Source organism: Rutidosis leptorrhynchoides, chromosome 1 (genome assembly GCF_046630445.1).
Source record: "Rutidosis leptorrhynchoides isolate AG116_Rl617_1_P2 chromosome 1, CSIRO_AGI_Rlap_v1, whole genome shotgun sequence".
Lineage (NCBI taxonomy): Eukaryota > Viridiplantae > Streptophyta > Magnoliopsida > Asterales > Asteraceae > Rutidosis > Rutidosis leptorrhynchoides.
In genome coordinates this window covers 404329440-404401528 of record NC_092333.1, presented here as the reverse complement: position 1 = coordinate 404401528, position 72089 = coordinate 404329440, and the positions used below count along the sequence as shown (strand labels likewise).

Below are 72089 nucleotides of genomic sequence, written 5' to 3'. Positions count from 1 at the left end.
AATTTCTACACTATGCATGGTAAAAGAGTCAACCACACTAGTATGATATGCTACTTAAACTCTATCAGGAGATAGACCCACTCACCAATTACCAGCAACTGCTCAGTTATTATTTCTGAGCTTCCTCCTTGTCCTTATAACCTGAGAACAACACAAACAAAGTTAATATACATATCCAATAAATAATATAATCATTTCATACAATTAACTAGGTCATAACACCATATATTCATAATTTTATGAATCTACATCATGACTCCATTCAATAATGGCATACAGATGCGTGCAAAACACGGCATACACACTAAAACTCCTTTTTCGGTCCAAAAACAGTTTGATCTTGTTTCCTAAAAGTTCACCATTGAAAAGTATTCTTTATTACGATTCTAACGATAGTTTATTCATCAAAAACGGAGTTACGTTTTGAAAGTTACGTCCGTTTCAATTTCATAAAAGGTACTGTAGCAAATAGTGGCACTGTAGCAACTCGGCACTGTAGCAAATAGTGACACTGTAGCAACTCGGCACTGTAGTAAACATTGACACTGTAGCAACTCGGTACTGTAGCAAATACTGTAGCAACTAGTGACGTTGTAGCAACTCGGTACTGTAGCAAATAGTGACACTGTAACAACTCGGTACTGTAGCAAATACTGTAGCAAAATACTGTAGCAACTGGGTTTCGAACTACTTCGCTGATTTTGAGCATTTTTCGCCCAAAACTCGATTTTTGAGTGTTTTTGATCAGTTTTTAAGCACATGAAAGCTACTAAACATATATATAAGCTATTTCTAACAATAATTAACACTTACAAACATAATTCATCAAGATTCAAGCATCAAAACTCACTTTTTAATCAAGAATATAAAAACCCAATTTCTATGAATTAAAGCACGAATTCAAGTAAACAAACCTGGATAAATTCTTAAAATGGTGCAAGAAATCAGTCTCTTAAGTTTATTGATTCAATTTCACACTTGAATCAAGTTAGAGTTTGCTTAGAGAGTGAAAGTTAGGTACGGGTGTTCTTGATTTAATTTGGGAAAATGAGGAGAAGTATCCCGATACAAACACATAAATGGGTTGTAAACACATACCTCGTATCACACGGGTATTTATCAGTTATCTGAATTCTTTCGTATTTCGTTAGGCGGCCCTAACGGAGTCCAAATTAAGCAAACCAACCTGTTCTGGGACCCTTGTCATAAACTGATCACAACACAATTATAATAAAACACTAATAAAATAATTAAAATAAAAGCACTTAACACTAAGCACAAACCCTAAGGGCAAAATAGGCAACTTACAATTAGCCCGGGTTTCAGTCTGTTACAAGAATGACCGGCTTAATTTTGTCAACTTGAAATAACAGGAAAAATGACATGTTGGCATCTACGTAAGTAGCCACACAGACATCACCTTGGCATTTTCGGTTGAGGTGAAAAACTACATGACGGACGCCTCTTGTGAGATGTTGAAGTGATATCTACACAAATGGAATGCTAATATGTCACTTTATTCCTAGTTTCAAGTTTTTAAGATATACTCTTTTATGAGCAGAAAATTTACATCACAATTCTTGACGAGTAATGATAACATAACATTTATACTAAAAATTAAGGGATTTTTATCTACTTTGTGTGTTATTTGCCAACAAATAACTTATAGACTGTTGTTGTAACTTTACATTAACCCACCCTTAATATACTAAATGGCGTGAGAAAAAACGTCCCTTAATATACTAAATGACGTGAGAAAAAACGTCGTTTAACCTCCAAACCCAACAAAAAAATTGGTCAAAACGACATTTTACCAAACTTGACCTCAAAAACTGCAAACACCCCCCCCCCCCCCAACCAACTTACAGAAAATACCCTGTACTCCGGGGGGTAATATGTAAATTCCCAAAATTAAAATAAAAACTCCACCCGAACCCTTCGACTGCCCGTATCTTCCTCCTCGCTCCGAGTTAAATTTCACCAAGCACTCCGTTAAACTCGAAATATTTTTACGAACAAAACGAAACTAACTACGTTCGAAACGGACACTTTTTAAAAAACGCTAAACACAACGACAGCCCGTATCTTCCCGCTCGCCGCGAGTTAAAATTTTTCGACAGCACCATCAAACTCAAAATAATTTTATGAACAAAACGATATTAACTACGTTCAAAACGGACACTTTTTAAAAAACGCTAAACACAACGACAGCCCGTATCTTCCTGCTCGCCGCAAGTTAAACTTTTCCGCCAGCACCGTTAGGCTCGAAATAATTTTATCCACAAAACAAAACTAACTACGTTCGAACCGGACAGATTTTAAAAAACACTAAAACTGCGTTAAATATGGGCCGTTTCCCCTTCTGTAAATAAAACTGCGTTAAATATGAATACGTCGGCCGAAAGCCCCGCCGCATCGCGCGGGCCGGCCCGGACTAGATATAATTAAAACAAGTATTTGGTTAGCGTGTTTCGCTGTGCGGGGAGCTTTTTTGCGTAGATAACTAACTATATGTTACAGTTAAAATAATTTAACATTAATGAGCCTAACATAACCCAGATGACAATAGTTATATGTTTAAGGGAAAAAATTAATAACAAACAAAATCTTATGCATATACAAAGAGCAACTTTCAAAATGAAAAAAAAAAAAAAAAAAAACGTTTCAGAGATCTATTTTTTAACGACGATTTTTTGGCTTCAGTAGATCATTTATTTCAATGACCCTCATCATTTGCACGTAACACACACGTTGGGGCGGAAACCCCAACCCGATCGACGGTACCCAAGAATCCATCCATTCGGGCAGTGTTCCGGGTAGAGGTCCGTGAACGAATTCGGTAAAACCTCCCTATAGGGTCAATATATACCACAATTATTGATGTTCAATTGGTTTAAAGAAAATCATGTCATCCTTAAGGATCGAACTCATGACCTCTCCTTATCCCATAACTCAAAGGACATGAGGAGAACTGTTGAGCTATGCCCGCAAGTTCGTTTGACAGATCCATTGAAAATAACAATTTATACTTGAAGATGTATGGAGTATTGAAGATGTATGGAGTATTGAATGTGGAATTTTGTAAATGTAAATTTAAATGTAATGTTCTTCATTTATGTCTAACAAGAAAATGATCGGCCCGCGCATTGCTGCGGCAACCGAATTAAAATTTCACATTTTAGTTTTTTTACTTAAAGAAAGACGAAGATTAGCTCAGTAAACAAAATTGATGTAAGCCTTAATGTAAATAAACATGAAAATTTCAATCCCATGATTCTTTTGATAGTTAAACATCGACTCCAACAATCTCACTAGAATTTCACCGTCGCTTAGCGAATCTTGAAAAGTTGATTACGCCCTGAAGTCAAGATACAATAATCGCTAGTGTGAATTGCATAGAAATCAAGATACAATAAGAGCACTTCCAATGGTTTCGCCTTAGTCCTCCAGGACTAGACGCCACCTCAGCGCCACACCAGCACTTCCTTCCCAGGACTAAACCCAGGACTAAACACTCCCAACAGTTACACCTTTCTTCCATATTTTTTTATTACTTTTTATTTTTTTCTAAACAATATTTATTAAAATAAAACTTAACTTTTATTAAAAATTAAAAACATTACAATAATTAAATTTAAAAATTACATTAAAATTTGAAAAGTAAAATTACATTAAAATTAAAAAAAAACTACTGTTCGTCTTCTTCTTCTACGTCATCTTCGTCTTCATCATCGATAATGTGATGCCCCGTACAAAACCATCGTGTACGAATCATCAACAACAGGATCATTACAAGGTCAAACACTATATGCATTTTCAAAACAAGTTTGCATTCAAGATAAAAGGTGACGTCATAACTAACGTCAAATGTTTTACATCAAAAGTATGCTTCTATGAACGGAAGCAAAGATAATAGTACGTGACCCTTATGTCGTTACAAATCATAGTTTCAAAAGTAATTAAGTTTGAATGCAAGATAAAGTAGTTCATGCGGTGACATCTCTAAAGCATCGGGTGTCTACAGCAAGACTAGTACACAGCGGAAGCAACCTTAAGCACCTGAGAAAAACATGCTTAAAAACGTCAACACAAAGGTTGGTGAGCTATAGTTTAAGTATAACAGTATGTAAGGTAGGCCACGAGATTTCAGTGCTACAAAGAACGTTTCAAAACAGTAAGATAAAGTATATGTTATCCGTGGGCACTTGGTAACTAACTTAACGTTTATACCCCCTGAAAGTACACTTGGCAAGTGCGTATGTTTACGAAGTATTAAACACTCGTTAAATGCTAGCGCGACTAGCCCGAGTGGGGATGTCAAACCCTATGGATCCATATCTAAGATTCGTGTTCACCGGTTCAAAAACCAATGACTAAACGTTACTGAGCTAAAGGGAATATTTATGCCGTTGTATAACTCACACATATATAAGTTTAAGTACTCGTGCCTAGTATGTAAAACGTAAAATGCGCATGTATTCTCAGTTCCCAAAATAGTTAAAGTAAAAAGGGAATGCTATAACTCACAATGATAAAGTAGCGGTAAGTAATGACTCGGGAAATAAGCAAGTGTGTAGGTCCGGAAAGTCCTCAACCTAAATCAAATAGTACTAAGTCAGTAAAACGTCCCAAAAGGTTTAAATGTATGTAAATAAGGTCTTAAAGGTCATCATCATTCATCATCAAACAAAAGGTGTAAAACAAGTTTCGTTCATGAAATAGTTTAAAACAAAGGCTGAGTTCGATCAGTCACCACGGCCTCTACACCTACTGAAATAAGGTGAGACCAGTGACCATGGCTACGTATATGAGTCCTTTAGTTGTGGTAAAAATCCCAGAAGCAAACTCGTCTTCGTTTGACCGTGGCGACGGTCTAAGTGTGAGTAGGTCAGAATTTTCAGCACAACGTTAAAAGGACATAGGGACGATCGGAGGGCCATAAATCCTAAACCGTAACTCGGATTAAGACGAGTCCTAAATGAAAAATTATCTAATCGAACAGAGCTATCAGAAAATCATCTTTACAGTAGCCCAGGTCGTATGGTTCAGACACAGAAACAGTAAAACAGTAGGTTCCGGGAGTTCTTGGTACTCGATGCTAATCACGGTCCTCATCCTTGATGCATATAGCTTCAAGTGTACAACTCGTTGATGTGTTTACATCATCTTGACCAATGTTTCACCATCATAACACTTGTATAAGTCCAAGACATGTAGCACAACTCATTTAAGTGTTGCAAGTGTTTTGATGAACCAAAGTTACATCAAAGTCTTAGATCCGACACATACATGAACTATAAAAGTAATATTAACCAAGTTTTGACTATTATGACACAAGTGTAAGTCTAAGACATGTAGCACAACTCACTTAAGAGTTGTATGAAGTTTGATGAACCAAAGTTACATCAAGGTCTTAGATCTAACACATACATGAACTTTAAAACTAATAATAAGTTGCAAACTTGAAAGTAAACTTATGAAATCAAGATCTTAAGTTGTAGAACATAGTTCTTAGTTAGATCTTGAAGATCCTAGACCCAAAAGTCTAGATCTAACATAAGTGTACAAAGTTATAGTTAAAGAAATCTTACTTACATGTTCTTGAACTTTCAAAGTTAACTTTAGTTCAAGAAAGTATGAGATCAAGACTAACTTGTAATACTTGACCATTTAAACCAACAAACATGAAATTAAAGTGCAAGTAAATGAAGTATTAAACTAAATAAACAAGTTAATAAGTTCATGGGTTTCATACTTTAAAGAGTCAAGCCTAAGTCTTGATCTTTAAGGAAGTAAACTTTAAAGTTTACCTCATGAATCACAAGTATGCTTTCAACACATGAACTTTGATCTTTTAAAACTTTAAATGTAGAGCATAAACTAGAAATTTTAAGCTCTCTTATGTTCTTATAAATACAAGATAAATGAAGAACAAACTAGCAAGTTTGATTCTTGATAATTAGTAAGTAACAAACAATAAGTAAGTAATTAAACAACAAGGAACAAGTAGACAACAAACAAATGATGATGATATTGATACGGTTTTTAGAAGGAAAGAAAGGGAAGAAAAGCTTCAAGTTACTTACAATATTTAGAGAGAATAAGAGAAAGAAATGAGAGAAAATGCAAGTATTGTGTGTGAGAGAAAATGAGAGTAAAATGTTAGTGAACTAATAAGAAAAATTGGAACAAAAACACCCTTGTTCTACTACCTAGGCTGACGGCCAAACAAGGAATCAAGGGAAAGAAATTGGTCCACTAGTCACTAGTATGTAAGGCTTAAAAGGTTGGTTAATAAGGGTGCATGCATGGGGAATATGTTGTAACTAGATTCTTTACAAAGTTAAACTAACTAGTTGATCCATAAAGTGATACTTACAAGTAAGAATGGGCTAGTTAGTTCATTAAGATGTAGGGTGGGCTTATAAGTCCACATTCAAGAGTCCATTAACATTAATCAAGCCCAATTTCAAGTAATTAATAAGTAAAAGTCCAATAACACTAATAAAGGCCCAAGTAATCAACTAATAACCTTAGTTAATCAAAATGATTAATAAAACTTAATCATGAATGTAAATAATACTCTAAAATATTATTCGTGATAGTTTCGTGTGTCACAAAGACGTTTCGGGCATTTAAAGTCAAGTACGGGCAATCATGGTAACAAGTAAATGTATATAAACAATACATTCATTTAATCACAAGTATTAATAATAAACATTATTAATAAATAAACGTTGAAAAATCCAGGGTCGTTACATTACCCACCTGTTAAAGAAAATTTCGTCCGGAAATTTAAGCTGAGGTAGATGGAAGAGTTGGGAAAAGGTGAGGATACTTTTGCATCATTTGATCCTCTCGCTCCCAGGTAAACTCAGGTCCTCGTTTGGCAGTCCATCGTACTCGGACGATCGGAATCTTGTTGTGTTTCAAAGTTTTGATCTCACGATCCATAATTTCAACAGGTTCTTCCACAAAGTGAGGTTTGTCATCAATTGTAAGTTCCTCAAGTGGTATGATAAGTTCGGGTGCAGCAAGACACTTCTTCAAGTTTGACACGTGAAAGGTAGGATGAACTGAGCTCAATTGTGCTGGTAGATCCAAACGGTAAGCAAAGGGTCCAACACGTTCCAAGATTTCAAAAGGACCAATGTATCGTGGGTTCAACTTTCCACGTTTTCCAAAACGAATCACACCTTTCCAAGGTGCAACCTTCAACATTACATGGTCACCGACGTTGAATTCAAAGTCTTTACGTTTACGATCGGCATAACTCTTTTGACGGTCACGAGCAGCCTTAAGTCTAGCTTGAATCTGAGCAATCTTCTCTGTTGTTTCATGGACTACCTCGGGTCCGGTGAGTTGCTTTTCGCCTACTTCGGCCCAACAAATAGGAGATCGGCACTTACGGCCATACAATGCTTCAAAAGGTGCGGCATTAATGCTCGAGTGGTAACTGTTGTTGTACGAGAATTCGGCTAACAGCAAATGCCTTTCCCAGGCCTTTCCGAAATCAATGACACATGCACGCAACATGTCTTCCAAGGTCTGAATAGTCCGTTCACTTTGCCCGTCGGTCTGTGGGTGATAAGTAGTACTCATGTCGAGACGGGTTCCCATGGCTTCTTGTAAAGAACGCCAAAATCTAGAAGCAAAACGGGGATCGCGATCTGAGATGATCGATAAAGGTACACCATGATGAGATACAACCTCTTTGATGTATAGTTGAGCAAGTCTATCCATCGTATCCGTTTCCTTCATAGCCAAGAAGTGTGCAGATTTAGTAAGTCGGTCAACAATAACCCAAATCGTATCGTATCCGCCCACCGTCTTTGGTAGCTTGGTGATGAAATCCATTGTTATCCTTTCCCACTTCCATTGTGGGATTTTCGGTTGTTGAAGCAATCCAGAGGGCCTCTGATGCTCGGCTTTAACTTTTGAACAAGTCAAACACTTACCAACATAAGTCGCAACGTCCTTCTTAAGATTCGGCCACCAATACTGTTCTTTAAGGTCGTGGTACATTTTTCCCGCCCCGAGATGAATCGAATATCTCGATTTGTGGGCTTCATCAAGTATAAGGTTCCGTAGATCTCCATAAAGAGGTACCCAAATTCTTCCGGCATAACATCGGAGTCCAGTCTCCCTAACCTCGAATCGAGAGACAAGTATGTTCAAATGTTCGTGAGATATGTTCTCCTTCTTGAGAGCCTCATCTTGGGCTACTCGGATCTGGCTGTTGAGATTTGAATGGATGGTTATGTTCAGAGCCCTAACACGAAGAGGTTCCATCCTCTCCTTTCTGCTTAAAGCGTCAGCTACAACATTGGCCCAGAAATTGGACTTCCTTCAGCCAAAATTCACACTTGGAGAATTTGGCGTAAAGTTACTCTTGTCTCAAGAGTTCAAGTACTAGTCGGAGGTGTTGCTCATGCTCTTCTTCGCTCTTAGAGTAGATGAGGATATCATCTATGAAGATGATAACAAACTTATCCAGGTATGGCTTGCAGACACGATTCATGAGGTCCATAAATACAGCAGGTGCGTTGGTCAATCCGTACGGCATCACGAGAAACTCATAATGACCATAACGGGTTCTGAATGCAGTTTTCATCACGTCACTTTCCTTCACCCTCAACTGGTGATAACCGGATCGCAAATTGATCTTTGAGTAAACGCTCGATCCTTGTGGTTGATCAAAAAGATCGTCAATGCGGGGAAGAGGATACCGATTCTTGATCGTCAATTTGTTGAGTTCACGGTAGTCGATACACATACGGAAGGATCCATCCTTCTTCTTCACAAACAACACAGGTGCGCCCCAAGGCGAGAAACTTGGTTGGATAAATCCACGGTCAAGTAGCTCTTGTAGTTGACTCTGTAATTCTTGCATCTCGGAAGGTGCGAGTCTATAAGGTGCGCGAGCTACAGGTGCTGCTCCTGGCACTAAATCAATCTGAAACTCTACTGCTCTTGGCGGCGGTAATCCAGGCAATTCTTCAGGGAAGACATCAAAAAATTCGTTCACAATTCGAACATCGTTCACGCTCTTCACCTCAGTTTCTACCATTTTCACATGCGCTAGGACAGCAAGACGTTCCTTCTTCATAATCTTTTATTCTTTCACGTAACTAATGAGGTTCAGCTTCGAGGTACATCTCTCTCCGTAAATGATCAGTGGTTCACCGTCTCCTCGCGGTATGCAAAGAGCTTTATCTCCACAGATAATATCGGCCTTTACCTTGGTCAACCAATCCATACTGACGATCACGTCAAAACTTCCCAATTTGATAGGTATAAAATCAATTTCGAAATCTGCACCAGCTATGTTGATAATAGCTCCTCGACTAATATGGTCAACTTTCTCAAGTTTTCCATTGGCGACCTCGACAAGCATACACTCTTTCAACGGGACTAATGACCAATTAATCTTATCGCAAAAATGTCTACATACATAACTTCTATCGGCACCAGTATCAAATAGGAAAGAAGCTAATAAGTTGTTGATAGTGAATATACCTGTCACCAAGTCGGGATTATCGCGTGCATCCCTTGCATTAAAGTTGAAAGCTCTACCACGGGGTGGTCCGCCCTCTTTTCGCTTGTTTGGACACGCATTTCTGAAATGGCCCGTCTGTCCGCATTCATAGCACTTTTTCGGTCCATTGGGGTTCGCCTTCACATTCAAAGTGGTAACCTTGCAGTCCTTCCCGATATGCCCAGTCCGTTGGCAATTTTCACAAACAACGTTACAATACCCAGTATAGTGCTTGTAGCACCTCTTGCATTGTGGTAGGGTTCCCTTGTAGTTCGGGTTTGAGTTGGTGTTCGGATTGGGGTTTCCACCGTTGTTGTTTCCTCTGAAACCCTTATGTCGCTTCGTCGGGTTTTGATCATAGGTCTTTCCCCTGTTGTTATCCCATTTGCGCTTCTCACTAGTACCCGCTTCAGACTTAGACTTCTCCGGTTCATCGATGATGATTTGATTCATTAAAGTATGCGCCATGCGCATCGCCCCCGGGACATTGGGTGGTTTGGACGAGGTGACGTTTACCTTAATGCTCTTAGGAAGTCCCCAGAAGTACCTTTCCATACGCTTGAATTCCAGGGTAACCATGGTAGGACACATCAGGGCTAGTTCCAAAAATCTAATGTTGTAACCATCAAGGTCGTTCCCAACGGCCTTTAACTGCATGAATTCCATCTCCATCTTCTGGATCTCGGTCCTAGGGCAATATTCCTCAATCAGGGCCCCTTTGAATTCCTCCCATGGGGTAGCAAATGCCTCATCAATACCTTTTTCTTGTGCCAATGTGTTCCACCACGTTAGCGTGCCATCAGACAGCGTGCATGAATCAAACTTGGTCTTATTCTCCTCTGAACAGTTACTAACTCGAAACATAGATTTTAACTTCTCGAACCATCTAGTGAGAACAACCGGTCCCTCTATTCCACTGAAGTTATGAGGTTTGCAGCTTTGGAACTCTTTGTACTTGCACCCATTACGAATAGGTTGAATAACCGGTGGCGGTGGAGCTTAGGGTTGCATTTCCGCAATGGCTGCGGCTACCCTTTCGGCAATCATCTCCTCGATTTGGGCTGCGGTAGGGGTTGATGTTTGTAGTGACCCGAACTTTTCCATGTTTATATATATTAATTGAGATTGATATTTACATGATTAAATGTTTTCAACATGTTAAGCAATCAAAATTGTTAAAACTTGATTAATTGAAATATGTTTCATATAGACAATTGACCACCCAAGTTGACCGGTGATTCACGAACGTTAAAACTTGTAAAAACTATATGATGACATATATATGGATATATATATATATATATATATATATATGTTAACTATATATATATATATATATATATATATATATATATATATATATATATAGTTAACATGATACTATGATAAGTAAACATATCATTAAGTATATTAACAATGAACTACATATGTAAAAACAAGACTACTAACTTAATGATTTTTAAACGAGACATATATGTAACGATTATCGTTGTAAAGACATTTAATGTATATATATCATATTAAGAGATATTCATACATGATAATACCATGATAATATAATAATTTAAAATCTCATTTGATATTATAAACATTGGGTTAACAACATTTAACAAGATCGTTAACCTAAAGGTTTCAAAACAACACTTACATGTAACGACTAACGATGACTTAACGACTCAGTTAAAATGTATATACATGTAGTGTTCTAATATGTATTTATACACTTTTTAAAGACTTCAATACACTTATCAAAATACTTCTACTTAACAAAAATGCTTACAATTACATCCTCGTTCAGTTTCATCAACAATTCTACTCGTATGCACCCGTATTCGTACTCGTACAATACACAGCTTTTAGATGTATGTACTATTGGTATATACACTCCAATGATCAGCTCTTAGCAGCCCATGTGAGTCACCTAACACATGTGGGAACCATCATTTGGCAACTAGCATGAAATATCTCATAAAATTACAAAAATATGAGTAATCATTCATGACTTATTTACATGAAAACAAAATTACATATCCTTTATATCTAATCCATACACCAACGACCAAAAACACCTACAAACACTTTCATTCTTCAATTTTCTTCATCTAATTGATCTCTCTCAAGTTCTATCTTCAAGTTCTAAGTGTTCTTCATAAATTCTACAAGTTCTAGTTACATAAAATCAAGAATACTTTCAAGTTTGCTAGCTCACTTCCAATCTTGTAAGGTGATCATCCAACCTCAAGAAATCTTTGTTTCTTACAGTAGGTTATCATTCTAATACAAGGTAATAATCATATTCAAACTTTGGTTCAATTTCTATAACTATAACAATCTTATTTCAAGTGATGATCTTACTTGAACTTGTTTTCGTGTCATGATTCTGCTTCAAGAACTTCGAGCCATCCAAGGATCCGTTGAAGCTAGATCCATTTTTCTCTTTTCCAGTAGGTTTATCCAAGGAACTTAAGGTAGTAATGATGTTCATAACATCATTCGATTCATACATATAAAGCTATCTTATTCGAAGGTTTAAACTTGTAATCACTAGAACATAGTTTAGTTAATTCTAAACTTGTTCGCAAACAAAAGTTAATCCTTCTAACTTGACTTTTAAAATCAACTAAACACATGTTTTATATCTATATGATATGCTAACTTAATGATTTAAAACCTGGAAACACGAAAAACACCGTAAAACCGGATTTACGCCGTCGTAGTAACACCGCGGGCTAATTTGGGTTAGTTAATTAAAAACTATGATAAATTTTGATTTAAAAGTTGTTATTCTGAGAAAATGATTTTTATTATGAACATGAAACTATATCCAAAAATTATGGTTAAACTCAAAGTGCAAGTATGTTTTCTAAAATGGTCATCTAGACGTCGTTCTTTCGATTGAAATGACTACCTTTACAAAAACGACTTGTAACTTATTTTTCCGACTATAAACCTATACTTTTTCTGTTTAGATTCATAAAATAGAGTTCAATATGAAACCATAGCAATTTGATTCACTCAAAACGGATTTAAAATGAAGAAGTTATGGGTAAAACAAGATTGGATAATTTTTCTCATTTTAGCTACGTGAAAATTGGTAACAAATCTATTCCAACCATAACTTAATCAACTTGTATTGTATATTATGTAATCTTGAGATACCATAGACACGTATACAATGTTTCAACCTATCATGTCGACACATCTATATATATTTCGGAACAACCATAGACACTCTATATGTGAATGTTGGAGTTAGCTATACAGTGTTGAGGTTGATTCCAAAATATATATAGTTTGAGTTGTGATCAATACTGAGATACGTATACACTGGGTCGTAGATTGATTCAAGATAATATTTATCAATTTATTTCTGTACATCTAACTGTGGACAACTAGTTGTAGGTTACTAACGAGGACAGCTGACTTAATAAACTTAAAACATCAAAATATATTAAAAGTGTTGTAAATATATTTTGAACATACTTTGATATATATGTATATATTGTTATAGGTTCGTGAATCAACCAGTGGCCAAGTCTTACTTCCCGACGAAGTAAAAATCTGTGAAAGTGAGTTATAGTCCCACTTTTAAAATCTAATATTTTTGGGATGAGAATACATGCAGGTTTTATAAATGATTTATAAAATAGACACAAGTACGTGAAACTACATTCTATGGTTGAATTATTGAAATCGAATATGCCCCTTTTTATTAAGTCTGGTAATCTAAGAATTAGGGAACAGACACCCTAATTGACGCGAATCCTAAAGATAGATCTATTGGGCCTAACAAACCCCATCCAAAGTACCGGATGCTTTAGTACTTCGAAATTTATATCATATCCGAAGGGTGTCCCGGAATGATGGGAATATTCTTATATATGCATCTTGTTAATGTCGGTTACCAGGTGTTCACCATATGAATGATTTTTATCTCTATGTATGGGATGTGTATTGAAATATGAAATCTTGTGGTCTATTATTATGATTTGATATATATAGGTTAAAAATATAACTCACCAACATTTTTGTTGACGTTTTAAGCATGTTTATTCTCAGGTGATTATTAAGAGCTTCCGCTGTCGCATACTTAAATAAGGACGAGATTTGGAGTCCATGCTTGTATGATATTGTGTAAAAACTGCATTCAAGAAACTTATTTTGTTGTAACATATTTGTATTGTAAACCATTATGTAATGGTCGTGTGTAAACAGGATATTTTAGATTATCATTATTTGATAATCTACGTAAAGTTTTTTAAACCTTTATTGATGAAATAAAGGTTATGGTTTGTTCTAAAATAAATGCAGTCTTTGAAAAACGTCTCATATAGAGGTCAAAACCTCGCAACGAAATCAATTAATATGGAACGTTTTTAATTAATAAGAACGGGACATTTCAATGTTGATCGTCCGTTGGCCATGGTGTTCTAAACAAAAATTTTGACTCAGTCAAAATCCAGTATTCAAATAGTAATAATACAGTATATGGTAACCAACATGGAATCACATGTTATTAAATAACGCATCTAGGTACAAATACCACAGAATCATCATACCGTAACGTAAATAGAACATCGTGCAAGAATTAAATAAAGCAAAGTTCCATTCATTAATAAAAATAAGTTACATACATCGGTATAAGTTCGTACAATACATAAGTGAAACATAAAACTACAACTAGATTACATAAAGAAATCTACTACAAAAGCCCTAAGGTGATGGTGGGTGTAGGATGTCCAATACATGGGACATCTGGTCCTCGAGCTCAGTTACCCGAGCACGGAGGATCTCCACATCCCTCATCAGTTCCTCGACAGAGGGAGTGGGTGGGACAGGCGGTGCAGTCAGTACGGGTGGTGCTGGTGGAGCTGGCGGTGCTGACGGTCCTGCTCCAGAAGTAGAGGCTGCGAGACGGTAAGACTTACGGATGAAAGGATCAGCAGGATACGGCACAAGCCGCTTACGGGCGGTAACCCTACGATGCCGACCAAATGCGTCAGTGAATGCTCGACCTCCGTTGATCCCCGGAATAATGGTACCGTCGAAGCGATACCGCTTCTTCGGCGGGGTGTAGGGTGGCTGAACGGGTGCATCATCGGGGTCCTCCTCGTCAGAGTCATCGTCACTCTAGTCGTCTGTGGATGAATCATCGGATGAAGGATCATCTGAATCGTGTGGAGGTGGCTGCACGGGAGGCTGTACTGGCTCTCCTCGGGCGGCCATCATCTGTCGATATCTGAAGGGTGGTGATAGTGCTCCAAATGAACATATATTTAGTAGCAATATCCTCCCAATATGTAAATTATTTAGTTGTAATTGTCCTATTTTAAGTTGTAATCGTTTATATTAAATAAGTGCGAAGACAAAATGCGCAAACGACGATTTGAAGACGCAAATGACCAAAAAACTCAAATGTACAAGATACAATCTAAGTGGTTCAATTTATTGATAAGAAACGTCTAAAAATGACAAAAGTACAAGTTGCGGAACGCAAAGTACAAGATATTAAATTATACGAAAGGACGTTCGAAAATCCGGAACCGGGACATGAGTCAACTCTCAACGCGCGACGCAACGGTGCAAAAATTACAAGTCAACTATGCACATAAATAAAATATAATATTTAAATAATTCTTAAAATTATTTATATATTATATTATTATTTAATTACGTCGACAAGCTAAGATCCAAAAAATTGTGAGCTGAAAAATCAAACTCCACGACTCGCGGAGTTTGAAGGCCAAAAACTCCACGAATCGCGGAGCATCCAGATTCCAAAATGCCTATAAAAGGCCACGAGCTTCTGCAGTTTAAAAAAAATATATATATACATAATAATAATAATACTCTGTAATATATAATAAATAAATAAATATATATATATATATATATATATATATATATATATATATATATATATATATATATATATATATATATATATATATATATATATATATATATATATATATATATATATATATATATATATATATATATATATATATATATATATATATATATATATATAGTATAGGTTAGTTTTATATTAGATTAGTTTGGGTTATGTAAAGGTTATTTTACGGGTTTTTGAAGTCGAAATTCTGTCCGTGTAACACTACGCGATAAATACTCAATGTAAGTTATGTTCTCCTTTTTAAATTAATGTCTCGTAACTAAGTTATTATTATGCTTATTTGAGCCGAAGTAATTATGATGTTGGGCTAAATATTAAAGATGTGGTTATTGGGCTTTGTACCATAATTGGAGTTTGGACAAAAGAACGACACTTGTGAAAATTAGACTATGGGCTATTAATGAGATTTATATTAACTAAATGATACCTCATTAAATTAATATAGAGATTTACAATTTGACGTAGATATAAATAACCACATACGCTCGATCGGACACGATGGGCGGGATATCTATAAATACTAATAATTGTTCATTTGACCGGACACGGGGATGGATTAATAGTCAATGGACTCATTAAAATAGGGGTGGTTTACATTCAAGGGTAATTGGTGTAATTGTTAACAAAGTATTAAAACCTTGGATTACACACAGTCGATAACCTGGTGTATTCATTAAACAAAGTATTAAGACCTTGTTACAGTTCGAATCCCCAGTTAGTTGGAATATTTGACTTCGGGCATAAGGTTAAATTTGCCGAGCATTTTATAATTATGATCGATGAACTATTGTGGACAAAAACCAGATAGGTTTCAAATACATCCAGGACAAAGGACAATTAACCCAGGGCAATAAATTAAAATCAAAACGTCAAACATCATAGTTACGGAAGTTTAAATAAGCATAATATATTTTATTTCATATTTCCTCGTACTTTTATTTATTGTCATTTTAATTATTGTTATTTATTTTATATTGGTTAAATATCGTCATTTACTTTACGCTTCGCTTAAAATATAAAATCGACAAACCGGTCATTAAACGGTAAACCCCCTTTTATATATTATTAATATAATATATTATGTACAAATATAATTGTTTAAAAATATAGTGTGCAATAAGCCCGCTCCCTGTGGAACGAACCGGACTTACTAAAAACTACACTACTGTACGATTAGGTACACTGCCTATAGTGTTGTAGCAAGGTTTAGGTATATCCCATTCGTAAATAAATAATTAAAACTTGTGTAATTTGTAACGTATTTCGTAGTAAAATATAGTACTATCACGTACCCCCACGCTACCACATCAAGTTTTTGGCGCCGCTGCCGGGGACTCGGCGAAACGCTATATTTTTAATTTATTTTTGTATAAATATATTTATATATTTTTAGAAAAACAATATAAAATTTAAAAAAAAAACACGTTTTTCAAACTCCACGACTCGCGGAGTTTGCAGGCTTAAAACTCCACGACTCGCGGAGCCGCCCTGACAGACGCACCCAGAACCCTAATTTGGCATTTATTACGAGTATAATTTAATTATTATTATTAAAACTTAATTAGGTTTATATTTAATATTAATATTTAGTTTTAGTTTTTAAATTAATTTGTATTTTAAATATTAATTAGTATTATTAAATATATATTTAAATTAATACTTTTATAAAATATAATATAAAAATAATATTTTTATAAAATTTGTATTTTTATCATTTTAATTATAATTTGTATTTTTATCGTTTATTCGTTCGTAATTAGTTTTAAGATTAGTTTTTGCCGTAGTTTATTTTTATTTCTAGTTTTTTTTTTTAGGCTTTGCCGTAAAATCCCTTAACTGCTTTTTCTTGAGATTAAGATTTAGGCACTTTGGAATTTTGCGACGCCGTTTTTCGCTTTAGTTTTAAATAGATTTTAGTGCCTTTAAGTAATTGCCGTTTTCTAAATAAAATTGCATTTACCTTTAGACCTTTAGGCGCAACTTTTTAGATTTAATTTTTAGACTTTTAAGTTACGACGCGCTATTTTCTTATTTTTATTTTTCGACGTTTTTCGACGCGCATTCTTTTTCTTTCTTATTTCTCGACGCTTTAGTTTTTAGGACTTAGAAATTTTCTCTATTTCTTATCTAATATCTCAAACGGAAAGAAAAATAATTTAAGTGGTTAAATTAATGGACGTTGACAATTTTCTGCTTCGTAGTAATAGTTGGATTTGTTAGTGGCTGAGTTTTGAGCTTCCGATTTAAAGGGTTCTGGCTCCCTGCTACATCTTTTGGCTATTCGAAACGTGGGCAAAAGCAGAAAAGTCTATTAATTGGACAACTTATATAAGTTTTTCTATTTTTATAACTAATAGGATAATTAGTAAATGCACCACATTGTAGCTAAAATTTGGCCATCGCAATAAAATGAAAAATTTTGAAAACAAGGCTATGGAAACTCTTTTTGATATCCAAAATCAATTAAATCAATACTCTCAAACGGGTGTTGATGACAATTCGTTCGGTCAATCTTGGATCACGAATGACGAAACAATAACTGGTTGTGAAATCTGTGGAGATTATCACTCAACATGGGAATGTTATTATTACGTTCCTATGGAAAATTACGCACCCACGGAACCTGAATGGAATGATTATGAAGAATACAATTCAAATTGGAATTATTCCCAAGAATATTTTCAAACTCAACAACCAGTAGACGAGGAAAATTACGTGTCTGAAAATTTATTAGACAATATGAAAATCAAACTCGAAGAACTCAATGCTCAAAATGAACAAATGAGAGAGTTTGTAAACCGGCAAGCTGAAACTCTATCAGACTACACACCTGTTGATCTGAGGAGTCGTGCGCAAGAAAATCTCATATCATCGAATTTTGATGAATTCGAGAGCTCCGAAATCACCAACTATCCCGACGATACTTTTTATTCAATCTTACCAATTTCACAACATATCGACACATTAGCCTCTACCGACGAAATCATCGATCCATCAATGGATAAAGAAGAAGTAAGGGTGACAAATTGGTACTCTTGGGAATACGATAACGTTGAAAATTTTACCCCCGAGGCCAAACCGAACTTCACCATTCCACAACCTTCCAACCCAATATTCTCAATAGACGAGTCATCCACCGGAAATGAACTACGAACTGTAATAGATAATGACACCTCGAATTTCACCCAATTGGGTAATAGAGGTGAAAACTTTGATCCTGAGAATAAAAGGAAGGAAATATTAGGAATTGTCCACCCTATAGAAATATGTATGTCGGTGTATATCGATCCATTTGACCAAGAACCAGAAAAGAGACATATCCATTTACTAAAAGCTACACTTAAAAAAGAATTAAGTAGTGACGATCGGGTGGGTCTAAACTTTAAACCCATTGATATAATATATACCACCCGAGATGTAAATAACTGGCTCACTATTTTAATTCGTGGAACTTATTCTACCGACTTCACATGTCGTCAGCTAAGTGTGGGGATGTTTAACCCCACTTAACGTTAAATTAGGGGTTCGGGTTAGTGCATAACTCGTTAATAAACATGCATAATAAATTAGGGTAAAAGACGCATTTTAAAGATTAGCAAACAGTTCAGAAAAACAACCGTTTTTGAAGAAAAATATGTGTGATAAAACAAGAAGGAATGAACGATGAGGCGCGCCATCTATCATTCGACGAGCTTTGTAATTACAAACTGGGTATTTTTAATTACTTTTCTACACTAATCACCCTCATGAATTTATAATTATAGTCTGATTTCATGCAAATGAGGGCATTGCATGATCTCAAGTGTGGGGAAGGGTTATAAATTCTCTCGGGTTTGCACTTAGTTTATTTGCCAAATTTTGAGAAAATTTGAAAAATTTTCAACTAAATGAAGTCAAAATCATGTTTATACATATTTATGAATGATGAAAACTAGGTGTTAATACCGAAATTATCGTTACCTCGGAAAGGACATAAATTGAGAAACACCCTAAAACGATTGAATTCATTTAAAATGGAATAAAGGAGAATAAAAAGGCAAAGAAAGAAACTAAGTGTGGGGAGAATGTACCAAGTTATTCAATTAAAAACTATCTATCACATATTTCTGTAAAGTTATTGCAGGTACTTTTGTTTTGGACGATTTTAATCAGTTTTACCCGATTTACTGTAATATATTTGAAAGAAAAGATGGATCTACACGATGAATCAATTCCATCATTAAAAGGAAGTAAAGTCTTCCGAAAAAGAAACGCGCTTCTTGATTTAGGTCATGAAGTTGTCGTCCAGACCAGCTGTAGGTTGACGAAAAATCTAGAAAAGTCATCTCTAAAATCAGCAGGAAATCCACGGACCTCAGCATCAAACAGGGTCGCCAAGTGGTCAGATTTATCCTAACCATGAGAAGGATTTATCTCGTACAATGGGGGGCACCGTGCAAATTAGCTTGATAAGACTAATGAATCAGATCCCCAGAAAGGATAATCTCCTTAAAAGATCAAAAATCAGCTTTTAAGACTGATATTACTCAATCCTTGAGATTGACCTTAAAGATTGAGAATTCAAACTCATGGAATTTAATGATATCTAAACTCTAGCTTGAACGAGAAAATATTTTGATCAAAAATTACAAACCGATTTGTTTTCTGAAAACCTATTTTCAATGCGTTCATTAACATTGAACGTAAAATCCTAGGAATTCACCTGGAATTCATTAGGTCACCTGAACCAAATCGGGTGTCAACCGTAAGAACGGTGGTTGCATAGCATGGTCGAAGACAGGACCTTGTGCCAGACCGAAAAATTATAAGGGTGAGCTTTACTATTGCTCCTACAAAGGATAGTAATTGCGTCCGACACATTATAGACCATAATCAAAAGCAAGTCACGGGACATTGCCTTAACAGTTGCTTGTTCAACGCTTTCCTTTACAACCGGACGGTAGTTTACCGAAAGGTAATATGCGGAGCAAGTATACTGGACGTGTTACTTTCCTAATACAAGGTTAGCAAGTGGGTGACACAAAACCGTAAGTTTTGAGCTAAAATTTTCAAATCTGAAACCCACAAAACCCACAAAAATATTTTGCAGCACCGGTGAAGGGTTATTCCGGAAAACTTATCTAGGGTAAAAGCTAGATTGAATTTTCAAATGATCAAATATTTTCATAAAGATCCAATTTCCTTAAGGATCTACATTTTCATAGTCATGTGGGACTGTAAACCGCCTTTCAAATGTGCACTTTGCTTTGGAAACCAAAAGTAAATCGGCTATTTGATTGCAAGTGTCGTTGACCCAAACCCGAGGCAACTGTGGATGGCACACCCACCTTTAACCATGGTTCTATCGTTACTATCATTGTTTATACCGCCATCTCAAAATCACTGATGTATAAAGTGTGAAGAATAAAGAAGTGATTCGTGTGATATATTATATTATTTCAAGTTATGTATTGCTTGAGGACAAGCAACGTTCAAGTGTGGGGATATTTGATAGTGCTCCAAATGAACATATATTTAGTAGCAATATCCTCCCAATATGTAAATTATTTAGTTGTAATTGTCCTATTTTAAGTTGTAATCGTTTATATTAAATAAGTGCGAAGACAAAAGGCGAAAACGATGATTTGAAGACGCAAATGACCAAAAAGCTCAAATGTACAAGATACAATCTAAGTGGTTCAATTTATTGATAAGAAACGTCTAAAAATGACAAAAGTACAAGTTACGAAACGCAAAGTACAAGATATTAAATTATACGAAAGGACGTTCGAAAATCCGGAACCGGGACATGAGTCAACTCTCAACGCGTGACGCAACGGTGCAAAAATTACAAGTCAACTATGCACATAAATAAAATATAATATTTAAATAATTCTTAAAATTATTTATATATTATATTATTATTTAATTACGTCAACAAGCTAAGATCCAAAAAATTGTGAGCTGAAAAATCAAACTCCACGACTCGCGGAGTTTGAAGGCCAAAAACTCCACGACTTGCGGAGCAGCCAGATTCCAAAATGCCTATAAAAGGCCACGAGCTTCTGCAGTTTTAAAAAAATATATATATACATAATAATAATAATACTCTGTAATATATAATAAATAAATAAATAAATATATATATATATATATATATATATATATATATATATATATATATATATATATATATAGTATATGTTAGTTTTATATTAGATTAGTTTGGGTTATGTAAAGGTTATTTTACGGGTTTTTGAAGTCGAAATTCTGTCCGTGTAACACTACGCGATAAATACTCAATGTAAATTATGTTCTCCTTTTTAAATTAATGTCTCGTAACTAAGTTATTATTATGCTTATTTGAGCAGAAGTAATTATGATGTTGGGCTAAATATTAAAGATGTGGTTATTGGGCTTTGTACCATAATTGGGGTTTGGACAAAAGAACGACACTTGTGGAAATTAGACTATGGGCTATTAATGGGATTTATATTAACTAAATGATACCTCATTAAATTAATATAGAGATTTACAATTTGACGTAGATATAAATAACCACATACGCTCGATCGGACACGATGGGCGGGATATCTATAAATACTAATAATTGTTCATTTGACCGAACACGGGGATGGATTAATAGTCAATGGACTCATTAAAACAGGGGTGGATTACATTCAAGGGTAATTGGTGTAATTGTTAACAAAGTATTAAAACCTTGGATTACACACAGTCGATAACCTGGTGTATTCATTAAACAAAGTATTAAGATCTTGTTACAGTTCGAATCCCCAGTTAGTTGGAATATTTGACTTCGGGCATAAGGTTAAATTTGCCGAGCATTTTATAATTATGATCGATGAACTATTGTGGACAAAAACCAGATAGGTTTCAAATACATCCAGGACAAAGGACAATTAACCCAGGACAATAAATTAAAATCAAAACATCAAACATCATAGTTACGGAAGTTTAAATAAGCATAATATATTTTATTTCATATTTCCTCGTACTTTTATTTATTGTCATTTTAATTATTGTTATTTATTTTATATTGGTTAAATATCGTCATTTAATTTACGCTTCGCTTAAAATATAAAATCGACAAACCGGTCATTAAACGGTAAACCCCCTTTTATATATTATTAATATAATATATTATGTACAAATATAATTGTTTAAAAATATAGTGTGCAATAAGCCCGCTCCCTGTGGAACGAACCGGACTTACTAAAAACTACACTACTGTACGATTAGGTACACTGCCTATAGTGTTGTAGCAAGGTTTAGGTATATCCCATTCGAAAATAAATAATTAAAACTTGTGTAATTTGTAACGTATTTCGTAGTAAAATATAGTACTATCACGTACCCCCACGCTACCACATCAGGTGGAATAGGCACAAGACGTCCATCAGGGGCGCGTCGGCTCCAATGGCGATACTGGTTATGGAATGGACCATCCCCAAATTCCGCGTGAATTACAACATCACCTGAGCGAGGCTGTGACCCCGAGGGTCCTGGGGCAGATGGAGCTGGAATCTCCGGGGGGTCCTGAGCTCCGTCGGAAGTAGCCACTGGGACAGGCGCATGACTGCTAGCTCCGGAAGTCGAAGCGCCTGGGTCACTAGAGTGTGTTGCTGACGGGATCGGGGGATCGGCAATAGTGGCAGGTGAGGTGGCTGAAGTGTCTGAACTGCCCAAAATGATAGCAGGTGGAATATCCGACATCTGAACAAGGAAAAATAAATTTTCCATGTCTGTAAGTCATAAAGCAAGCACGTATTAGGCCAACAGTCTAAATCATGTATAACGGTAAATAGCATGGCAATAACAGTAAATCGTACAGAAGTAGCATGCAATCGAAAGCAAGTAATATCATGCAGTAGTGAAATCATGTAATAGCATACGGCATATAGCAGTAAAAGTAAGCATCAGCATGCAGTAAGTTCAGCGGAAACAAGTAAACTAGCAAGTTGTAGATTAGTCCTATTAGTGAATCCTACTCGGGTCGGTCTTAGACTCACTAATGCAACCTAATTCCCTACAACCAATGCTATGATACCAATTGTGATGCCCCGTACAAAACCATCGTGTATGAATCATCAACAACAGGATCATTACAAGGTCAAACACTATATGCGTTTTCAAAACAAGTTTGCATTCAAGATAAAAGGTGACGTCATAACTAACGCCAAATGTTTTACATCAAAAGTATGCTTCTATGAACGGAAGCAAAGATAATAGTACGTGACCCTTAGGTCATTACAAATCATAGTTTCAAAAGTAATTAAGTTTGAATGCAAAATAAAGTAGTTCATGCGGTGATAACTCTAAAGCAGCGAGTGTCTACAGCAAGACTAGTACACAGTAGAAGCAACCTTAAGCACCTGAGAAAAACATGCTTAAAAGCGTCAACACAAAGGTTGGTGAGCTATAGTTTAAGTATAATAGTATGTAAGGTAGGCCACGAGATTTCAGTGCTACAAAGAGCGTTTCAAAACAGTAAGATAAAGTATATGTTAACCGTGGGCACTTGGTAACTAACTTAACGTTTATACCCCCTGAAAGTACACTTGGCAAGTGCGTATGTTTACGAAGTATTAAACACTCATTAAATGCTAGCGCGACTAGCCCGAGTTGGGATGTCAAACCCTATGGATCCATATCTAAGATTCGCGTTCACCGGTTCAAAAACCAATGACTAAACGTTACCGAGCTAAAGAGAATGTTTATGCCGTTGTATAACCCACACATATATAAGTTTAAGTACTCGTGCCTAGTATGTAAAACGTAAAATGCGCATGTATTCTCAGTTCCCAAAATAGTTAAAGTAAAAAGGGAATGCTATAACTCACAATGATAAAGTAGCGGTAAAGTATGACTCGGGAAATAAGAAAGTGTGTAGGTCCGGAAAGTCCTCAACCTAAGTCAAATAGTACTAACTCAGTAAATCATCCCAAAAGGTTTAAATGTATGTAAATAAGGTCTTAAAGGTCATCATCATTCATCATTAAACAAAAGGTGTAAAGCAAGTTTCGTTCATGAAAGAGTTTAAAACAAAGGCTGAGTTCGATCAGTCACCACGGCCTCTACACCTACTTAAATAAGGTGAAACCAGTGGACATGGCTCCGTATATGAGTCCTTTAGTTGTGGTAAAAATCCCAGAAGCAAACTCGTCTTCGTTTGACCGTGGAGACAGTCTAAGTGCGAGTAGGTCAGAATTTTTCAGCACAACGTTAAAAGGACATAGGGACGATCGGAGGGCCATAAATCCTAAACCGTAACTCGGATTAAGACGAGTCCTAAATGAAAAATTATTTACTCGAACAGAGCTATCTGAAAATCATATTTACAGTAGCCCAGGTCTTACGGGTCAGACACAGAAACAGTAAAACTGTAGGTTCCGAGAGTTCTTGGTACTCGATGCTAATCACGGTTCTCATCCTTGATGCATATAGCTTCAAGTGTACAACTCGTTGTTGTGTTTGCATCATCTTGACCAAGGTTTCACCATCATAACACTTGTATAAGTCCAAGACATGTAGCACAACTCATTTAAGTGTTTCAAGTGTTTTGATGAACCAAAGTTACATCAAAGTCTTAGATCCGACACATACATGAACTATAAAAGTAATATTAACCAAGTTTTGACTATTATGACACAAGTGTAAGTCTAAGACATGTAACACAACTCACTTAAGATTTGTATGAAGTTTGATGAACCAAAGTTACATCAAGGTCTTAGATCTAACACATACATGAACTTTAAAACTAATAATAAGTTGCAAACTTGAAAGTAAACTTATGAAATCAAGATCTTAAGTTGTAGAGCATAGTTCTTAGTTAGATCTTGAAGATCCTAGACCCAAAAGTCTAGATCTAACATAAGTGTACAAATTTATAGTTAAAGAAAGCTTACTTACATGTTCTTGAACTTTCAAAGTTAACTTTAGTTCAAGAAAGTATGAGATCAAGACTAACTTGTAATACTTGACCATTTAAACCAACAAACATGAAATTAAAGTGCAAGTAAATGAAGTATTAAACTAAATAAACAAGTTAATAAGTTCATGGGTTTCATACTTTAAAGATTCAAGCCTAAGTCTTGATCTTTAAGGAAGTAAACTTTAAAGTTTACCTCATGAATCACAACTATGCTTTCAACACATGAACTTTGATCTTTTAAACCTTTAAATGTAGAGCATAAACTAGAAATTTTAAGCTCTCTTATGTTCTTGTAAATACAAGATAAATGAAGAACAAACTAGCAAGTTTGATTCTTGATAATTAGTAAGTAACAAACAACAAGAAAGTAATTAAACAACAAGGAACAAGTAGACAACAAACAAATGATGATGATATTGATACGGTTTTTAGAAGGAAAGAAAGGGAAGAAAAGCTTCAAGTTACTTACAATATTTAGAGAGAATAAGAGAAAGAAATGAGAGAAAATGCAAGTATTGTGTGTGCGAGAAAATGAGAGTAAAATGCTAGTGAAGTAATAAGAAAAATTGGAACAAAAACACCCTTGTTCTACTACCTAGGCCGACGGCCAAACAAGGAATCAAGGGAAAGAAATTGGTCCACTAGTCACTAGTATGTAAGGCTTAAAAGGTTGGTTAATAAGGGTGCATGCATGGGGAATATGTTGTAACTAGATTCTTTACGAAGTTAAACTAACTAGTTGATCCATAAAGTGATACTTACAAGTAAGAATGGGCTAGTTAGTTCATTAAGATGTAGGGTGGGCTTATAAGTCCACATTCAAGAGTCCATTAACATTAATCAAGCCCAAGTTCAAGTAATTAATAAGTAAAAGTCCAATAACACTAATAAAGGCCCAAGTAATCAACTAATAACCTTAGTTAATCAAAATGATTAATAAAACTTAATCATGAATGTAAATAATACTCGAAAATATTATTCGTGAAAGTTTCGTGTGTCACAAAGACGTTTCGGGCATTTAAAGTCAAGTACGGGCAATCATGGTAACAAGTAAATGTATATAAACAATACATTCATTTAATCACAAGTATTAATAATAAACATTATTAATAAATAAACGTTGGAAAATCCAGGGTCGTTACAGTTAACGTGTGAAGGTCCTGCCTCATCTTAATTGTTTGGTTTTCTTGTTGGATCATGTCGAATACGATAATGATGTGGAAGATTATACACGTGTTCTACAAGCATATCTCATAGTAGTCGATGAATGCCCACATCTCTTAATTTTACGTCCATCCGTATATGCGACTCGACTCTTTCTTGGAATGTTCCTCGTGCACGTCGAATCGGACTATAATTCTCCTTGAGCCCACAAAATGCACGACCGTTTTCCTCGGTTTTCATATTATTTAATATGATACATGTTAACATAATCCTTCTAATTTTGCGGATGTAATACGGTCTTGCCGGTTGTTGAACAATGGTCCATCGACCTTGTAGTACTCCAAATGCTCGTTCAATATCTTTTTTTGCTGATGCTTGGTACTTTGAGAATTTTGATTATTTCGGGTCTATCGGATTTCTGAACGACTTCACTAATGTTGCTCATTCCGGATAAATTCCATCCGCCAAATAATAACTCTTATCAAACGTACACCCGTTAACCGTAAACGTACAAGGTGGAGCTTCACCGGCTAATAACTCAGTAAACAAATTAGATTGATTAAGTACGTTGATATCATTATTTGAACCCGCAGGTCCAAAATAAGCGTGCCAAAACCATCCATCGTACGAGGCTACCGCTTCAAGCATAATTGACGGGTAACCATGATCACCTCGTGTATAATGACCCTTCCACCGTTGTGGACAATTTCTCCATCTCCAATGCATACAATCGAGACTTCCTAACATCCCCGGAAAACCATGTATTTGAGCATGTTTAGTGGTCAAAAGTTGCACATCTTGTGCAGTTGGTTTTCTCAAATATTCAGTAGCGTACAAATGAAAAACACATTTGCAATAATTGTTTAAACAATCATATGCGGTTTGTTTACCCATATGCAAACATTCATCAAAAAGTTCGGCCGAAGTAGCATAAGCTAGTTGACGTATGGTAGATGTTACTTTTTGAACAATATTAAAACCAAGTAATCCGGCGGCATCACGTTTTTGATGAAAGTAAGTAAAATAGTCAGGAGTCGGAGTTTGGGAAAAATTCAATATACCTTGACATATACGAAGAAATAAAGGTTTGCTCATTCGATACTGTAGTGACCCGCACTTTTCCATGTTTATATATATTAATTGAGATTGATATTTACATGATTAAACGTTTCCAACATATTAAGCAATCAAACTTGTTAAGACTTGATTAATTGAAATATGTTTCATATAGACAATTGACCACCCAAGTTGACCGGTGATTCACGAACGTTAAAACTTATAAAAACTATACGATGACATATATATGGTTATATATATAGTTAACATGTTTTTATTATAAGTATGTATCTCATTAGGTATTTTAACAATGAGTTATATACATAAAAATGAGACTATTAATTTAAGAAACTCGAAAACGATATATATAACGATTATCGTTATAACAACGTCTTACTAGGTACATATGAATCATATTAAGATATTGATACACTTGGTTAATTATGTTAAATGATAAGTAAATATATTATTAAGTGTATTAACAATGAAATACATATGTAAAAATAAGGCTACTAACTTAATGATTTCGAAACGAGACATATATGTAACGATTATCGTTGTAACGACATTTAACTGTATATACATCATACTAAGATATATTATATATCATAATATCATGATAATATAATAATTTAACATCTCATTTGTTATAATAAACAATGGGTTAACAACATTCAACAAGATCGTTAACCTAAAGGTTTCAAAACAACATTTACATGTAACGACTAACGATGACTTAACGACTCAGTTAAAATGTATATACATGTAGTGTTTTAATATGTATTCATACACTTTTTAAAGACTTCAAGACACTTATCAAAATACTTCTACTTAACAAAAATGCTTACAATTACATCCTCGTTCAGTTTCATCAACAATTCTACTCGTATGCACCCGTATTCGTACTCGTACAATACACAGCTTTTAGATGTATGTACTATTGGTATATACACTCCAATGATCAGCTCTTAGCAGCCCATGTGAGTCACCTAACACATGTGGGAACCATCATTTGGCAACTAGCATGAAATATCTCATAAAATTACAAAAAATATGAGTAATCATTCATGAATTATTTACATGAAAACAAAATTACATATCCTTTATATCTAATCCATACACCAACGACCAAAAACACCTACAAACACTTTCATTCTTCAATTTTCTTCATCTAATTGATCTCTCTCAAGTTCTATCTTCAAGTTCTAAGTGTTCTTCATAAATTCCAAAAGTTCTAGTTTCATAAAATCAAGAATACTTTCAAGTTTGCTAGCTCACTTCCAATCTTGTAAGGTGATCATCCAACCTCAAGAAATCTTTGTTTCTTACAGTAGGTTATCATTCTAATACAAGGTAATAATCATATTCAAACTTTGGTTCAATTTCTATAACTATAACAATCTTATTTCAAGTGATGATCTTACTTGAACTTGTTTTCGTGTCATGATTCTGCTTCAAGAACTTCGAGCCATCCAAGGATCCGTTGAAGCTAGATCCATTTTTCTCTTTTCCAGTAGGTTTATCCAAGGAACTTAAGGTAGTAATGATGTTCATAACATCATTCGATTCATACATATAAAGCTATCTTATTCGAAGGTTTAAACTTGTAATCACTAGAACATAGTTTAGTTAATTCTAAACTTGTTCGCAAACAAAAGTTAATCCTTCTAACTTGACTTTTAAAATCAACTAAACACATGTTCTATATCTATATGATATGCTAACTTAATGATTTAAAACCTGGAAACACGAAAAACACCGTAAAACCGGATTTACGCCGTCGTAGTAACACCGCGGGCTGTTTTGGGTTAGTTAATTAAAAACTATGATAAACTTTGATTTTAAAGTTGTTATTCTGAGAAAATGATTTTTATTATGAACATGAAACTATATCCAAAAATTATGATTAAACTCAAAGTGGAAGTATGTTTTCTAAAATGGTCATCTAGACGTCGTTCTTTCGACTGAAATGACTATCTTTACAAAAACGACTTGTAACTTATTTTTCCGTCTATAAACCTATATTTTTCTGTTTAGATTCATAAAATAGAGTTCAATATGAAACCATAGCAATTTGATTCACTCAAAACGGATTTAAAATGAAGAAGTTATGGGTAAAACAAGATTGGATAATTTTTCTCATTTTAGCTACGTGAAAATTGGTAACAAATCTATTCCAACCATAACTTAATCAACTTGTATTGTATATTATGTAATCTTGAGATACCATAGACACGTATACAATGTTTCGACCTATCATGTCGACACATCTATATATATTTCGGAACAACCATAGACACTCTATATGTGAATGTTGGAGTTAGCTATACAGGGTTGAGGTTGATTCCAAAATATATATAGTTTGAGTTGTGATCAATACTGAGATACGTATACACTGGGTCGTGGATTGATTCAAGATAATATTTATCGATTTATTTCTGTACATCTAACTGTGGACAACTAGTTGTAGGTTACTAACGAGGACAGCTGACTTAATAAACTTAAAACATCAAAATATATTAAAAGTGTTGTAAATATATTTTGAACATACTTTGATATATATGTATATATTGTTATAGGTTCGTGAATCAACCAGTGGCCAAGTCTTACTTCCCGACGAAGTAAAAATCTGTGAAAGTGAGTTATAGTCCCACTTTTAAAATCTAATATTTTTGGGATGAGAATACATGCAGGTTTTATAAATGATTTACAAAATAGACACAAGTACGTGAAACTACATTCTATGGTTGAATTATCAAAATCGAATATGCCCCTTTTTATTAAGTCTGGTAATCTAAGAATTAGGGAACAGACACCCTAATTGACGCGAATCCTAAAGATAGATCTATTGGGCCTAACAAACCCCATCCAAAGTACCGGATGCTTTAGTACTTCGAAATTTATATCATATCCGAAGGGTGTCCCGGAATGATGGGGATATTCTTATATATGCATCTTGTTATTGTCGGTTACCAGGTGTTCACCATATGAATGATTTTTATCTCTATGTATGGGATGTGTATTGAAATATGAAATCTTGTGGTCTATTGTTACGATTTGATATATATAGGTTAAACCTATAACTCACCAACATTTTTGTTGACGTTTAAAGCATGTTTATTCTCAGGTGAATATTAAGAGCTTCCGCTGTTGCATACTAAAATAAGGACAAGATTTGGAGTCCATGTTTGTATGATATTGTGTAAAAACTGCATTCAAGAAACTGATTTCGATGTAACATATTTGTATTGTAAACCATTATGTAATGGTCGTGTGTAAACAGGATATTTTAGATTATCATTATTTGATAATCTACGTAAAGCTTTTTAAACCTTTATTTATGAAATAAAGGTTATGGTTTGTTTTAAAAATGAATGCAGTCTTTGAAAAACGTCTCATATAGAGGTCAAAACCTCGCAACGAAATCAATTAATATGGAACGTTTTTAATCAATAAGAACGGGACATTTCAGTTGGTATCAGAGCGTTGGTCTTAGAGAACCAGAAAATTTGCATTAGTGTGTCTTATCGAGTTTGTTAGGATGCATTAGTGAGTCTGGACTTCGACCGTGTTTTCTTTAAAAATGATTGCTTAACATTTTTGTTGGAAACTATATATTTTTAACATATGAATATTATGTGATATATTAATCTCTTAACGTGTTTGATATTATGTGATAGATGTCTACCTCTAGAACAAGTCCCATTGACTCACCTAATAATAATGAAGAGTCAAATGTAAATTGGAATAATTTGTGGACTGATTCACAAGTTCCCGAAGAGGAACCGGAAGAAGAGTCGGAACCGGAAGAAGAATCGGAACCGAAAGAAGAATCGGAACCGGATGAAGAAATAGAACCGGTGGGGGAAATAATAAAACGGTTAAGTAAAAGAAAATCCTCAACCAACCGACCAAAGTTAATTATGGTCAATGGTGTTTCCGCCAAGGAAGCAAAATATTGGGAGGATTACCAATTCTCCGATGAATCGGATTCCGACGAGAATTCCGATGATGTTATAGAAATTACCCCAACTGAATTTAAAAAGGCAAAAGAAAATAATAAGGGAAAGGGCATAAAAATAGAGAAATCTAATTCCAACCCCGATGAACTTTATATGTATCGTCAACCCCCGAAGTCCTTAAGTTGTAACAATGACCCGGGAACCTCTAAACCACCAGGTTTTTCTAAACCAATGTGGACAACGACGGTTCGTATTAGGGGAACATCATATATCCCTAGAAACTTGGCAAAACGAACCAAAACCGAAGAAGAAGAAACGAGCGAGTCGGAATAAGATAGTTGTATTCGTGTGGTGTAATATATGGAATATAGTGTTCTTATGCTTTATGATATATGTAAAAATTTCTTGTATTAATAAGTATTTTTTTTATGAATCTAACTCTTGTCTATTTTACAGTTTAAAAATACAAAATGGATAGACAACCCAATATTTTAAGAGACCTACCCGGAGACATGATTGATGAAATCTTGTCTAGAGTCGGCCAGAATTCTTCGGCACAACTATTTAAGGCGAGATCAGTTTGTAAGACATTCGAAGAACGTTCCAAGAATGTCTTGGTTTATAAGAGACTTTCGTTTGAAAGATGGGGGATATCACATTGGGAAACCCATAAGTTACGATGTGTTTACTTTGACGCATATATTGCGGGGAACCCAAATGCTATTTTACGCAACGGGTTAAGAAATTATTTTGACTCAATATATCCGAATATTGGACTTCGTGATTTAGAAAAAGCGGCTAACATGCAACATAAAGAAGCATGTTATGCTTACGGATTAGTAATGTTCGCTTCTCACCAAAGTGAGAACAAGAACATCGGGCTACAACTATTAAACAAAACGTTTCCACAAGTGACGGAGTCGGTAATTGGGGTAAGAAATGAGGTTTTTAGATTATTACGGGACTGTTGGACATTACGTAACCCTCGTCCCTTTGACGACGTTACAACACGCTGTCTTATCAACGGCCATAACGGTTATGTTGCACAAGACCAAGGATGGGAAGTAGTCCTAGTAAAACCAGAATGCATGACTTGTTTCTGGACGTATGAATTACGTGTCTTTATTGCCTTTGCTGAACGACTTGTGTACTAGCTAGAATTATCTTCACAACTATCTTGTATCAAAGTTATTGTGTGCTATATTTCATGCTTTATGTAAAATAAGCGGTATTGTAAGTTTGTAAAATATTGTATAAAAGTTTGAACGCGAAATATTATTATAATCAGTTTTTCATATAGAATTGTAGTAGTTGAATTGTATATTAGCTACTAAGTATGAACTTAACGGGTAGGTACTACCCGAATTTAAACTTATAAAACGCTAATATGAAGAAAAAGCTTTTATAAATGAGTTCATATTATGCTACGAAATACTATTAACTACTCTTAATATTCTGTATGATTAACTTGTTCCATTTAACTATTTTGAAGGAAATGGCACCGACTACTCGACACACCGTGAATATGAATGAAGAGGAATTCCGTACTTTTCTAGCTTCAAACATAGCCGCAGTACAGGCTGCGCTACATACCAACAATAACCTTGGATCTAGCAGTACAGGAAATCGTGTAGGATGCACCTACAAAGAATTCACTGCCTGCAAACCTTTGGAATTTGATGGAACCGAAGGACCGATCGGATTGAAACGGTGGACCGAGAAGGTCGAATCGGTGTTTGCCATAAGTAAGTGTACTGAAGAGGACAAAGTAAAGTACGCTACGCATACCTTCACAGGTTCTGCGTTAACATGGTGGAATACCTATCTAGAGCAAGTGGGACAAGACGATGCGTACGCACTACCGTGGTCAGCATTCAAGCACTTGATGAACGAGAAGTACCGTCCCAGAACCGAGGTCAAAAAGCTCAAGATAGAACTTAGAGGGTTACGAACCCAAGGATTTGATATTACCACGTACGAAAGACGATTCACAGAATTGTGCCTATTGTGTCCGGGAGCATTCGAAGATGAGGAAGAGAAGATCGACGCGTTTGTGAAAGGATTACCAGAAAGAATCCAAGAAGATATAAGTTCACACGAGCCCGCCTCCATACAACAGGCATGTAGAATGGCTCACAAACTCGTGAACCAAATTGAAGAAAGAATTAAAGAACAGACTGCTGAAGAGGCCAATGTGAAGCAAGTCAAAAGAAAGTGGGAGGAAAACGGTGATAAGAATCACCAATACAACAACAACAGCAATTACAACAATAATCGCAACAATTATCCCAACAATCGCAACATCAATCGCAAGTACAACAAACGGCCCAACAACAACAACAACAACAACAACAACAACAGCAACTACAACAATCATCCCAACAACAATAATAACCGCAACAACAACAACAATCAGAAGCAACTATGCCAAAGGTGTGAAAAGAATCACTCGGGGTTCTGCACCAAATTTTGCAACAAGTGTAAAAGAAATGGTCATAGCGCGGCGAAGTGTGAGGTCTACGGACCAGGGGTTAATAGAACGAAAGGAACAAATGGTGTCGGAACGAGTAATGGCGGAGCAAGTAGTGTCGGAGCAAGTTATGCCAATGTAGTTTGTTATAAATGTGGAAAACCAGGCCACATTATTAGAAATTGCCCGAACCAGGAGAACACGAATGGACAAGGCCGTGGAAGAGTTTTCAATATTAATGCGGTAGAGGCACAGGAAGACCCGGAGCTTGTTACGGGTACGTTTCTTATTGACAATAAATCTGCTTACGTTTTATTTGATTCGGGTGCGGATAGAAGCTATATGAGTAGAGATTTTTGTGCTAAATTAAGTTGTCCATTGACGCCTTTGGATAGTAAATTTTTACTCGAATTAGCAAATGGTAAATTAATTTCAGCAGATAATATATGTCGGAATCGAGAAATTAAACTGGTTAGCGAAACATTTAAGATTGATTTGATACCAGTAGAGTTAGGGAGTTTTGATGTGATAATCGGTATGGACTGGTTGAAAGAAGTGAAAGCGGAGATCGTTTGTTACAAAAATGCAATTCGCATTATACGAGAAAAAGGAAAACCCTTAATGGTGTACGGAGAAAAGGGCAACACGAAGCTACATCTTATTAGTAATTTGAAGGCACAAAAACTAATAAGAAAAGGTTGCTATGCTGTTCTAGCACACGTTGAGAAAGTACAAACTGAAGAAAAGAGCATCAATGATGTTCCCATTGCAAAAGAATTTCCCGATGTATTTCCGAAAGAATTACCGGGATTACCCCCACATCGATCCGTTGAATTTCAAATAGATCTTGTACCAGGAGCTGCACCAATAGCTCGTGCTCCTTACAGACTCGCACCCAGCGAGATGAAAGAACTGCAAAGCCAATTACAAGAACTTTTAGAGCGTGGTTTCATTCGACCAAGCACATCACCGTGGGGAGCTCCTGTTTTGTTTGTCAAGAAGAAAGATGGTACATACAGGTTGTGTATCGACTACCGAGAGTTGAACAAACTTACCATCAAGAACCGCTACCCACTACCGAGAATCGACGACTTATTTGATCAACTACAAGGATCGTCTGTTTATTCAAAGATTGACTTACGTTCCGGGTATCATCAAATGCGGGTGAAAGAAGATGATATTCCAAAGACTGCTTTCAGAACACGTTACGGTCATTACGAGTTTATGGTCATGCCGTTTGGTTTAACTAATGCACCAGCTGTGTTCATGGACCTTATGAACCGAGTGTGTGGACCATACCTTGACAAGTTTGTCATTGTTTTCATTGATGACATACTTATTTACTCAAAGAATGACCAAGAACACGGTGAACATTTGAGAAAAGTGTTAGAAGTATTGAGGAAGGAAGAATTGTACGCTAAGTTTTCAAAGTGTGCATTTTGGTTGGAAGAAGTTCAATTCCTCGGTCACATAGTGAACAAAGAAGGTATTAAGGTGGATCCGGCAAAGATAGAAACTGTTGAAAAGTGGGAAACCCCGAAAACTCCGAAACACATACGCCAGTTTTTAGGACTAGCTGGTTACTACAGAAGGTTCATCCAAGACTTTTCCAGAATAGCAAAACCCTTGACTGCATTAACGCATAAAGGGAAGAAATTTGAATGGAATGATGAACAAGAGAAAGCGTTTCAGTTATTGAAGAAAAAGCTAACTACGGCACCTATATTGTCATTGCCTGAAGGGAATGATGATTTTGTGATTTATTGTGACGCATCAAAGCAAGGTCTCGGTTGTGTATTAATGCAACGAACGAAGGTGATTGCTTATGCGTCTAGACAATTGAAGATTCACGAACAAAATTATACGACGCATGATTTGAAATTAGGCGCGGTTGTTTTTGCATTAAAGACTTGGAGGCACTACTTATATGGGGTCAAAAGTATTATATATAGCGACCACAAAAGTCTTCAACACATATTTAATCAGAAACAACTGAATATGAGGCAGCGTAGGTGGATTGAATTATTGAATGATTACGACTTTGAGATTCGTTACCACCCGGGGAAGGCAAATGTGGTAGCCGATGCCTTGAGCAGGAAGGACAGAGAACCCATTCGAGTAAAATCTATGAATATAATGATTCATAATAACCTTACTACTCAAATAAAGGAGGCGCAACAAGGAGTTTTAAAAGAGGGAAATTTAAAGGATGAAATACCCAAAGGATCGGAGAAACATCTTAATATTCGGGAAGACGGAACCCGGTATAGGTCTGAAAGGATTTGGGTACCAAAATTTGGAGATATGAGAGAAATGGTACTTAGAGAAGCTCATAAAACCAGATACTCAATACATCCTGGAACGGGGAAGATGTACAAGGATCTCAAGAAACATTTTTGGTGGCCGGGTATGAAAGCCGATGTTGCTAAATACGTAGGAGAATGTTTGACGTGTTCTAAGGTCAAAGCTGAGCATCAGAAACCATCAGGTCTACTTCAACAACCCGAAATCCCGGAATGGAAATGGGAAAACATTACCATGGATTTCATCACTAAATTGCCAAGGACTGCAAGTGGTTTTGATACTATTTGGGTAATAGTTGATCGTCTCACCAAATCAGCACACTTCCTACCAATAAGAGAAGATGACAAGATGGAGAAGTTAGCACGACTGTATTTGAAGGAAGTCGTCTCCAGACATGGAATACCAATCTCTATTATCTCTGATAGGGATGGCAGATTTATTTCAAGATTCTGGCAGACATTACAGCAAGCATTAGGAACTCGTCTAGACATGAGTACTGCCTATCATCCACAAACTGATGGGCAGAGCGAAAGGACGATACAAACGCTTGAAGACATGCTACGAGCATGTGTTATTGATTTCGGAAACAGTTGGGATCGACATCTACCGTTAGCAGAATTTTCCTACAACAACAGCTACCATTCAAGCATTGAGATGGCGCCGTTTGAAGCACTTTATGGTAGAAAGTGCAGGTCTCCGATTTGTTGGAGTGAGGTGGGGGATAGACAGATTACGGGTCCGGAGATTATACAAGAAACTACCGAGAAGATCATCCAAATTCAACAACGGTTGAAAACCGCCCAAAGTCGACAAAAGAGCTACGCTGACATTAAAAGAAAAGATATAGAATTTGAAATTGGAGAGATGGTCATGCTTAAAGTTTCACCTTGGAAAGGCGTTGTTCGATTTGGTAAACGAGGGAAATTAAATCCAAGGTATATTGGACCATTCAAGATTATTGATCGTGTCGGACCAGTAGCTTACCGACTTGAGTTACCTCAACAACTCGCGGCTGTACATAACACTTTCCACGTCTCGAATTTGAAGAAATGTTTTGCTAAAGAAGATCTCACTATTCCGTTAGATGAAATCCAAATCAACGAAAAACTCCAATTCATCGAAGAACCCGTCGAAATAATGGATCGTGAGGTTAAAAGACTTAAGCAAAACAAGATACCAATTGTTAAGGTTCGATGGAATGCTCGTAGAGGACCCGAGTTCACCTGGGAGCGTGAAGATCAGATGAAGAAGAAATACCCGCATCTATTTCCAGAAGATTCGTCAACACCTTCAACAGCTTAAAATTTCGGGACGAAATTTATTTAACGGGTAGGTACTGTAGTGACCCGCACTTTTCCATGTTTATATATATTAATTGAGATTGATATTTACATGATTAAACGTTTCCAACATATTAAGCAATCAAACTTGTTAAGACTTGATTAATTGAAATATGTTTCATATAGACAATTGACCACCCAAGTTGACCGGTGATTCACGAACGTTAAAACTTATAAAAACTATACGATGACATATATATGGTTATATATATAGTTAACATGTTTTTATTATAAGTATGTATCTCATTAGGTATTTTAACAATGAGTTATATACATAAAAATGAGACTATTAATTTAAGAAACTCGAAAACGATATATATAACGATTATCGTTATAACAACGTCTTACTAGGTACATATGAATCATATTAAGATATTGATACACTTGGTTAATTATGTTAAATGATAAGTAAATATATTATTAAGTGTATTAACAATGAAATACATATGTAAAAATAAGGCTACTAACTTAATGATTTCGAAACGAGACATATATGTAACGATTATCGTTGTAACGACATTTAACTGTATATACATCATACTAAGATATATTATATATCATAATATCATGATAATATAATAATTTAACATCTCATTTGTTATAATAAACAATGGGTTAACAACATTCAACAAGATCGTTAACCTAAAGGTTTCAAAACAACATTTACATGTAACGACTAACGATGACTTAACGACTCAGTTAAAATGTATATACATGTAGTGTTTTAATATGTATTCATACACTTTTTAAAGACTTCAAGACACTTATCAAAATACTTCTACTTAACAAAAATGCTTACAATTACATCCTCGTTCAGTTTCATCAACAATTCTACTCGTATGCACCCGTATTCGTACTCGTACAATACACAGCTTTTAGATGTATGTACTATTGGTATATACACTCCAATGATCAGCTCTTAGCAGCCCATGTGAGTCACCTAACACATGTGGGAACCATCATTTGGCAACTAGCATGAAATATCTCATAAAATTACAAAAAATATGAGTAATCATTCATGAATTATTTACATGAAAACAAAATTACATATCCTTTATATCTAATCCATACACCAACGACCAAAAACACCTACAAACACTTTCATTCTTCAATTTTCTTCATCTAATTGATCTCTCTCAAGTTCTATCTTCAAGTTCTAAGTGTTCTTCATAAATTCCAAAAGTTCTAGTTTCATAAAATCAAGAATACTTTCAAGTTTGCTAGCTCACTTCCAATCTTGTAAGGTGATCATCCAACCTCAAGAAATCTTTGTTTCTTACAGTAGGTTATCATTCTAATACAAGGTAATAATCATATTCAAACTTTGGTTCAATTTCTATAACTATAACAATCTTATTTCAAGTGATGATCTTACTTGAACTTGTTTTCGTGTCATGATTCTGCTTCAAGAACTTCGAGCCATCCAAGGATCCGTTGAAGCTAGATCCATTTTTCTCTTTTCCAGTAGGTTTATCCAAGGAACTTAAGGTAGTAATGATGTTCATAACATCATTCGATTCATACATATAAAGCTATCTTATTCGAAGGTTTAAACTTGTAATCACTAGAACATAGTTTAGTTAATTCTAAACTTGTTCGCAAACAAAAGTTAATCCTTCTAACTTGACTTTTAAAATCAACTAAACACATGTTCTATATCTATATGATATGCTAACTTAATGATTTAAAACCTGGAAACACGAAAAACACCGTAAAACCGGATTTACGCCGTCGTAGTAACACCGCGGGCTGTTTTGGGTTAGTTAATTAAAAACTATGATAAACTTTGATTTTAAAGTTGTTATTCTGAGAAAATGATTTTTATTATGAACATGAAACTATATCCAAAAATTATGATTAAACTCAAAGTGGAAGTATGTTTTCTAAAATGGTCATCTAGACGTCGTTCTTTCGACTGAAATGACTATCTTTACAAAAACGACTTGTAACTTATTTTTCCGTCTATAAACCTATATTTTTCTGTTTAGATTCATAAAATAGAGTTCAATATGAAACCATAGCAATTTGATTCACTCAAAACGGATTTAAAATGAAGAAGTTATGGGTAAAACAAGATTGGATAATTTTTCTCATTTTAGCTACGTGAAAATTGGTAACAAATCTATTCCAACCATAACTTAATCAACTTGTATTGTATATTATGTAATCTTGAGATACCATAGACACGTATACAATGTTTCGACCTATCATGTCGACACATCTATATATATTTCGGAACAACCATAGACACTCTATATGTGAATGTTGGAGTTAGCTATACAGGGTTGAGGTTGATTCCAAAATATATATAGTTTGAGTTGTGATCAATACTGAGATACGTATACACTGGGTCGTGGATTGATTCAAGATAATATTTATCGATTTATTTCTGTACATCTAACTGTGGACAACTAGTTGTAGGTTACTAACGAGGACAGCTGACTTAATAAACTTAAAACATCAAAATATATTAAAAGTGTTGTAAATATATTTTGAACATACTTTGATATATATGTATATATTGTTATAGGTTCGTGAATCAACCAGTGGCCAAGTCTTACTTCCCGACGAAGTAAAAATCTGTGAAAGTGAGTTATAGTCCCACTTTTAAAATCTAATATTTTTGGGATGAGAATACATGCAGGTTTTATAAATGATTTACAAAATAGACACAAGTACGTGAAACTACATTCTATGGTTGAATTATCAAAATCGAATATGCCCCTTTTTATTAAGTCTGGTAATCTAAGAATTAGGGAACAGACACCCTAATTGACGCGAATCCTAAAGATAGATCTATTGGGCCTAACAAACCCCATCCAAAGTACCGGATGCTTTAGTACTTCGAAATTTATATCATATCCGAAGGGTGTCCCGGAATGATGGGGATATTCTTATATATGCATCTTGTTATTGTCGGTTACCAGGTGTTCACCATATGAATGATTTTTATCTCTATGTATGGGATGTGTATTGAAATATGAAATCTTGTGGTCTATTGTTACGATTTGATATATATAGGTTAAACCTATAACTCACCAACATTTTTGTTGACGTTTAAAGCATGTTTATTCTCAGGTGAATATTAAGAGCTTCCGCTGTTGCATACTAAAATAAGGACAAGATTTGGAGTCCATGTTTGTATGATATTGTGTAAAAACTGCATTCAAGAAACTGATTTCGATGTAACATATTTGTATTGTAAACCATTATGTAATGGTCGTGTGTAAACAGGATATTTTAGATTATCATTATTTGATAATCTACGTAAAGCTTTTTAAACCTTTATTTATGAAATAAAGGTTATGGTTTGTTTTAAAAATGAATGCAGTCTTTGAAAAACGTCTCATATAGAGGTCAAAACCTCGCAACGAAATCAATTAATATGGAACGTTTTTAATCAATAAGAACGGGACATTTCAGATACCTTCTACGAAAATAACCATCCGGAAACGTGGGATTGTCGGAAAAATAATCATTATATAAAGCTCTTGCGCGGCCTTCGCGATCTCTATGTAAATATCTTCGAGGTGCTCTTGGTACGCGGACAACTTCTTCATCATCGCTTAACTCATCCAATGCCTCAAGTAATTCGAGTGCGCGAGTATCACTAGCATTTGTTGTATTTGTGATTGTTACTAAAACGCTTAGTTCGGGATCGTAATTTGGGTTATTTGGATTCATCTTTTTTATAAATAAAAAAAAATTGATAAAATGATAGTGTAGGTTGAGAGAATGAAAAAGATATGTGTGTTAAAAATGAATTTGAATGTGTATATATAGAGTGGAAGAAAAAAAAACAACTAGCCGTTTCCAACCGTTGGGGATTTTTTTTCTTTTTGTTTTTCATCCATTTTCCATCGTCCTCACAAATGATTAAAACAGGCGAACCAGCGGACGAACGAGTGGGCGGCGGCCTGGGCGGGAGGCTGGGCGGTGCCGTGACATCGGCCCCCAGCAGGGCGTGGGGGTGGGCGGTGGTGAAGATCGAACTGTTGAGAGTGCTCTAATAGTGACTTGTGAAATTGCATTATTATAAGAATTTACCACCACCTAAAAGAGAGTAGCAACACATATGTTTTAACTTTTTCGACAAAATTACAATGTCTTAGTTAGCGAAAATTGTGTATTGAGTATAAAATATTTCCTTTTGGTTTCACGTGTAAAGCCTACATTAGTTCTATATCGAGAAGTTTGAGCATTTTTACTTTATGTTCTAAATGCTTCGGTTTTCTCGTAAAATTTCTCATATATGTATGTTGCAGCTATAATCAAGTATATATCGACATATTGGGAACCATATGTATGTTCCTTGAGGGTTTTGGGACCCCTTCAAAATCCCTACTTATTTCACCTTTTAATAAAAAGATTACACTAATACATGAGGTAAAAAAATTCAGATTAAAGTCATCACTTCACTATAGATTCTAAAGTTTGCTTCTGAATTTTTATATATGCTTGTAATATTTATAACAAATTGGTATATTGGCAATCTATGTAAATACACAATTGAAAATTGAAACCTCAGAACACCCAGCATAAAGATGCACACTCCTCCAGGTTTCATCTTCGAGAATGATGATGTGGCCATGGTAGATTATTGTGGCCACCTGAAGAAAATGAAGGCAGCAAAAAGGTAGGTACCAGGTTGAGTGACGAATTGGTGTTTCTCATGAGGATACGATAATGTTCGGTATAATGGTTTAGACTGTGAGATATGAGCTTCAGAAGACCATCTCCTGCTTTCATGGCTGCTTTTGGGGTCGAATATATATTGATCTAACCACTCGGGTAGATGTCGATCATGTAGCCTGTACCAATCAGATGCAGACGAACCTGGAAATATTCCATTCATATTCATAAGCTTATTCGAAACATGAACCTAAATGTGAAAAAACAAAAATGGTAGTAGCAGTTCAATAAATAACCATAAACAACTATATTGAAATGATGAGAAAAAATGGTTAGATATGTACTCGACTACTAGCTTTCCCATGAAATAGAACCTGACCCTCGATCACCAATAACTCCAGGATGTCTAGGTTCGCTGAGCGTTCTGTCTAACTACACAACATAGCAGTTTTTATATCACACGATCAGCTAAACGTATGATAAAGTGAGAATGTGAACTTGGTGGGTACATAATATGTAACTCAAAGTGTGAGTGTATACACTTTCGAATCACTAAATAATAGAACTGTCGAAATAAATAAGCAATCAAATAAATCTAAGGCAAAAATAGGACAGCATGTTTAGATTAAAACTGAAACAATAAATAACAATCAGATGCAACAATCATAATCAACAATGAATCAATTAAATTATATATCACTATCGGAAATAACACTTACTGTATTCAATTCTTTCATAAGAAGCTCCTTGCGATAAATGCGGTAGGGTTAATAATAAAGAGTATTACCATGGTGAACCATATATTTTTCCTTCATAATTTGAGCAACCGTTTCAAGTGAAATGTTCGTGAATAACAGTTAAACTGGGTGACGGGGCTGCCAAAGAAGCAACAAAAGGAAATATATTAAAATAACATAGTGTATTTGAGTGGTAAAAAGTCTCAGTTGTTTGTGGTCCTGTATCCTTGAAAAAATAGGTGCAGGTTCAAATCCTGGAGGGGGGGGGGGGAGTTTTCTCTAAAGGTTGAGCATCTGGTATCCTTCACTTTGTGAGGGCCAAGCAGTTAACCTAAAGCATTCCGGTTACGCTTTGCGCGATGGATGCGAGGAGTTTCTTCCTAACGGGTGTGTGGGTGGCAAATGAGATGATTCGATGCCGATATTGCAGTTCTAAAAAAACATAGTGTATTTGAGAGAAACATTTTATAAAGGATAAAAACGGGAACAAACCTTTTCATATTCATCCTTTGAAATAAAACTCATCGCATTGGCGTCGTTTTCAAAAAACAAAAATAAGGTAGTAAGTTGCATGCTAACTGTAAAATAGGCATAGCAAAAACACATAATCTAAAAGTAAGCTTTCATTGAACCTAATGGCACAATTAAAGGAAAGGGAAAGTACAAGGTATTCGTAAGATGATCGTAAAGAGAAATAAGATCAAGCACGAAAACAGGGGTCGTCATGGCTGCAAAATCAAGATATTAACCCAGATGTACAACATAAACCGACATCAATCCAGGTGACTTTCAGTATACAAAATCAATATATGAACCCAGTTTTATAGAATAAAGCGACATTTTTTAAGGCTCGGATATAAAGAAAATCCAGAAATAGAACATGGGTCGCAATGGCTGCAGTCTATAGGTTGCCCTGTCAAGATAAAAACCCATTTTTTCTCTTTGCTTGACCCAACTCCCTCATAGTCACCCTTTTAAAACATTCTCTATGAATGTCATCAAAACATAGTTGGTGTTACAAATGCTAACCGAATAAGAGTGTTGTTTATATAGATTAACCATATAGTTTTCAATGTTTCAGACATCTAGCAACATAGCCAATACCATCGTCGCTTGAAAATCAGTGTGTTGGGGAGAATGTGAGATTAAGCTTAATGACTATACTAATCTTAATCCATAACAATAAGTATTTTTATGATGACATATGCACATAACTAGAGGTGATGGTAGACATCTTGACATAAATATACAAGTTCACTAATCCACACTAACTCTAACAAAAGACCAAAATCAAACAAAGCTTAAAATGAGAACAAAGGCTTCACGGTTAGGTCCACGGTCAACCGCAGGTCAGACCGTGGAACCTTGCACCCTGGTTTGTGAAACCAGGTGTGCACGGTCGACCCCACGGTCAACCGTGGGTCGTCCGTAAAAGTTTATGTCCGAATTTCCTACAATTTTAGTTCGATCACTTCGGGGCATCTATGAATTATGAAACTTGTTTAAACATGCTTAGAATAGTTTCCTCCTTCATAGCCAAAGGACTTTTGGTCACTAGAACACTAATCTTGATTAATCACACCTAATGACACCTTCATGACGATTAAAATTTGATTAAGGGATAACACATAAGTGTTATAGGAAAACATGTACATCTAAAATGTATTTAGACATACTTAGGATGGTCATCAAGTCCCAACCAAGAGTTTCTCCTTCCCTGTACATGTGTTGAACATTAATGTATAGTTATACATTAATCTTTCAAATGTCACTTGGCAAGAAAAACTTACATAGCCTTAGTTCAATGCTATGTTATCACTATATGCTTAATTCTAGATTAATTAGTGATCTCTTGCTAGTCATTATATAAATATTACTTGACTACTTGCTACTAATACATGTGTATTATTTGACTATGTGTTAAATGCTAACTTGCTAAGTAGTTACTTAATATGTATATATATGAACCTTGTCTTGCTATGAGTTACAAGTTGAAATTTCATCAACTTGTATTTGGACTACTTCAATATATGCTTATGATACTTGGATAATGTTTAACATGTCATAATCTAGTAATCTTAAAAGATAATGAATCATTAACACACATATATTTTCTTAAGTCTAAAATCAAGTTTATGAATGGTTTAGACTTGATTTATTAGATGTCTTATAACATGCTATATTGATATTACTTGCTTAAATTATTAATACATAATGAACACGCTCAATTAATTCACAAACAAGTTTAAATTTGAATACTAGTGTGCTTTGTGATTAAAGTGGGTTGTTATCATCAATGACATGTTGACCAACCAATAGGGATTTAGAAAAGGTGTTAATTGCAAATAAATGATTATGACAAAACTGAGATTGTCTCAAATGATTATCATGACTTGTATCCAAAAATGTTAGACTTTCCACTTTAAGCATCACTATCAAGGGAATACATCCAAGGTAAATGAACACTTAATGCATATAGTACTTGTATAGGATGTTGGGTATCTTTTGCAGGTGTTAAATGAAGAAAAGAGTCCAAAGATTAAAGTTCAAAACCTATTCAAACGGCTATACAACGGATAGGAGTTTTGGACGAGACTGCGTGCGGTCGACCCATGGTCGACCGTGGTCCCAGCTGCAGCAAAGGCTATTTTTATTATCTCTCCATATAAATAGAAAGACTTGGAGAACTTTGAAGACTTGGACCTCTTGCATGCTACAACTCAAAATCATCAGAGAATTACAAGAACATAACACTTATACATATGTTTGTGATTAGTAAGAGAATATCTATAATCTCATAGATTATAGAAGGGGCTGTAAACTTACTATCAAATTACAATCTTTGTGAGTTTACATAGTGTTGTATTAATCCTTAGAATTGTCTTAGGATTGTCATCACTAAAAAGGGTGAGTCTTGTACTTTGTAACTAGAAGCATATGCTAGCTTAGCTATCATCTTCATTAAAGGGAACTAGGGAGTTGATTAATTCCATTGGAGATTAATACTTGTCTAAGGTTAAGACAAGTTGATCTAAGTAAGAGGTAATCTTTCAAAGGGATAGAAGGATTATGTTTGTTGTCTAAGAAGAAGTACAAGGCTTGTAAATCGGATCTCCACCGGATTTGGAGAAAGGTGCTTAGTGAAGCAAAATTCCCGATTAGTGAATCGGGGAGTGGATTAAGGTGGATTAATTAACATCCACCCAAGCCACTATAAATCCTTGTGTTTATGTTCTTTACTTTATATTCCGCATTACTACAAACATAAACACGACACACATTGGTTTGAGTTGATTAAAGTGATCAAGGATTGTCAAATCTTGTTGATCATCGAAAAAGTGTTAAAAATCGTATTAAGTAACTATTCAACCCCCCTCTAGTTACTTATACAGTGTATAGAACAAACTAAACCACTGCAAAATAAAAGTCATAATCACCTAAAAGGATACCAGCATCAAAAAAACTTACCAAGAATATTCAAATTCACTAGCATAACTTATAACAACAACTTCTTCACATTTAGGAAAAAATCAATACGACATATTCATGTCGAAAAACAATTTTTAAAATGCAAACAACGTCACCCACAAACATGACAACCAAATACGCCTAGGTAAAAATCAGAAAACAAATGCTTGCACAAATTGAAAAACAACAATGATAATCTATGTAATCGAGATTTTTTAATGCAAAAATCAATTAGGCAATCGATTAGAAATTACCTGCTAATCTAAGCAATCCGATTTCAATTGCGTCAATATATCCAGTCATTGATTAAGTTTTCGTTATGATAGTTTTAGGTTTTTCAACATAATGCTTGAGCCAATCGATCTTAACTGTATCTTCATCTCTAGCAATATCTTGGGCTATGTTTTCATGGTGAGTAACTGATTCCTCAAAAGACGAAAGTTGAGAAACTTCAATGCACCATATTTCAAAGTGTCTCTGCATAAACCAAACACTGTCATAAGATACAATTATGTTCATGACCTTTGTAAACAAAAAAAGTTTACAATAAGACATATATATATATATATATATATATATATATATATATATATATATATATATATATATATATATATATATATATATATATATATATATTCACACATGAACACCCTCAGAGTGAAGAGTTGAAGCCTGACACCAGTTCTTTGGACAACTTAACTTGAGAGCATGTTAGGTAAGGCATTAGGATGCCCATAAAAATCACCTCAACAGTTAGTACAATAGTACTTGTAAGTTCAAATTGTAAATCGAGTAAAATGCAGCCACTTTACATCCTTAACTCGAACTTCGAACTTTCGAAACTTTTAGTTTGATCATGAGTGTTATCAGATACATTCTTGACATTCTTTCCCTTTCGTGATATGGTATCCGATTAACATATAAACGGATACACGACAACAATAGTTAACAACATAGTAGAAAATGATAACTTTCATATATATCAAGAAATAAAAACTGTAACAAAAGAAAATAAATAACATCCTAAAATACTAATTAAAACACTAATACATATTAAGTTCAACAATGACATTTGTACACAAAAGACAAACAAATATACACAAATTTATGTACATTTGGACAAAAAATTCTGCATAGTGTACACATATACAATAAAACATGTACAGACAGACACAAATGTGTCCCACACAGAGCACACACATCTACTTCTATAGACATAAATACATACATGTAAACATCGACATGTGTACACACAAACATCCAGGGGTGTTTTTTAGAAGGGACAAGCGGGGGCAGCCGCCCCCAGTGAATTTGCAATTTTCAGTGTAAAAATTTTGAATTTTCTGAAACAACTCAAACCCGTATTTAAACCGGCCCATAAAATTTTTTCCTTTTTAATATACATTAAATAACATTTAGGTCCCATTACAAAATTTTCAAAACGTATTTATTATCAAAGTAAGTTCATCGAACTTAAAACATACATTAATAATTTAAACTCCTTAATACAATGATACGTTAATTAAATCATAAACCGGTTATAGTCATTAACCTGACTAGTTACGTTTACACAAAACCGAGCATGGTGATTTAGGACTACGCTACCCAAATCCTAATCGAGTACAAAAGCAAGATCTTCTAAGCAACCTAGCCAAGATCTCTAATCCTCACGCTTACCCGAGCCGCCATCACGCGAACCTATAAAAATATCAACAACGAGAGGGTAAGCTAATGCTTAGTGAATGTAAAGGTACTATACATATACATATGCATAAAATGGCTACGCATCACCAAGCATCAAAATAAACACATACCGGTTCCGCATGGTAAACAAACTACAAAAGAGCACAAACACAAAGTAGCTACACGCTACATAATCACCAAGCTAACGCCACGAGATTGGCTACAACACAACAATAAGTACATATACAATAACTATGATCAATAATAACAATGAGGTTAACCCCTTTACCCAAACCACATGAAGGTTGGCCGAACTACCCGGACCTTAGTGAATTCGCACTACCCATTATTCACTTCCTTCACCGCTTCTACAACCGAGGTTGGCCGAACTACCCGAGCCTTAGTGAATTCGCACAACCTGAAATCCACCACCTCATCACCAAGATGACCGAACTACCCGAGTCATCATGAATCCGCACTAACCGAGATTCATTTACTCAACAACAAATGCTAGCAACCCATCACCAAAAGGGTTATCCAAAACGCTAGCCAAATCACCACACCAAGGGTAAAACCCAAAAAGCATAAGCGTATCACATGGACCCGAAGCACAAGAGGAGTCCATTCACCTACACCAACATAGAGTAAACCCAAGCAAGGGTCACTCTACACACACGCACCCATTTTACACATACACATTTGCATAGTAAATTTACACTCACCTTAAACGCCTCGATGAAGTGCAATCCAAACCCGCAACTCGCCAATGGAACGTACCTATTCCATTTATCACATAAACATCAATACTAACGCATTTGGACTCTCGACCCGCCCAAATGAACGACAAGTGCAAGTCACACCCTTTTTCACTTTAATGCTACACGAAGGTCTGAAACTAACGAGACTAGTTCCCGCGTCCCCGGGATACCCAAAGACACCTTATTTAGCCATAAAACACAAACTAGCTCACATATTCGCCCAAAACCCATTTTGATCCTTAAAAGTCAACATCTCACCATTTGCTAGTTTTAACTTTAAAACGCCATTAACTCAAGTTTATACTTTAACTTACCAACAAACCCTAATTTTGACTCTATTCAAAATTAGTCAACCAAATGTACATGATAATGCTAAAAACGAACATATATTTCATAGCATTATTACTCAAGAAAGACAAGCTTTTAGTTGCAATTGTTCTATTTACAAGTGATATTCGTTTAAATAATAAAAGGTGAAGACAAAAGACAGATTCGACGAATTGAAGACGCAAACGACCAAAAAGCTCAAAAGAACAAAAGACAATCAAAGAGGTTCCAATTATTGATAAGAAACGTCTCGAAATTACAAGAGTACAAGATTCAAAACGCAAAGTACAAGATATTAAATTGTACGCAAGGACGTTCGAAAATCCGGAACCGGGACCAGAGTCAACTCTTAACGCTCGACGCAACGGACTAAAAATTACAAGTTAACTATGTATATAAATATAATATAATATATAATTAATTAAATTAATTATATATATATTATATATATATTAAAAACCGTCGGCAGAGAAAGACTCCAAGGGTGTGAGCTGTAAATTCATTCTCCGCGACTCGCGGAGTTTGAAGAGGATTTCACCGCGAGTCGCGGAGCCCCAAAAATCAACTTTTCCTATAAAAGCAACCGAATTCTGATCGCAATTGATAATCTTTCTTTTCTTCTTATCATACGTAAACGATATATATATATATATATATAATTTATATTTTAATTTTAATTTTAATTCTAATAATAAGGGTATGTTAGCGAATGTTGTAAGGGTGTAAGTCGAAATTCTGTCCGTGTAACGCTACGCTATTTTTAATCATTGTAAGTTATGTTCAACCTTTTTATATTAATGTCTCGTAGCTAAGTTATTATTATGCTTATTTAAAACGAAGTAATCATGATGTTGGGCTAATTACTAAAATTGGGTAATTGGGCTTTGTACCATAATTGGGGTTTGGACAAAAGAACGACACTTGTGGAAATTAGACTATGGGCTATTAATGGGCTTTATATTTGTTTAACTAAATGATAGTTTGTTAATGTTAATATAAAGATTCACAATTGGGCGTCCCTATAAATTACCATATACACTCAATCGGACACGATGGGCGGGGTATTTATATGTACGAATAATCGTTCATTTAACCGGACACGGGAATGGATTAATAGCCACTAGAATAATTAAAACAGGGGTGAAATTACATTCAAGGGTAATTGGTGTAATTGTTAACAAAGTAGTAAAACCTTGGTTTACACGCAGTCGATAACCTGGTGTATTCATTAAACAAAGTATTAAAACCTTGTTACAATTCGAATCCCCAATTAGTTGGAATATTTAACTTCGGGTATAAGAATAATTTGATGAGGACACTCGCACTTTATATTTATGACTGATGGACTGTTATGGACAAAAACCAGACGGACATATTAAATAATCCAGGACAAAGGACAATTAACCCATGGGCATAAAACTAAAATCAACACGTCGAACATCATGATTACGGAAGTTTAAATAAGCATAATTCTTTTATTTCATATTTAATTTCCTTTATTTTATATTTAATTGCACTTCTAATTATCGCACTTTTATTTATTGTTGTTTAATCGCACTTTTAATTATCGTACTTTTTAATTATCGCAATTTTATTTTATCGCACTTTTATTATTCGCAATTTCATTATCGTTATTTATTTTACGCTTTAAATTAAGTCTTTTATTTATTAGGTTTTAACTGCAACTAAAGTTTTAAAATCGACAAACCGGTCATTAAACGGTAAAAACCCCCCTTTATAATAATAATATTACTTATATATATGTTTGTATTTTTATATAGCGTTGAGCTTTGTTTAAAGATTTCCCTGTGGAACGAACCGGACTTACTAAAAACTACACTACTGTACGATTAGGTACACTGCCTATAAGTGTTGTAGCAAGGTTTAAGTATATCCATTCTATAAATAAATAAATATCTTGTGTAAAATTGTATCGTATTTAATAGTTTTTCCTAGTAAAATATAAACTATTTCGTATACCTTAGCTTTGACATCAAGTATTTTTGGCGCCGCTGCCGGGGAACACTCTTAAAACGCCGGAAGCGCAACGCTAATATAAAAAAAAAAAAATTTTAGTTTACTTCTATTAAAAGTCGCTTTTGTAAAAATACGTTTTAATTATTCAAAAATATAAAAAGAAAAACAAAAATATAAGTATTTTTAAGATTGTGTTAAATATTTAAGTTTTATAAAGTTTCTTTATTTTTAGTTTATAAAAACATAAGTTTTATTTAAGTATTTTGTTTTTATTTAAAAACATAAAAAAAAATATATATATAAAAAAATATATATAAATCTAGTTTTAAGATTTTTATTTATAAAATTATAAAGTGATTCTATTTTTATTTAAGTTTTAAATATAAGTTTTATTTATACATATATTAATTTTTTTTTTATAAACAGAAAAAATTAAAAACAGAAAATAAAATAAAAATTAAATAAAGAAAAACGCGTAAAATTTCAAACTGCTCCAGATCTGAAATTCTGAACCCCGCGACTCGCGGGGTTTTCTTATTAAATTACCGCAACTCGCGGAGGGTACCTGACACACGGACAGAAGCCCTAATTCAGCATTTATTACGGTAATTATTAATTAATTATTATTAAACCCTAACTAATTATTATTATTATAATTACTTTTACTTTTTATTTAATTTATATATTTTAGTTAAATTAGTTTAGTTAAATTGTAAAATTAGTAGTTTTATTAAATAAATAATATAAAAATAATATTTTTATAAAAATTGTACTTTTTACAACTTTTTATATATTTTTATATTTTGTCCCTTTTTAATCGTTGTAGCGTAATATTTGTATTTTTAGCTCATATTTAATTTTAAACTTAGTTTTTGCTATAGTTATTTTTACTCCTAGATTTTTAGGCTTTGCCGTAGAATTCCTTAAGTGCTTTTTCTTTAGACTAAGATTTAGGTGCTTTAGAATTTTGCGACGCCTTTTTAAGTTTTAGTTTCTTTTTAAGTTATTTCCATTTGGGATTTAGTTTTTCCTGTAAGCTTTAATATTTTTAGACCTTTTACTATGTATCAATTATCATTCCAATTAGTAATTTCAATTTGCGATTATAATTTTAAGTTAGTTGTAGTAATAAGGTTAGGTTAGTCAAGTATTTTTAAGTTTTTATAAGTTTCTTTTATTTTTCCGTCACCTTTTATTTTTCAACCATTTTTCGTTTTTCGACCTTTTTCGACGAACTCTTTTTCTCTCTTATTTCTCGCTATTCTAGTTTTTAGGACATAGATTTTTATTCTACTTCTTATCTAAATTTCTTAAAATTACGAAAATTTATTTTAAGTGGTTAAATTAATAGACATCAAAATTTTCTGGTTCGTAGTAATAGTTGGATTTGTACGTGGACCGGGTTATTGGAGCCAAACAGTCCTCAATTATATTGAGACCAAACGAATCCTGCCCCTCTGCTGCATCTTTTGGCTATTCGAAACGTGGGCAAAATCAGAAAAGTCTATTGATTGGATAACTTATTATAATTTTTCTTTCCTTTTAAAAACTAATAGGATATTCAGTGAATGCACCGAGCAAGACGTTCATCACCTTTTGTACGTTCACCACCTGTAACTAGATCAAGACATTTAGCAAATATAACCGCCGTTGATTTTTCTTTAGAATCGTCATCCAGTCGACCAAGTACTTCAGTTCAAATTTCTGATAATCCATTTTTTGAACCCGACATCACAATTGAGAATCCGGAAAATATTCAGGAACGGTTCGTAGATCCTGAACCACTAAACCTTCCTCCGGAACCACTAATCATTCAAACAGAGATTGTTGAGGAACGAACCATTAAATCAGAATCATCTAGTGATACCGATTCAACAAATTCAATTATGGAGAATCTGGAACCTTTAAGTATGGAAGACCGAATGAGAGCTAAACGCACTGGCCAAGGTCACGCAATTACTCATCCAGACATTAATGCGTCAGATTATGAAATCAAAGGACAAATTCTACACATGGTGACTAATCAATGCCAATTTAGTGGTGCGCCGAAGGAAGATCCAAATGAACATCTACGTACCTTTAATAGGATCTGCATACTATTTAAAATCCGAGAAGTAGAGGATGAACAGATATATCTCATGTTATTTCCCTGGACTTTAAAGGGAGAAGCCAAAGATTGGTTGGAATCGTTACCTGAAGGGGCGATCGATACATGGGACGTTTTAGTTGACAAATTTCTTAAACAATTCTTTCCTGCATCTAAAGCCGTAAGACTTCAAGCAGAAATTGTTACGTTTACACAAAAATCGAATGAAACTCTATATGAGGCGTGGACTAGATATGGAAAGTTGTTAAGAGGATGTCCGCAACATGGTTTAGACACCTGTCAAATAGTACAAATATTCTACCAAGGATGCGACATCACTACAAGAAAAGACATAGATATAGCAGCTGGTGGTTCTATTATGAAGAAAACCGAAACTGATGCTTACAAAATTATTGATAATACTGCTTCCCACTCACATGAGTGGCACCAAGAAAAAGATATCATTAGATCATCTAAAGCAGCTAGAGCCGATTCTAGCCATGACTTAGATTCCATTTCCGCAAAGATAGATGCTGTGGAGAGACGAATGGAAAAGATGACTAAGGATATTCACTCAATACGAATTAGTTGTGAGCAGTGTGGAGGACCACATTTGACAAAAGATTGTCTCAGTATTGAATTAACAATGGAACAAAGAGAGAATATTTCATACATAAACCAAAGGCCTGGAAATAATTATCAGAATAATTATCAACCGCCAAGACCGATTTACAATCAGAACCAGAATTATAACCGAAATATTCCATACAACAACCAATAAGGTCCTACCAATCAACAAGTATCTAATAACAATTACAATCAGCAAAGACCTAATTTTCAAAACAAACCACCATAACAAACCGATGATAAAAAGCCGAATTTAGAAGATATGATGACGAAGGTAGTTGAAACTCAAACGCAGTTTTTCACATCTCAGAAACAAACTAATGAACAAAATGCTCAAGCATTTAGAAATCAACAAGCTTCTATTCAAAATCTGGAACAAGAAGTGAGTAACCTAGCAAGGTTAATAGGTGAAAGAAAACCGGGAAGTCTACCTAGTGATACAAATGCTAACCCCCGAAATGAAACAGCTAAAGCTATTACCACAAGAAGTGGTACAACACTTAAACCACCTGAAATACCTGTAACTTCTGATGAAGCCATTCCTACTCCACAAGAACCACAACCCGATCAAGATAAGGAAAAAGAACCGGTAGTTGAAAAGGTTAATGAAGATAACACAGTTAAGGATAAACCTTATGTTAAACCATACCAACCACCACTTCCTTACCCGAGTAAAATGAAGAAAGAAAAACTTGAAGCCGAGCAATCCAAATTCTTGGATATGTTTAAACAGATAAATGTAAATCTTCCTTTCATTGATGTGATTTCAGGAATGCCAAGATATGCTAAATTCTTGAAAGATCTAATCTCAAATAGAAAGAAAATGGAAGAACTCTCGGCTGTTACTATGAATGCTAATTGTTCAGCAGTACTGTTGAATAAGATACCAGAAAAACTATCTGATCCAGGAAGTTTCACAATTCCATGTTTTCTGGGTAGTCTTAGTTCAATAGAAGCATTGGCAGACTTAGGTGCTAGTATAAATCTAATGCCGTATTCACTATACGCTAAACTAGACCTTGGAGAATTGAAACCAACCAGAATAAGCATACAACTAGCCGATAGATCAATAAAATATCCTAGAGGGATAATGGAGAACATGCTAGTTAAAGTTGGTAATTTAGTATTTCCAGTAGATTTTGTTGTTTTGGACATGGAAGAAGATTCTCAAGTTCCTCTCATATTAGGAAGACCATTCTTAAACATGGCCAAAGCAATGATAGACGTGTTCGGTAAGAAACTGACCCTAAGAATAGAGGATGAGAGTGTTACCTTTTCAGTTGATAGAGCAATGCAACAACCACAATCTGCAGATGATACATGTTATTATATTCAAACTATAGATGCACATGCAGAATTATTAGAAGAATTTCCAGAATTACAAGGAACAGGAGAATGTTCTTTAGGAGAAGGTAATGAACCAATTGATGAAGCTGAAATGTTAGCTACACTTATAGCTAATGGATATGAACCAACAACAGAAGAAATTCAAATGCTAAAAGAAGAAGACAGATATCGATACAAATCATCGATAGAAGAACCTCCGAAATTAGAGTTAAAGCCACTTCCAAACCATTTGGAATACGCTTATTTACATGGTGAATCTGAATTACCTGTAATAATATCGTCTTCTCTTACTGAAAATGAGAAATCACAACTCATTTCTGTGTTGAAAGCTCATAAACCAGCCATTGCATGGAAGATTCATGATATTAAAGGAATAAGTCCTTCGTATTGCACACATAAAATCCTTATGGAAGAAGGTCATAAAACGTATGTGCAACGCCAACGAAGACTAAATCCTAATATGCAAGATGTAGTTAAGAAAGAGATTATTAAACTGCTAGATGCAGGTTTAATTTATCCAATCTCTGATAGTCCATGGGTAAGCCCAGTTCAATGCGTACCTAAGAAGGGTGGCATGACTGTCATTACAAATGAGAAAAATGAGCTTATTCCTACTAGGACTGTAACAGGATGGCGTGTGTGTATTGATTATAGAAAATTAAATGACGCCACCAGAAAAGATCACTTTCCCTTACCTTTCATTGATCAAATGTTGGAAAGATTAGCTGGAAATAGCTACTATTGTTTTCTAGATGGATTTTCCGGATATTTTCAAATTCCAATAGCACCCGAAGATCAAGAGAAAACCACATTCACGTGCCCTTATGGTACTTTTGCTTACAAACGCATGCCATTTGGACTTTGCAACGCCCCTGCAACCTTTCAAATGTGTATGATGGCGATTTTTCACGACATGATAGAAGAATGCATGGAAGTTTTCATGGATGACTTTTCAGTCTTTGGTGATACATTTAAATCATGTCTAGATAATCTGGAACGAATGCTAATTAGATGCGAAAAATCAAATCTAGTACTTAATTGGGAGAAATGCCATTTCATGGTTAAAGAAGGCATCGTTCTTGGACATAAAATTTCAAAAGAAGGAATTGAAGTGGATAGAGCTAAAGTAGATGTAATTGCTAAACTTCCACATCCCACCAATGTTAGAGGAGTTAGGAGTTTTCTAGGGCATGCCGGTTTTTACCGACGTTTCATAAAAGATTTTTCTAAAATTGCCACTCCTATGAATAAACTCCTAGAAAAGGATGCTCCATTCATCTTTTCAGATGAGTGTATCAAATCTTTTAATATTCTTAAAGAGAAACTCACTAATGCACCGATCATGATAACATCAAATTGGAATCTACCATTTGAACTAATGTGCGATGCAAGTGATTTTGCAATGGGAGCCGTTTTAGGACAAAGGATTGAAAAACGATTTCAACCTATATATTATGCTAGTAAGACGTTACAAGGAGCACAAACAAACTATACAACTACTGAAAAAGAACTCCTTGCTATTGTCTTTGCTTTTGACAAATTTCGTTCATATCTCGTTCTAGCAAAAACGGTGGTCTATACCGACCATTCTGCTCTTAGATACCTATTCTCAAAACAAGATGCTAAACCAAGATTAATCCGTTGGATCTTACTCTTACAAGAGTTTGATATTGAAATCCGAGATAAAAGAGGAGCAGAAAATCTCGCCACTGATCATCTTTCTCGTCTTGAAAATCCCGAATTAGAAGTTCTAAATGAATCAGCCATACAAGACAACTTTCCTGATGAATATCTATTGAAGATAGATTATAAAGAAATCCCATGATTTGCAGACTATGCAAACTACTTAGTTTGTGGATTCCTTGAAAAAGGATTATCATACCAAAGACGAAAGAAATTCTTCAGTGATATAAAACACTATTTCTGGGAAGATCCACATTTGTTTAAAAGTTGTCCCGATGGAATAATACGCCGATGTGTATTTGGAGATGAAGCTAGTAAAATTTTAAACCATTGTCACACAGGACCAACAGGAGGGCATTATGGGCCTCAACTAACAGCAAGAAAAGTTTATGAAGCTGGATTCTATTGGCCTACAATTTACAAAGACGCACACCTTCTTTGCAAATCCTGTGATGCATGTTAAAGGGCCGGAAAAATAAGTCAACGTGATGAAATGCCACAAAATGTCATCCAAGTATGTGAATTATTTGACATTTGGGGTATTGACTTTATGGGTCCATTTCCAAAATCTAATAATAATCTATATATACTCGTAGCCATTGATTATGTATCTAAATGGGCGGAAGCACAAGCTCTCCCAACTAACGATGCACGAGTTGTAGTCAACTTTTTAAAACGTCTTTTTACAAGGTTTGGAACACCGAAAGCTTTAATAAGTGATCGGGGTACTCATTTCTGTAATAATCAACTTGAGAAAGTTCTTAAAAGATATGGAGTAACTCATAAAATCTCCACCGCATATCATCCACAAACAAGTGGACAAGTTGAAAATACCAACCGAGCTTTAAAACGTATTCTAGAGAAAACCGTAGGATCAAATCCGAAGGAATGGTCCATTAAATTGGAGGATGCACTCTGGGCTTTTAGAACAGCCTACAAAACTCCAATTGGAACCACACCTTTTAGACTTGTTTATGGAAAAGCATGTCATCTTCCAGTAGAAATTGAACACAAAGCATTTTGGGCTTTGAAGACATGTAATCTTGATTTACATGAAGCTGGACGTCTACGATTAAGTCAACTAAACGAATTAGAAGAATTAAGACATGAAGCATACGAAAATTCGTTAATCTATAAAGAAAGAACGAATAAATGGCATGATAAAAGAATCAGAAGTTCAAAAGAATTTAAAGAAGGAGACAGAGTTCTTCTTTTCAATTCACGATTCAAGCTATTTCCTGGAAAATTGAAATCAAGATGGTCTGGACCATTCATAGTCAAAAGAGTTTTCCCATACGGAACGATAGAATTAATAAATTCAAATGGGATTGAATTTAAAGTTAATGGTCACAGAGTTAAACATTACATACATGGTCCGATGGAAGTCGACAACGAAGTTAATCACAATTTCGGACCATGTATGTAATGTTTAACTTACATACATGGTCCGATGGAAGTCGACAACGAAGTTAATCACAATTTCGACACCACAGCTAACTAAGTGTGGGGAGAATCAAGTCTTTAAAGGATAATATGTATTTCTGTTAGAGTTAGATTGTCTGTTTTCGTGTAGTTCTCGAAAATGGAACACGTATGGTCTTTCCCTAGCAGACCTTAAAGAACTAGTCTTCTCCCCCCATTCTGAATTTTTATTTTTTTTAGGTTTTTACAAAATGAAGACTGCCTGTGAACTAAACCATGGTCTAATGCTACACGCTTTGATCACTAAAAGAAATAATGACATACTACCGAGTGAAATAGTATCAGTAATCAGAGAAAGAATGGACGGAGTTAGAAAAGAATCCAGATGCGAAGATAATAAGTTACAATTTGGTAAAGGAAAATCAAAATCCGCAGCGAAAAGAAGAGCACGACACCTAGAACGATGTCACAAATGCGGAAAATGGTCACATGGAGGTAAATGTTCCAATAATCAAACCTATTCAAATACCGAATTTGTTACTTTATGCAGAGACGGACCGTTCATATGTTTAGAAGAAAAGATACTGAATGCTCGAGGTTACGCCTATGTAGCCATGGAAAACCAATTAAACCGACTATCTTATGAATGGGATAGATCATATAACTAAGAAATCTATTTCACAGGTATGTCTGTACAGTTTTTATTTTTATTTTTATTTTTAACCTTTTGATAATAAACGCTAATTTGTTCGCTAAAAAGTATTAAATTGGTATTGAATAAAATTAGGTTTGGCGACCGAAATTATTGATATCATTCAAAAATTTATTACATCACTGCGAAATTTAACGTTTATTCTTAAGGTATAAATATCTTTAAACAATCAACCCAAAATATTTCAAAAATTCGTCATGAGTTAAATTAGGTCTTGGAACCGAAATTACTTTACCGAAAAGAGGGGCGCATATTTTTGATAATATTTGATTGATTAAAGTGGGATAAAAAGACAAAAAGATTTTTAATTTTATTTTTACCATGTTTTTAAAATTAATATTTAAATCTTAAATTAATATTGTAAACTTTATAAAAACAATATATTTAAAATTGTAAATATTTGAACCATAATATAAGTTTGGTATGAATTTATAAATTTTTAAATTAAGTTTGGTGTGAATTTTTAATTTTTAAAATATAAATTTTTAATTTTATGCATTTTAAATTTTAAGTTTGGTGTGAATTTTTAATAATAATTTTGAATTTTATATTTAAGTTGTGTGAATTTAAAAACAAAAATTTACTTTATCTCATTAAGTTAAGAATATGATTTTTAAAATTCGTCGTAAGTTGAAGACTAGGTCTTTGAACCGAAATTGCTTTACCCGAGGGAGGGACGAGAACTTTTATTATAATTATTTTTAATCTTATTGAATTAGTGTATGCCAAAAACATTGAAAAAACCCAAAAATCTTAGCTTTTAAAACAATCGCTACAAAAAGACAAATTTTAAAATTTTTTCGAAGGACGGACTAGGACATCGATCCGAAACGACCTCGTCCTAAATAACAAGGGAAACAAAATTTTAAAATTAATTACTTAATTGTTTTAATAAGTTAATGATTATAAAAAAAATAAAAAATAAAAATACCAAACTCCGCGACTCGCGGAGTTTGGAGCATAAATCTCCGCGACTCGCGGAGGGACCGAAAATCAGAAAAAAAATAAAAAGAGCTGAACGATCAGTGCACCACACAACTCAAACACTGCGAAAAATAACAGCGAAAATAGCTGCGAAAAACCCGAAAAACACCCCCAAAAATCCCAATTTTTAACCGTTAATCACCAAATTTTTTGCTAAAATCATGTTGAGAAGGATGCTATCTAAGAATTACTCAAGAAAAACGGTAAATTTCTACACCTAAACACCATTTAATTCGAAATTTGATGTTCTTGAGCAATTTTTTCCCCAATTTGATTTTGATGCTTTTTAGTGTAATTAGGCTTAAATTGTTTATGTATTATGCTTGTATTACCTAGATTGATGCTGTTTAACATGATTAGAAGCCTTAAACTTCAAATTTTGAGTAATCTAGGGTTTGTGTTCTTGAGCAAATTTGGGGCTTTTTGATATAAACAGGTTATGGCCGATTTTTGTCATGAATTGTTGCTAAATTGAGTAGTGTAACATGTCTAGGTAGTTAAATGATCCAAACTTTGAGCCTAAACATGATTTTGAGAATTAAAGTGGACTTTTTCAAGTCTAAAATTCATGAACTTGATTTTTGAAAGATAATGCCATTTGAGACTTGTTTAATTGCTAGTAATGATTATTTTGACATGTTATTTGAGTTGAATGCTTATGAACTTGGCGAACATTTTCGTATATGCTTATTTGAAAAAGTGTAGATTTGATAAAAATGTAAAAATGAGCTTAAGTTTGATATAAATTGATAATGTCATTGTAATTATTTTGATTGATGATTTTGCTGACACTAATGCATATTTGGATGCACAAAAATTGTGTTTGATGTGTTTTGCAGAATGAAAGGGGTGAATCTTCATTACAAGCCCGCAATGCTCCTGCTGAGAATTTGGAACAACAGGAGGTGGATAACTACTACAAGCAGGATATACCTCATCCAGTCATGACCTTTTCCGATATGCACTTGGAAGAGTTGCACCCGAACCTGAGATTTGACAGACTTTGGATAGATTATCCAAAATATCAAAGGGGTTTGCATACTCTTCATTCTAAGGTTGTTGAGGTACCGAGGGTCATAGAATGGGGACCCTTAGAAGCTGTAGAATTGGCCGGGCCAATTAGGGAATTACTTGTACAGAGGTATGGTAATTCTTCTTTTAATGACTGGGTACATTTATTCACCATACGTAGACCTGTATATAAAGTATGGTGTGAAGAATTGTTATGTAGTATAGAGTTGAATGATCGGGTAGCTAGTTTAACCGATCGTTCTTTTATTAGATTTTTGTTAGGCGGTTCGATGCGCCACATGTCTTTACTGGACATGGCTCAGGCTTTACGTATATATACGCCTGAGGAGTTAGCGTCTGCCGATTGTAGAGGATTGATACTAAACGGTAGAAAGATAGATGAAAATTTTGATACACACGGTGTGTGGAGTCAAATGACAAGCCATCACCGTTTCAAAGGGGGAAATTACTCTTATTTGGATATAGATAGAGCCGAATTAAGAGTGATACATAGGTTTTTAGCTAATTCGATTACACAAAGGGGTAAGAACAAGGAAAAAGTAAATGAACAGGATTTGTTTTACCATATGTGTATTCGAGACCCACAAAGCGCTGTAAGTATACCATATTGTGTGGGTTATTATTTATCAGCTATGGTTCGGGGGATGCGACCACATAGCATAATAGGAGGTGGTATTTTTATTACTTTGATTGGTGAATATCTCGGTGTGGATATAAGTTGGGGGGGATTATTACTAGAAGATCCGGAACCCCGCGATACTATAGGTTTAAATGTATACCATGGTGCGAAAGTTTTGAAGAGGCGAAATAACGCCGCAGTACGATACCATGGTAGACATCCACAGGTGGAGAGAAACCAGCAGCAAGGTAATGTAGGAGGGGGGAATGAGATGCAAGAAATGCATAGGTTTATAGCTTCTCAGGAATACGAAAATGCTAGACAGAGAGCATTTGAAGATTGGCAAGTTCATCAGAACCAAATCATAGCTCATTGCCAACATATAGGTAGAAACTATATTCCTACACCGAAACCCATCTTCCCTCCTTGGTCTATAGAGATGCAGCCACCATATCCTACGTATGACCCTGCCGAAGCATTCTATAGCACCTATGGTTATGCCTGGAACCCCTATTGGTACCAATATCATCCTTAGTTTACTTATTATTTTTATTTTGTAATTTGTAATTATTGATACGTTTAATACTTTTGTTAATATTGTAATCATTTTTATAATTATCTAACTTTTATTCTTAGATTTTAATAATTTTTGAATGTGGGGTAATATACCAAACTTCAAAAATATGTATATATGTTTGCAGTTTATCTTATGTACACAACAGGGTAAAACAACGCATTTTCAAAGACTGGCATTAAGTTCAGCAAAAGCAACTAATTTTGACGACAAGATGCAAAATATATGTGAAATAACAACAAGACGGAATGAACAAATGATGTGCACCATTTATCATTCAGCAAACAAACGCCAATATATTTGGAAACTTTGGTAAAAATTTAATCATTTTCACACAAATCACCCTCAATAATTTAAATTGTTACTGATTTCTTGCAAATGAGGGCATTGCAAGATCTTAAGTGTGGGAAGGGGTTAAATTCTTTCGGATTTTAAAATTTTTTACTTTATACACTTGGTTACCATTAAAAATACTAGTAAAGCAGTAGTTGTATTAGAATCTAGTGCTCTCTGATAAAAAAGAACAGCCCTAGTCTTATATACTGACTACCCAATTCTAGTAAAATTTTTTAAAATTTTCAATTAAATGAATTCAAAATCATGTTTATACATATTTATGAACGATAAAACTAGGTTTTAACACCGAAATTATTGTTACCTCGGAAAGGACATAAATTAAGAAACAAACTAAAATGTTAAAATTCATTTAAAATGGAATAGAGGACGATAAAAAGGAAAATAAAAGCCAAGTGTGGGAAAATTTACCAAGTTATCTTAAACATATGTCACATATATCTGTAACAAATAACTGAAAATACTTTTGCTTTGGACTAAACTAAACTGTTTTTACCCGATGAAAGAAAAGAAGAGATGGATCTACATGATGAATCAATTCCATCATTAAAAGGAAGTAAAGTCTTCCGAAAAAGACACGCGCTTCTTGATTTAGGTCATGAAGTTGTCGTCCAGACCAGCTGTAGGTTGACGAAAAATCTAGAAAAGTCATCACTAAAATCAGCAGGAAATCCACGGACCTCAGCATTAAACAGGGTCGCCAAGTGGTCAGATTTATCCTAACCATGAGAAGGATTTATCTCGTACAATGGGGGGGCACTATGCAAATTAGCTGGATAAGACTAATGAATCAGATCCCCAGAAAGGATAATCTCCTTAAAGATTAAAAATCAGCTTTTAAGACTGATATTACTCAATCCTAGAGATTGACCTTAAAGATTGAGAATTACAAACTCATGGAATTCAATGATATCTAAACTCGAGCTTGAACGAGAAAATATTTTGATCAAAATTACAAACCGATTTGTTTTCTGAAAACCCTATTTTTAATGCGTTCATTACCATTGAACGTAAAATCCTAGGAATTCACCTGGAATTCATTAGGTCACCTGAACTAAATCGGGTGTCAACCGTAAGAACGGTGGTTGCATAGCATGGTCAAAGACAGGACCTTGTGCCAGACTGAAAAATTATAAGGGTGAGCTTTACTATTGCTCCTACCAAGGATAGTAATTGCGTCCGACACGTTATAGACCATAATTAAAAGCATGTCAGGGGACATTGCCTTAACAGTTGCTTGTTCAACGCTTTCCTTTACAACCGGACGGTAGTTTATCGAAAGGTAATATACGGGACAAGTAAACTGGACGTGTTGCTTTCCAAATACAAGGTTAGCAAGTGGGTGACACAAAACAGCAAGTTTTGAGCTAAAATTTTCAAATCTGAAACCCACCAAACCCACAAAAATATTTTGCAAACACCGGTAAAGGGTTATTCCGGAAAACTTATCTAGGGTAAAAACTAGATTTAATTTTCAAAAGATCAAATATTTTCATAAAGATCCAATTTCCTTAATGGATCTAAATTTTTATAGTCATGTGGGACTGTAAACCATATCGTTACTACCATTGTTTATACCACCTTATAGAAATCACTGATGTACAAAGTGTGAAGAATAAAGAAGTGATTCTAGTATTTCAAGACGATATTGCTTGAGGACAAGCAACGCTCAAGTGTGGGAATATTTGATAATGCTAAAAACGAACATATATTTCATAGCATTATTACTCAAGAAAGACAAGCTTTTAGTTGCAATTGTTCTATTTACAAGTGATATTCGTTTAAATAATAAAAGGTGAAGACAAAAGACAGATTCGATGAATTGAAGACGCAAACGACCAAAAAGCTCAAAAGAACAAAAGACAATCAAAGATGTTCCAATTATTGATAAGAAACGTCTCGAAATTACAAGAGTACAAGATTCAAAACGCAAAGTACAAGATATTAAATTGTACGCAAGGACGTTCGAAAATCCGGAACCGGGACTAGAGTCAACTCTTAACGCTCGACGCAACGGACTAAAAATTACAAGTTAACTATGTATATAAATATAATATAATATATAATTAATTAAATTAATTATATATATATATTATATATATATTAAAAACCGTCGGCAGAGAAAGACTCCAAGGGTGTGAGCTGTAAATTCATTCTCCGCGACTCGCGGAGTTTGAAGAGGATTTCACCGCGAGTCGCGGAGCCCCAAAAATCAACTTTTCCTATAAAAGCAACCGAATTCTGATCGCAATTGATAATCTTTCTTTTCTTCTTATCATACGTAAAAGATATATATATATATATATATATATATATATATATATAATTTATATTTTAATTTTAATTTTAATTCTAATAATAAGGGTATGTTAGCGAATGTTGTAAGGGTGTAAGTCGAAATTCTGTCCGTGTAACGCTACGCTATTTTTAATCATTGTAAGTTATGTTCAACCTTTTTATATTAATGTCTCGTAGCTAAGTTATTATTATGCTTATTTAAAACGAAGTAATCATGATGTTGGGCTAATTACTAAAATTGGGTAATTGGGCTTTGTACCATAATTGGGGTTTGGACAAAAGAACGACACTTGTGGAAATTAGACTATGGGCTATTAATGGGCTTTATATTTGTTTAACTAAATGATAGTTTGTTAATGTTAATATAAAGATTCACAATTGGGAGTCCCTATAAATTACCATATACACTCAATCGGACACGATGGGCGGGGTATTTATATGTACGAATAATCGTTCATTTAACCGGACACGGGAATGGATTAATAGCCACTAGAATAATTAAAACAGGGGTGAAATTACATTCAAGGGTAATTGGTGTAATTGTTAACAAAGTAGTAAAACCTTGGTTTACACGCAGTCGATAACCTGGTGTATTCATTAAACAAAGTATTAAAACCTTGTTACAATTCGAATCCCCAATTAGTTGGAATATTTAACTTCGGGTATAAGAATAATTTGATGAGGACACTCGCACTTTATATTTATGACTGATGGACTGTTATGGACAAAACCAGACGGACATATTAAATAATCCAGGACAAAGGACAATTAACCCATGGGCATAAAACTAAAATCAACACGTCGAACATCATGATTACGGAAGTTTAAATAAGCATAATTCTTTTATTTCATATTTAATTTCCTTTATTTTATATTTAATTGCACTTCTAATTATCGCACTTTTATTTATTGTTGTTTAATCGCACTTTTAATTATCGTACTTTTTAATTATCGCAATTTTATTTTATAAAACTTTTATTATTCGCAATTTCATTATCGTTATTTATTTTACGCTTTAAATTAAGTCTTTTATTTATTAGGTTTTAACTGCAACTAAAGTTTTAAAATCGACAAACCGGTCATTAAACGGTAAAAACCCCCCTTTATAATAATAATATTACTTATATATATGTTTGTATTTTTATATAGCGTTGAGCTTTGTTTAAAGATTTCCCTGTGGAACGAACCGGACTTACTAAAAACTACACTACTGTACGATTAGGTACACTGCCTATAAGTGTTGTAGCAAGGTTTAAGTATATCCATTCTATAAATAAATAAATATCTTGTGTAAAATTGTATCGTATTTAATAGTTTTTCCTAGTAAAATATAAACTATTTCGTATACCTTAGCTTTGACATCAGTACACAAAAGGCTTCCATTGCTTCAATAATCACTAAACACTAGTGATTACACTCATTTGTAAGCATTAAACTTGGTTAATTAGTTTACCAAACCAAAACCCGCCTTCAACACTTTTAAACCCGAATCCTAGTTATTATCTTCCATTAACAACTAGTGGGGTTTCATTTATGAACATACAATCAAAAGTCCTAAATATGAATGATGAACACAAAAACGAATTTCGGAGTTGGAGCTTACCAATAGTATCACCTTGTAGCTAAGAACGAGGAGAACAAAGTTGCCTCTTGCGCTTTCGATCGAATCCCGCTTCTTCCTTTCCAAAAATCCCTTTGAATGATTTGAGGTGTTTGAGTTTTGAGAGAAAATGAAGAAGAAAAGGAAAAAGAAATGAAAGAAATGAAATGGGTGGATGGGATTTAAGATCCCAAATCTGGTACACAAGCGAAATGACCAAAATGCACTAAACACCCTTAAAATTGCGAAATCCGGTACTAGTTGTGCAGCATGGTCGTGCAGCTACCCTTCCCCTCCGCGCCGCGAAATTTGCCTCGGTCTGGGACCTGTTTGTCGAGCCTTCTGATTCTGAAACCAGTGTATTGTCGCGCCGCGACTAATTAGCTCCAGGTCGTGACGAATAACGTGTTTTGGCCATTTTTCGCGTACGAACACCCTTCCACTCGTACACGCTTGATTCTAATCATTTACGAAACATACGAACACTTAGAATACATACAACAACCCCTCAATCATTCTCGTACTCTATTTACGTACATGCAACATATATACATGCTCGATACACACACACATATATATACATCAATATATATACCTTAATTAACTTCGTGTCTGGGACAAAGTTTTGGGATGTTACAACTCTCCCCCACTTAAATTCGATTACGTCCTCGTGATCCTAATCACTTAACCGATCGGAACCTACACGCTATGGTTCTCGAACAATTGTTCCAATCCGACTTCCAACACATTTTTCATTAACCCTAAGATTAATCCATCAACTAAACACACACTTGCACGTATTCCGAGACGTTCAATACACGCAACATCCGAAATCTATAACGATCACTTTGAATACACGGAGTCGCCACGTAATCTTCCGATTCCTCAAGGCAATCCTTCTCAAAGAGTTAACTAAATCGTCACCCGCGATTTATTAAATTCCACAAATTCGAGCACAAGAACTTGCTCAATTCCTCACATCGGGAAAACTTCAACCAATCTCGTATCGAGATATCAACTCCTAGCGTACCATACCAAGTACATTGCTAGTAACAACCATATACTACAATAAAGTCAACACCCAAACCGATGAAGACCGAAATGAAAGCGAATCCTAACGGATAACACTTACCACTTAACACCCCTTGTAGTGCGCAACACGACTAATACGCAACTACTCGCAAACATGTGAGCAAAACAAGACTATTGCATCACTATTTACACCAACATGGCCGAAACAACTCGAGCCTAAACACATATGGAGGATGGTCGAAACAACCAGAACCTTAGTGAATTCGCAACAACCCGAAATTCACCAACCCAATCCATATTTGACCGAACAACCCGAGTCATCGTGAATACACGCAAACCGATATTCACTACCACCACCACATAGTATAACCGAGGATGGCCGTACAACCCGAGCCTTAGTGAATCCGAACTACCCGACATTCACTACCTCAAACTATGAGTCCAACCAACAGGGACAATCGTACTACCCGAAATATTGTGAATACGAACAACCCGATATTCACGTCCCAATTCACAACGCAATGAATGGTACTCCCATTCCCTATCGGTACTCACATTTCCCGATATAACACTACTCCCATGGTGAAGTTAGTGGACCGAGTCGACGGCCATAACCCACCAATCACATATGATCTTTTGGCCTCAAACAACGAGTAATGTGGCATCGCGCACTGCACACACCATAGTGAATCCTAACGGATTACACTAAACACTCACCACAAACAAAGTATATACGCATACTTAAAATCATTCCACACCGCCTGGAATTTCCGCACACGCGAACATCGCTATCACAATCGAGCAAGAACCACCTATATCGCACATAGGCACAAAACAATAGTTCTCTAGAAGAGAATCCGACACGCACATCCCTTAACCGGGAATCCCACCTTTCTCGTCAAACACATCCATTTATCTCCCAATGAGATTCCCCAGATTACCACCTCGGTGATAATTCAAATCCGAAACCTTAAGTACAACTTAACCGAAATTGTACTCTACCATAAATCGACCAAATCAAGGTCTCGACACTAATTCCGGATCTAATATGAGCATTATCCGAAATCTCACACTAAAACCTCCTCGTGCGGGAGTGTAACTCCCCCACTTAGAACTACGTTCCATAACCGCATCGCCATGGTAACATCATCCACGATAATTACCACTCTTCGACATACATGACCAATTTCTCCATCGGTCGTAATAATCGAATCCTCACGAATTCATTTCGTACATTAGAAATTGACGCACACCGTCACCCGTTAGCTTTATTTAAACAATGACACAAAACCAACACAACACACCCCTTGTACAATCGTATAATGCTACCGAAAGGTAAACTTTTCTACATTTGGGGGGTCCACACGACCCATCACCACATCTTGCTCCAATCTTGAGCACACGAAGGATTTTAATCAATCCTTAAACACTTCGAACGAAGAGTTTACCACGAATCACATAAACTTTATTCTTGCAATCCTCCGATTGCCATAGTTGTCGAATTCCCACCTAGTCACTCATGCACTTAAGGGTCTCTCTCTGTGTGATGACCCGGAAATTTCTGACCAAATTTAAACTTAATCTATAACGTTTACGACACGATAAGCAAAGTTTGTAATGTTGAGTCACGAAAGTTTTGGAAATATATTCATGTAATCAATTATACGTGGGTATTATTGGCAAATCAAACCTAGTGTTTATCATCTCTGTTGCGTCTACGTACTTTCCTGCAATATTGAATCTCAATATTGATACGTAAGCACTCATATTTTATCTTTTATATAATAATTGTGTATCCATGTCTAGTGCTCGAGTATATATATTTATACATGCTTGTATGCTAAATTTCGTCGCTAAATAGTTTATAATGAATCACGAATTAAATACATATATTACTGGTAAAAGGTATATGATATACATGTTTTTGGAAAGCTGGCGAAAAAATCAATAACTTTTCATTTAGATATCAAATAGTTTCGATGAACGGATTAAAAGATATGATCAACTGAATTATAATTGACGTTAATTGAAATTGCTTATGAATCAGCAATTAATATTTAAACAACTTGTTTGTAAGATTGATAAATTGAATTTTTGAATATTACCAACCGAGTAAATGAATCCTAATATAAGGCACGTCTCGTTTTGTTGAACTATTGTCAAAATTGACTTTTTGAAACGACTTTTGATAACTTTTGTATGTCAATCTCGAGCATTAGGATTGTGATACACTATGACCTGACCTAGCTTAATAGACGTTTATTGACCAACATATGTTCTCTAGGTTGAGATCTACGGTTATTTGGTAATCCGTGTTACGGTCACAATTTGGTGAACAACTTTATATGCTGCTAAGGTGAGTTTCATTTGCTCCCTTTTTAATTTTTTTTGCAATCTATATTTTTGGGCTGAGAATACATGCTCTTTATTTTAAACACAATGGATACAAGTACATACTAAATTCTACACTGAGTTTGAACTGAAAATCCCTTAGCTTTGGTAACTAGTAACTACCAGTTATAAGAACTGGTGGGCGCGAGTAGTAGTATATGGATCCATAGGGCTTGACATCCCCGTCTGTTCCAGGTATAGAAACCCTAGCCTGAACTATAAAACAGACGTATGCTATTTGAGTTTAGTACACGTTGGTTTGTGTGTATTGTACATGTTGGTTGCATGTATGTTAAAATAGGGGTACTTATTATAACGTTAAAGCTTAGTTACCAGGGTGCTCTGTTATGTAGAATCTATTGATAAACGTTTCTGGATGAAACAACTGAAATCTTGTGATCCACTTTTATATACAGATTATGCGAAACACTAAAACTATGAACTCACCAACCTTTGTGTTGACACTTGTTAGCATGTTTATTCTCAGGTTCCCTAGAAGTCTTCCGCTGTTTGCTTATATCTTACACAAGCTATGTGCATGGAGTCTTACATGGCATATTTTTCAAGGAAACGTTGCATTCACCAAATCATCACCATGTATCTTATTTTGACTGCATTGTCAACGGAAGTACTATTGTAAACTATTATTTACGGTGATTGTCTATATGTATAAATCATCAGATGTCGAAAACTTTTGATTTAAATATTCATTTATGGTGTGCCTTTTCAAAAGAATGCAATGTTTACAAAACGTATCATATAGAGGTCAAATACCTCGCAATGAAATCGATGAATAACGTGTTCATCCATATGGATTTGGAGCGATCGTCACAGTTGGTATCAGAGGGTTGGTCCTAGCGAACCAGGTATTTCATGAGTGTGTCTAACTGATAGTTGTTAGGATGCATTAGTAAGTCTGGACTTCGACCGTGTCGGCATGTTAAAAGTTTTGCTTATCATTTTTGTCAGAAATTACCTTCTTATCATTCTTAAGTCTAGACACATTTTCCTGCATTTATTGCATAAATAGTGTATAGACAAAAATTCATATCCTAGCGTATCTGTTACTGTAAACTTTTCCTGACATCTTCCGAAAATTTCTCCGTGATTTATGGAATTTGGTATTATATATACATATGTAAATTATGTATTGAAGAATACCAAACTAAATTCTATAATCTAATTCATATCAAAAATCATCTCCCTAATTATACAAGATGGATCCCGTATCTAGTTCAAATTCCTTAAACTCCGACAGCTATTCCGATATGGATATTCACCTGAATTCCGAAGACAGTGTAACCGGAATGGATCAACCAATTAGCCATCATCTATTCTGTATGAATTGGGGATGGGTTCTTAGTCTACTTAATCATTGGAGACAAGAAGAAGGTGATCCCTTCCATCCACCACATTGCCCTCTTGGCGAAGAACCTGAAGCACTTACCGGCGAACCTGTTCGAGACACCATTTTCTCTCTCATTTCCAGAGTATCTCGTCACGATAATATACTATCTCAAATTCTGGATCTTATTCATTCGCTCGTCCGAACCGCCAATCATCCTGTTGTAGTAGAAGAAGTCAACGAGCTTCGCGCTCGGGTAGAGGCTTTGGAGAATATGGTGCAAAGGTTACAAGCACCAGCAGCATCACCGGCATCAACAGTACCACCGATAACAACACCAACAGTACCATTACCACCTCCAACAACATCCGCATCGCAAACCTCAACTTCACAATCTGTTCCACGAGCATCAACGTCATACGCACCGTAGTTACCAAGAAATACCAGCAACAATAACCGATGAAGTATTAACTCATTTTCCCTGAAGAAATTTTATGTATATTTAATATATATGAATTTTGAAATCAAAATAAATCTTTTCGTACTAAGCTATTACGTGTGAATCTTAACTGCTTGGTACTACTTGGTTAGTTCATATTACTAATATGCAATGATGTACATCCTTCCTTAACAACTTAACCATTGTTAACTACAATCTCTGTTTCAACCCAGTGAATTCCATTTCATAATAAACCAAGTGTATTAATCAATTA

General features: G+C 34.9%; 1 protein-coding gene across 1 annotated transcript; it reads right to left on the bottom strand.

The window, feature by feature from the left end:
- Positions 1-26994: 26994 nt before the first annotated feature.
- On the bottom strand, positions 26995-41369 carry LOC139901501 (uncharacterized). Its single transcript, XM_071884208.1, has 2 exons — positions 41129-41369; positions 26995-27614 (listed from the first exon to the last, which is right to left on the bottom strand). Exons 1-2 carry the CDS (start codon positions 41367-41369, stop codon positions 26995-26997), a joined length of 861 nt encoding a protein of 286 aa, XP_071740309.1.
- Positions 41370-72089: the final 30720 nt, after the last annotated feature.

What these genes read in the sequence shown, in the direction of transcription:
- LOC139901501 (XM_071884208.1), bottom strand. Translation starts at nt 41,369, where the DNA reads ATGAATCCAAATAACCCAAATTACGATCCCGAACTAAGCGTTTTAGTA. An exon ending in CAATCCCACGTTTCCGGATG is followed by an intron (nt 27,615 to 41,128) that starts GTTATTTTCGTA and finishes GTATATGTCAAG; the next exon opens with GTATATTGAATTTTTCCCAA.